We start from the raw sequence: 72,089 nt of genomic DNA, 5'->3' as shown, positions 1-72,089 counted from the left end.
TCCACCTGGGGCCTGGCCATGGATCTCTGCATCCGGTTCCTTCAGTCATTGGATGAGATTTCTAGCACGACAATGATGGTGTTTGGCCATCCTATCACCAGAGTAGGTCAGATCGGGATTTCTCTCACCCATTGCCAGTAGTCTATTGTGGAGGTATCTTTGTGGATTTCTGTGGACCTCTCTAGCACTTTGCTTCTTCCTATTCTCATGTGGTCTTCATTTATCATGGTCTGTTATTTCTTGTTCTCCCTCTCTGTTCTTGATCCAGCTGAGATCTCCGGCTCCCCAAAGTTCTCTTTCCTAGAACCTTGCCCTTCATTACCCCCACTCACGTCCAGGTTGTTCATGTAGATCTCATCCATTCCTCTGTCATTGGGCAATCCCTCTGTCTTTTTTGGGGTCCTGTTTTCTAGGTAGCCTCCCTGGAGTTGTGAGTAGCAGTCTAGTCATCTTTGTTTTACATCTAGTATCCTCCTAGGAGTGAGTACATACTATGTTTGTCTTTCTGTGTCTGGGTTGCCTCACTCAGGATGATTATTTCTAGATCCATCCATTTGCCTGCAAACCTCATGATGCCATTGTTTTTCTCTGCTGAGTAGTATTCCATTGTGTATATGTACCACATTTTATTTATGCATTCTTCAGTTGAAGGGCATCTAGGTTGTTTCCAGGTTCTGGCTATTACAAACAATGCTGATATGAACAAACTGAGCAAGTGCCCTTGTGGTATGATTTAGCATTCCTTGGGTATATGCCCAAGAGTGGTATAGCTGGGTCTTGGGGGAGATTGACTCCCAATTTTCTGAGAAATCGCCATATGGATTTCCAAAGAGGTTGTCCAAGCTTGCATTCCCACCAGCAGTGGAGGAGAGTTCCCCTAGCTCCACATCCTCTCCTGCGTAAGCTGTCTTCAGTGTTTTTGATCTTAGCCATTCTGACAGGTGTAAGGTGGTATCTCAGAGTTGTTTTGATTTGCATTTCCCTGATGATTAGGGATGTTGAGCAATTCCTTAAATGTCTTTCAGCCATTTGAGCTTCCTCTGTTGAGAATTCTCTGTTTAGTTCTATAGCCCACTTCTTAATTGGAATGTTGGGCATTTTGATGTCTAATTTCTTGAGTTCTTTATATATTCTGGATATCAGCCCTCTGTCAGATGTGGGGTTGGTGAAGACCTTTTCCCATTCTGTAGGCTGTCGCTTTGACTTGTTGACTGTATCCTTTGGTCTACAAAAGCTCCTCAGTTTCAAGAGGTCCCATTAATTGATTGTTTCTCTCAGTGTCTGAGCTACTGGTGTTATATTTAGGAAGTGAACTCCTATGCCAATGCGTTCAAGACTACTTCCTACTTTCTCTTCTATCAGGTTCAGAGTAGCTGGATTTATGTTGAGGTCTTTGATCCACTTGGACTTAAGTTTGTGCACTGTGACAGATATGGATCTATTTGCAGCCTCTACATGTTGATATCCAGTTATGCCAGCACCATTTGTTGAAGTTGCTTTATTTTTTCCATTGTGCACTTTTGGCTTCTTTGTCAAAAATTTTATGTTCATAGGTGCATGGATTAATGTCAGGGTCTTCAATTCGATTCCATTGGTCCACATGTCAGTTTTTATGCCAGTACCAAGCTGTTTTTATTACTGTAGCTCTATATTAGAACTTAAGGTCAAGGATTTTTGATGCCTCCAGAGGTTGTTTTATTGCACAGGATTCTTTTGGCTATCCTGAGTTTTTTTGTTTTTCCATATGAAGTTGAGTATTATTCTTTCCAGGTCTGTGAAGAATTGTGTTGGTATTTTGATGGGGATTGCATTGAATCTGTAGATTGCTTTAGGTAAGATTGCCATTTTTACTATGTTAATCCTGCCTATCCATGAGCATGGGAGATCTTTCCATTTTCTGACATCTTCTTCAATTTCTTTTTTCAGGGACTTAAAGTTCTTGTCATATATGTCCTTCACTTGCTTAGTTAGTGTTACCCCAAGGTATTTTATATCATTTGTGGCTATTGTAAAGGGTGATGTATCTCTGATTTCCTTCTCGGCCTGTTTGTCAATTGTATATTGGAGGGCTACTGATTTTTTTGAGTTGATCTTGTACCGTGCTATGTTGCTGAAGATGTTTATAAGCTGTTTCAGTTCCTTAGTTGAATCTTTGGGGTCACTCAAGTATACTATCATGTCATCTGCAAATAGGGTAAGCTTGACTTCTTCCTTTCCAATTTGTATCCCCTTAATCTCCTTATGTTGTCTTATTGCTCTGGCTAGAACTTCAAGTACTATATTGAATAAGTATGGGGAGAGTGGACAGCCTTGCCTCGTTCCTGATTTTTGTGGAATCGCTTTGAGTTTCTCTCCATTTACTTTGATGTTGGCTATTGGCTTGCTGGAAATTGCCTTTATTATGTTTAGGTATGTTCCCTGTATTCCTGATTGCTCCAAGACCTTTATCATGAAGGGATGTTGGATTTTGTCAAACACCTTTTCTGCATCTAGTGAGATGATTATGTGGTTTTTTTTTCCTTTGAGTTTGTTTATATGGTGTATTACATTGATGGACTTTTGTATGTTGAACCACCCTTGCATCCCTAGAATGAAGCCTACTTGATCATGGTGGATAATTGTTTTGATGTGTTCTTGGAGTCTGTTTGCCAGTATTTTATTGAGTATTTTTGCATCAATGTTCATGAGGAAGATTGGTCTGTAGTTCTCTTTCTTTGTTGCATCTTTGTTTGGTTTAGGAATCAGGGTAATTGTAGCCTCATAGAAGGTGCTTGATAATGTTCCTTCTGTTTCTCTTGTGTGGAACAACTTAAAGAGTATTGGCATTAACTCTTCTTTGAAGATCTGGTAGAATTCTTTGCTGAAACCATCTGGTCCTGTGCTTTTTTTTGATTGGGAGACTTTTAATGACTGATTCTATTTCCTTGGGGTTATTGGACTATTTAAATAGTTTACCTGGTCTTGATTTAACTTAGGTATGTGGTACCTATCCAGACAATTATCCATTTCTTTTAGATTTTTCCGGTTTTGTGGAGTAGAGGTTTTTGAAGTATGACCTGATGATTCACTGGATTTCCTCATTGTCTGTTTTTATGTCCCCCTTTTCATTTCTGATATTGTTAATTTGGATGCTCTCTCTCTGCCTTTGGTTAGTTTGGATAAGGGCTTGTCTATCTTGTTGATTTTCTCAAAGAACCAACTCTTTGTTTCATTAATTTTTTGTGTTGTTCTCTTTGTTTCGATTTTAGTGATTTCAGCTTTCTATTTGATAATTTCCTGTTGTCTATTCTTCCTGGGTGACTTTGCTTCTTCATGTTCTAGAGCTTTCAGGTGTGCTGTTAAGTTACTAGTGTAAGATTTCTCCAACTCTTCATGTGGTCATTTAGTGCTATGAATTTCACTCTTAGCACTGCTTTTATAGTGTCCCATAAGTTTGGGTATGTGGTGTCTTCATTTTCATTGATCTCTAGGAAGTCTTTAATTTCTTTCTTTATTTCTTCCTTAACCCATTGGTGATTTAGTTGAGCATTATTCAGTTTCCATGAGATCTGTAGTTTTTGTTGTTGTTGAAATCTACCTTTATACCATGGTGTTCTGATAGAATGCAGGAGGTTATTCCAATTGTGTTATATCTGTTGAGATTTGCTTTGTGGCCAAGCATGTAGTCGATTTTAGAGAAGGTTCCATGGGGTGCTGAGAAGAAGGTATATTATTTTTTGTTAGGATGGAATGTTCTGTAGATATCAATTAAGTCCATTTGAGTCATAACATCAGTTAAGTCCTTTATTTCTCCGTTCAGTTTCGATATGGCTGATCTGTCCAGTGGTGAAAGTGGGGTGTTGAAGTCTCCCACTATTAATGTGTGGGGTTTTATATGTTGTTTAAGCTTTAGTGATGTTTCTTTTACATATGTGCGTGCCCTTGTGTTTGGGGCATAAATGTTCAGAATTGAAACTTCATATTGGTGGGTCTTTCCTGTAACGAGTATGTAATGCCCTTCTTGATCTCTTTTGATTGATTTTAGTTTGAAGTCTATTTTGCTGGATATTAGGATGGCTACACCTGCTTGCTTCTTAAGACCATTTGATTGGAATGTCTTTTCCCAGCCTTTTACTCTGAGGTAGTGTCTATCTTTGAATATGAGGTGTGTTTCTTGTATGCAGCAGAAAGATGGGTCTTTAAAGCAAAATTAGTGTAACGCAAGTAGGTGGTTAGCTTCATTGACTGTCTCAATCCATTTTCAAGGGTCAACTTCAGAAGTAAATCATTTATTTAAATTTAAACAGCATTAAATTAAGGTTAATAATTAATATGAAGTTAATTGTAGTCCATCAAATTTGTCTTAGAATAACATGATATATGAAAATGAGCAAGGCAGAGGAAAGTTGTATACTTTCAAATGTTTGTTAACCTATCAATTCAGATAATTCATTACAATGATTGTTTGTTGTTATTGCATATCAAACAAGTTGGCTCTTTTGCTGTGGATAATGAGACTTCCTGACTAAGGGGAAAAGATAACAAATAAATTTATTTTTGTATTTTCAAAGGAAAAATATTGTCAATATAATGGTATATTATAGATTGTGACAATTGTACATGAATTATTTCCAATGGAATTCGAACAAATTATTGGCACAGGGTAGACTTTTTAACATTCCCGGTGGGAGAAACTTCTATGGATATCTCTTAAAACGCTGAGAATTATTATAAGTACATATCATGGAGGCAAACTTTTCCCTATCCTTTTCTTGTAAAGGTATAGTGAAGGAACAGTTTTTTAAGACAATAGTATAACAGGCCATTCTTTAGATAACATAGAAGGCAAAGGCATTCCAGGCTGTAGAGAGCCCATTGATTGAATTATTTTATTTATGGCTCTCAGATGTGTCAGCATTCTCCATTTTCAATAACAAATACAGGAGAATTACAAGGACTGAATTCCCACACCACCTCACAGGTTACAGTCCATCATCAAAGGAAGCCACGGCAAGATCACAAGGCAGGGGCTTGAAACCACAGAGGAACATTGCCCATTGCTCTGGTCAGCTACCTTTCCTCTATGGCCTAGGCTCTCTTGTCTAGGGATAGCCATACCCAAGGACTGAGCTGTAGCTAGAGTTTTCCTGCCTGGCCCACAGTCAGGACAAATCTCTTTCACCTGCCAGTCCCACAGCCGCTCAAACCTGACCAAGTAAACACAGAGACTTATATTGCTTACAAACTGTATGGCTGTGGCAGGCTTCTTGCTAACTGTTCTTACAGCTTAAATTAATACATTTCCATTAATCTATACCTTGCCACATAGCTCGTGGCTTACCGGCATCTTCATATGCTGTTTGTCATCATGGTGGCTGGCAGTGTCTCTCTGACTCAGCCTTCCACTTCCCAGCTTTATTCTCCTCCTTGCCCCGCCTATACTTCCTGCCTAGCCAACGGCCAATCAGTGTTTTATTGATTAATCAGCAACACATTTGCCATACATCCCACAGCACTGAGCCTTCCAAAATCAAATAGCAATCAAGAAAATGTCAAAAAGCATGCTACAAGCCATTCTGATGTTGTAAGTTCCTCAACTATGTGTCAAGTAGACTTCCAATAGTAGCCATCATAGCAAGCCATAAAGGAGAAAACATAAGCCTCAGTTTGCTGCAAAAAAAAAACCTTGATCATTGATAAATAAGATTCTCTGTCCAAATTTAAACTGCAATTGTAGAAAGAAAATTTAAAAGGATTTATGTCAGAAAAATGAAATATTTAAAATAATGAGTGACAATAAGCCTGAGCCACAAAGGAAAAGTTGATAAATTTGACTATTGAAATCCCTTCTGGAGGCTGCAGGATGAACATGGGGAGGGGATGTTGGCTGATGACACCTTTGACCATCCTCACAGTGTTTTGATGGAACATTGAGAAGTCCTTACCCTTACTGCAGAGACCAGGTCCCAAATACAAGCCTGAATCATCAACTGGATGCCAGAGCTTATGTTCTAGAGAAATGGAGGAGTCCATTCTGCTTGATGACATGGGGATGGCTGCATCTCATTTTCAGATCTGTAGATGTTGCAATCTTCTGAAGCAGCACAAGGAACATTGTCTAAAGCCAGTATTCTTGGGGACACACACTGCAGTGCCCTTGCTCACCATGGTAGTGTCAATGGGAGCTCTGCAATAAGATTTGGCTCTGGACTATTATGTGCTTCCTGGTGCTGCTGCTTCCAAATCCTGCCTCTTTGACCACCAGTAAACTTCAAATCCTAATAAACTGTTTTTTCTTTGAAAGCAATTGGAGTCTTCTAGCTGTTGTATAGAATGAAGACTCCACAGAAGTCTTTTCTGGCCCTCTTGTGTTAAGAGGGAATTTTGGCTTTTTGTGTTTTTTTTTTCATTTGTCTTTCCTTTTCAGGATGCATGGAGTGAGCAAGAAGGGGTCTGGAGGATTTAAAGGCCAAAACATGTGCCCTAGTAACCCCACTCTTTCTGACTGCTGCACTGTGTTTGCTGTGTTGGGCCTTTCTTCCTCTTTCTAAAGAACACACATTTCTTACTACTGGGCCCCTTTCCACCACAGTTACTAAAAGGGACATCATACTTATTTCAATGTGTAATCTCCTATTGTATAGGAAATTGGATTTCCAGCTGATCCCTTGTTCCCAAGTACTAGAGATGGGTGTTTAGTCCTATTTCAGCCATCCATGGCCATAAGGAGGCCAATAAAGTCATCATGACCATGGGATCTACAGCTGAACCAGATGTAACTTATGATTATTGTCACTCCTTCCTTTCACTCTCTAAGGGAGCCATTTGCTCAAGAATATTAGTGTAGAGGGAAATACAACCATGATGGCTATTCTTGGTTGTCCATGAGAGTACATATGATAATAACGAAAATCAAAATATATAGAGCACATCTATGGGAGATTTCATTTGAAGTAGGAGGATCTGCTTCTAGGCCTGCTCTTTGAGGTAGGAAGTCACACCTTTAATTCAGACTTTAGCCCAGATGTAATCTGGACCACTCCTTCTGCTGGAAGGTTGTATAATGAAATGGCAGAAGGAAGATTTACTCTTTCTCTGCTTGCTCTTGCCTTGTGAGCACATCCATTCCTTCACTGGAGTTAGAACCTACTTCTTTAAGATTACATCATAGAGTGCAGAAAATTAAGACTTCCTGTCTTGTGGACTGAGCAACTACTGGATTCTTGGTCTTTCCATCATAGCCATCCTTGTATAGTCTGGACCACAGCCTGGAAGTCATTCTAACATATTGCTTTTCTAGATATAGAGAGATTCAGGTTATAACTTCTGTTACTCTAGAGAGCCCTGACTAATACACCAGGCATGTAGAGAAGACATTCTAGAGCAGTTTGTGTCCCAGCGATGTCACAGATCCCCAGTGGCCACCTTCCCTTAACCATTCTTCTGGTGATGCTTTGGTGTTGGCGTTCTTGGCTCCTATAACATCTCAGTAATGAGAGTAAAATAGCGAAAATTCCACTTTTCTCAAGTGGAATGCAGAGTAATACAATTAAATGAGTGCCTCAGATGGAGAGATTCTAGGACAAGTGAGGAATGAACACAAATCCCCATGTCTTAGCTTTTGTGGGCCATGACCAGGCTGCCTACCCACATGAAGATCAGAGGACAATTTGTCAGAGGTTTATTGTCTCCTTCAATCATGTGGGTCTCAGGGAAGGAACTCAGGCCTATAGACCTGGCAGCAGGTACCTTTGCCCACTGAGCCAATTGTCCAGCTGAACACATCATCCATGGAATTGAATGAGCTTTATATATATTGATGTTCTGTGTGTATATATGTTCTTTATTCATGAAGAGTAGATTCTTTCTACCCTTGTTTGACAGCACCATTTTGGGACTCCACAGGATTATTTCCTCCACACATTAACTCTCCGATTCAGTCTCAAACGTCAGATCAGGTTCAGGGGAGCTTCAAAAGAATACAGCACACATCTGGAAAAAACTCTTCATCAGTATACAGTGGGATCGGTTGTGGGAAAAGAGCAGCATCAACCATCCCTCTCCCTTCCTAGCCTTGCACAGGCGTGCTCTCCATCAGAAGCACATGGCTTTTCTGCAGGCTTCATCCCCTCTGGTTCTTCTGAAGCTTCCTCCCAACACTTAGCTGGACTGTCAAGAGGGACTCCTAACCACACCTACACCACCAGGATGTTTTCTCATTTCTGCATTTCATCAGATGGCCCTAATGTTTATTGTCATCCAATGTGAGATGTGAGAGATCTGCTCCAACCCTGACAATAAGTGATGCTGGAGCAGGATCCTGAACCCGTGAACACCTTGCATGGATGCATGGCATCCTAAGACAATTACCACCATGCCTACATCATGTATTTGTCCCTACTGGACGACTGAAATTTCTCTTTTTGCTTAGGGCTGATTCATTCCAACTAATACAGCACACGTGGCTAGAAAGAAAAAAGCCAAGTGTAGGAGCTGAAGAGATGGCTCCTTTATTTTGAGTAATTGTTTCTCTCCCAAAGAAAAAACAGAGCAGCTAAAAAGCATCCTCCAGTTTCAAGTGGAATTTGATGCCCTCTTCTGGCCTCTGGTGGAATTGCATGCATGTAGTGTACAGCTCTTCAGCAGGCAAAATGCCAATACAGATAAATAAAACAAAGAAATCTTAAAAAAAAGGTTGCACTAATGCATCATTAAGGCCTACAGCAGCAAAAAATAATGTGACAACTTATCTTTGAATTCAATCTGTCTATTATTTGGTTATCACACAAGCTATATTTCAAGGAAATCAGAGGCAGATAGCTCTGTTTTTTTAATTTGTTTTTTTTAATGTTTTATTGATTCTCTCTTGGTTTCACATCATGCATCCCAATCCCACTCTTCCAACTACCTGTTCCCTTGCATCTGTGCTCTGCCCTTGATACCTCCAATCTAAAATAAAACAATATAAAGAAAAATGCAAAATCCAAAACCAAAAGAAAACAAACTACAATCTTGCTGAGGAATATGTAGTGTGGCCCAGTGAGTCACATAGTACATCTTTTAGCCTATACATCTTTTCTTGTAAGTGTTCTGGCCTCTGACTTCTCCTACACTGTTTATAATCCACCCTCACTGGGACTCCTCTTTTATAGAATTGATGTCTGTGTCATGGAGATCCTGCAGCTCTGATCTGCAGATCTGGGCCCTTCACAATCTCCTGCAGTTCGTAGATGAAGAGGGTGTTAGGGTGGGATGACTTGTAGCCCTTGTTCTGAACCTGGGTGGTAGCTGGGTTAGTGAGCCCACCGCTTTCCCTCATTTTCACCACCTGAGCAAGCTCTCCAACTCTGCCCCAGCTAGTTCACCAAATGTAGCAGGCAGAAGGAACAGAGCCCAATTCTCCTCCTTTTAAGCCCTCACATCTGGGTCACCCACACTCAGACCACAAGAACCAGCTCTGCTGTTTGGACTGGCAAGGTGCTGGGCCAATTTTCCCAGTTGTTGCAGATGGTCAGGGACAGACCCAGCTCTTCTGTTCTCATGGCCCAGAGGACAACTCTCCCACCAGCTTCAGATAGCATGTGCTCAGGTGGGGAAGGCATTTTCCCTCACCCTTGCCAACCGGTTAAAAGAAAGAGAGCAGAGTCAGCTCTTCTGCTCTCACACCCTCATGGCCAGCTCTCCTGCACCACCACTAACAAGGACAGCTCTACATGCTGCTCAGTCCAGGTGCAGGATCCACTCTCGAAGTGCTGTAGTTGGTAAGGGTCAGATCCAGTTCTCTCTAGTGCTGCAGCCTGTGAGGGGCAGGGTTAACTTTTTTAATCCCTATCCTGTCTTCAGTGGTAACAGGAGCCACTGACACCAACATAAACTGAAGCTGTGGCAGGGTACAGGTTCCAGACATGGCCCTTAGCAGCAGCCTAGGCCTGGAGGACACCATGGCCCCTGGTGGCAGCATAGGCCACTGAGAGCTGTATGGCCCTGGAAGAAGTACAGCCCTAGAACATTAACATGATCTTAAGTGGCTACCCACACACTAACTACTTCTGTGTATCTCTTGGTTGACAACACAGGCCATGGACATGAACATAGAACCAGGCTGCATTTGCAACGTGGACCTAGACATGATCCTAGGCTGCATCCTGGGTCTGGACGTCTCCATGGCCCTGTTTGGCAATGCAGGTCACTCAGAACAGCATGGACTGAGCAGCAGGCCCCAGATATGTCCATGTGGCAGCCCAGATTCCAGTCATCTGCACTGTCTTTGATGGCATTAGGAGCCTGGGACATCAATGCAGCCTGGTTTCAGCAGAGACAAGGACTCAGATGTGGCCCTTGGCAACCATCCTGGCACAGATGTGACTATGGTCCTGTGTGGCAGCACAGTCCTCTAAAACACACACTGCCACTGTGGATCATATTTTTTGACAGTACCATAGTCACAGGTGGTTCCCAGACTGAAGGTGGCTGCAAAGCCCTCATAGGTAACAGGAGTCACAGATATCAACACAGATGCCCACATCTGTGTCAGGGCCATGGACAAGATATGGTCCTTAGATGCCCAGACAGGGACATCACAAAGGCATGGATGGCAAGCAGGTCTAGGAGTTTTTGCATACTCCCTTAGTAAATGTTTGGATTTCCTGAGAGGCATTAGAGCAGTACTGTTGTGTTTCTCATTAATATGGTTCACATGATCACTTCATAAAATGTGTATATAGAATACTATAGTTTAAGGATAGCTAAAATTGTATCCAGAAAGAACAGTATGGATACTTTTTCTATGAGGAAATGGGTATACACAGAGTTGGAAACACCATCCACATCCAAAGCCCTGTGTGTCCCTGGCTTGGCCGCGAACTCACTATGTAACCCTAACTGGGCACACTAAAGATCTGGAGTTACAGATGGTTCTGGAGCTATAGGAGTGAAACATCACACATGACCTAGAAATTGATATTAAGAGGGAAGAGTTGGAAACAGTCTGTCTAGAACAACTTGACATCAAGATAGTCTTCCGTGATGGGTTTCCCACCAAATGGGGAGGGCCAAGGACTCAGTGAGCTTGCCAAAGTCATGGACATTAAATTGACAGAAAAAGTCTTGCTTATCAACATCTCTACCCTTCACATTGTTGTATCCTTCACAAGGAACACATTCTGTTGACTGTCAGGGTTCGCAGTAACTCTTCTCTTGGGTTTTCTGTGTCTCAAGCTCATTAATGATGCTTTCTTTTCTTCAGGAGTACTGAGTCAACAGACCAAGGATCTGATGGGGCTGGACCACCTGGAGGTCAGCTGGTGTCTGTCTCACTGGTGAGATCACAGCTGAAAGGGGTGTCTTCATCTGAGGGGGCCTTGACCCTAGGGTGGAGAATGTTGCATGATCAAGCTGACTGCGGCTTCTATGGCTTCCTCAGTTGTCCCTCAAGAGCTGCTGTCAGTGTAGGAAAGGCTATCATACCTAAAGCAGTTTGGCTGGGACACAGCTAGATAAACTTTGAGCCCAGAGCAATACTGACCAGAGAAATCAGCCTTAAGAGCTCCGAATGGGAAATCACATTTTTATTTACAAAAAAAAAATACAGTCATTTTACTCAATAGTGCCTTAAAAGGAGCACAATATAAACAGTAAACAGCCTTATCAAAATACCAAACAACAAGAACAAAAGAAAGAACAAATGAATTCAAAACCTCAAACCATAACAAAGAAAACCAAAAAACCCAAACCAAACAAAACCCAACAAAACAATCAAACAAAAAAAATTAAGCTAAGCAGCTTGCTTAATTAAAATAATAAGATTAGGTTAATCATGCAACAGACTTTGAAGCACAGACCAACAGCCTGTGGCTGGCCTTGGAAACATGGTAGGAAGGCAGTCGCAATTGTAAAAAGCATTTTCAAAGCAAGTATAGCCATGTATCCTTGGAATCTCATAGGATGTCTTCTTCTGAGGAGGCTTCGGTCCAAGGGTGGAGAACACCATGGGTTCATGTTGTCTGTGGCTTCTTTGGCCTCCTCAGTTCTCTCATAGCTGCTGTGAGAGAAGGAAAGGCAATCAGTCCCAGAAGCAGCCTGCCTGGGCCACAGGCTAGACAAAATTAGGTCTATTCCCATCGGAAGCCAATGTCAAGAGCCCCCAGTCCCCATGAATGCCATGGTTGCAGGGGTCGGAATGCAGTGGTGGCTCACTTGCCTGTGATACTTCCTGCTCCTGCTGCAGCAGCTCTGTCTGCAGGAGGCTCTCATCCTGGGCTGTGACATGTTCCAGCTTGTGGTGCAGATTTTCTGACCTAGAGGAGGAAGGCAGTTAGGGACAGGCCTGGTGGGGACCTGCTATCTCAGCACTTGAGCCTGAACCAGCTCTAGTCAGCTGGACAGTCCAGCATGATCTTTCAGCTGAAGTCATTCACTGCATTTCCTAGCAGAGAAATGTCAGCTTATACCTGGGTCTGGGTTTTATTTTCAGCTAAAATCTACTAGAAAATGAACTGAGAACTACACTGTGCTGGGCAAGAAATTCAGCATGTTTTTCCAGTTCTCTAGATACATTGTTGTGAGAAAAAATAACAGTGTCTGATAAACAGAACAGGGCAGATGTACATGGCCCTGATTAGATACCAGGTGAATGAGCAACCTGGGAAACTGAATGTAGACCCTCTAGAAGCCTACAAAATAAAAGCAGTGAAGGTTCTGATTATTCCTACAGCACAGAAACCTGCCTGAGTTCAACACCTCAACCCCTAAATAATCTTATGTCCAGTAAAATCTTTTCACAGGAGACAGATGCACAGTGCAGAGAGCCTGTAATCAGCAAGAGTGTGCTGCACGCAGATCTGTCCAAAATAGGAACTTTTCTGTAAAGGTGATGTTCTAAAAGGAAAATAAAGTGACAGGAACACACCCTGTCCTCCAGAAGTATCCCACCTCCGGCTAGACTGAGGACTACCATAGCGAGATTTATGTGGCGACACAGGGGACACTGAGAAGATACCAGAGAGCTCAGGAGGGAATAAGGGGTACACATTCCCCAGAAACATTAAAGATCAAACATAGTGTTTCCTGGAGAAGTTCTTGTGAACTGGGCTAGCACAATACCCTGAGGTGGACTTTCCGTGGCTGTGGCTGAGAGCCATCCATATGGGGAGAATCCCAAAAGGACAGAGATCCAGGGACAGGTGACCTACATCGTTCTAACCACTCCTCCCGGCCTGGGCTCCCACCTCATCTCAGAGACACTGAAGTGATGTTGCAGCTTCTCTGCCAAGTCCCTTTGCTGGGTGACCAGCTCCTTCTGCTTCAGCAGGTACTTCAGTTTTTCCTCCAGGTTTTTCTGCTCCTGTGCATTAGAAGATTGTGTTCTCAGTGGACTTTTGCTCACTCACATGGACACACATAAAGTCATGAAAGCACACAAGTACATGTATGCACACATACAAGCACACTGTAATGAACTAACATGTTCATTTTCCCAGCTAATGCTAATATAAAGAGCAATCACCAGAAATACTATTGAGAAGAGGATAAACTTTTGTTGGATGAGAAACAAACACAGTGAGTATGAGAGATAGGCAGTTCAGACACTGAATTGCCTGTCCTGTAACCTAATGCACAGGCAGGTAGACCCCCGGGGTCCTGGCCCATTAGCCAACCCTGCTTAGGAAGTTCCCCAAGCTGTACAGTATAGGAATTAACCCCAGCACAGGACCACTGCATGGTGGTGGATCAGACCACTGGTCTTGTTCAGTGCTTCCCAGTTGCCCTCAAGGTGAGCAAATTCCTCCAAGAGAAGCTCCCTTTACCACAGACTGCCTCACTTCAGACCCAAAGCAATGAGCTCAGGAAACTAGAAAATCTCCACAACCAGGATGCAAAAGGAACAGTTCCTCCCTGTAAGGTGATCATTTCAGAAGGTTTTTTTTTTTTTTTTTTTTTTTTTTTTTTTTTTTTTTTTTTTTTTTTTTTTTTTTTTTTTTGGTTTTTCGAGACAGGGTTTCTCTGTGTAGCTTTGCGCCTTTCCTGGAACTCACTTGGTAGCCCAGGCTGGCCTCGAACTCACAAAGATCCGCCTGGCTCTGCCTCCCGAGTGCTGGGATTAAAGGCGTGCGCCACCACCGCCCGGCCATTTCAGAAGTTTTTATGAGTAACAAAAGGCTGACTAAATCAGAGTCAAATGATATTCCATGGAAGCGCTCAACCACACTGTACTACACTCTTCCAATAATGGACATCTAGATAGTTTCTACTAGAGGCTACTCTGAGGAACACTGCTAAAACTCTGCTGCCCTCTAGCTTCTCTAGGGACATCTACTTCATGTTCTGGATCACTGTGTCACCTGGGGATTGCAGTTCAACCTTCTGAAGAATTGTTTGTGGCTTCTCACTGCGCTATATCATTTTATATGACAGGCAATGTCTGAGGGTTCTAATTTCTCCCAGCCCTCATGAGGCGGATTTTAACTCAGAATGAAGAACTCTGAAGAAAAGCAGTTACTGAGTGCTGCAGGCACAGCACATGGTGAGTGCTTCAGACCATCATGAGCCTAAGTTGGGTGTGCTGAGACAGCCCCCTTCTCACACCTCAGCATGGCTAGGGGACTTCTGCTAGACTTGGATGCAGAAAGATGCACACTGCAAGTCAGACTCTCTCAACCAATAACATCCAGTCCAAGCTCCACAGCCGAGGTAAACTGAGCCAAGGTTAGGCAAAAGTGGAAAGAAAGTGGTAGCAGGCAATGGGGATAAGGACAAGACAGGGCACAGAGAAGACAAAGTAAGCCACAGACCATTGAGTATGCAGTCACCATTCACCCCGGGCAGAGAAGGGACACAAACTCTCAGCCAGCCAATCCTGTCTGAAAGACACAATGGCCTCAATTTCCTGTACCAAGTTCCTTTGGTTTGCTCCAAGGATTTCCTTGCAGATAAAAGTTTTTGACTCTACATATACTGAAAACCACTGAATTACAGCAGTTTTTCTATCCTTTCATTCTAGAGAGCTAGGTGGACACGTAGAAAGATGGGCAAAAGAATACAGAATTTAATAGATGCCAAGTGTGTGGGCACAGTACATTCTCAATAATGTTGGGTCTCCATCATCATTAAAGATGTTTCATGAATAAGTTTGGAGAAATACACACACACACACACACACACACACACACACACAAGTTTACACATTCACACAGAGAAGCACATACTTGCACTCATAAGCACCCATACTCCCAACACACACAAGCACTTACCCCTACACATACAGGAAACATGGGCACAGAAACACCCATTAACCCACACAAGGTCATAAACACAAACATAAAGGAACACTACTGTAAAAAGAACAGCCAGAATTCACACACACACAGAGGTTCACCCTCACAGTTGGACAGAAATGCAAACACAGATACACACACACACACACACACACACACACACACACACACACACACACACATACACATTCCTGAACATATGGCCAAGAGAGGACTGCTACCTTGTGGCAGCTTTTCTGCTCTGGGGGAGGTCATGGGTCTTCCCTGCTGTGTACAAGGCTCTTAGATTCAGCCAGCCTCTGCTACCCTGCCCTGCACTCTTTTCCTTCCATGAACTTTATACATCCCAAGACTCATTGATCCCACAGGTTGCAAGTTAATCCATCATAATCTCTTCACTAAACTTACCCTAGCTCCTCCAAGAAGACCTGGATAGCTCAAGTGAAAGAGAGTGACCCATGGTCAACACCCAGGAAGTTGTCAACAGATTACAGTGCATATGATACAAATTCACCCCAATGTCAGTCAGAAGGAGGCCAGTGACATCACCTGCAGTGCTTTTCAGGAACACAGCACTCCACACAGCTATGAGAGGGAATCTGTTCTAAGACACAGCCATGCACATGATATAGTCAGCAACACAATGTCAGCAAAGAGATGCACTGTGGGATTCCGTGTTGTGAAGCCAATGAGACAAACCAGACACTTCCTGTTGTGTTAGCTTTGTATAGTGAAAAGGAAGAAGTCTAATTTTATGTTTAAAATAGCTGTATTGTTTGATTTTTGTTATTTATTAAAAAACACATGTATACCAAAGCAATAAATGTGTATAAACACAAGAAAAAGCAATTTAAACTTACTACAATTACATGAGACAAGACAAAAGGTCCCCCTGGGGAAGAGGGGAGCCAGAGTGCTGGCCAGCCAGAATGGCCCAAACAGAAATTTTTAGGTTCATTGAATGACCTGGGCTCAAGGGAACAAGGGAGTGAGCAACAGATGACAACATAGGATTTCATTATGTAGCCTCTGAACACACACATATGCACACATTTACACATGCCTGCATAGATCACACACCGGCCACAGAAATCAAAAGTGAGCAGAAAACAAGGAAGGGAACATTGCATTGAGTGAACAATTGAATTTAGACTATACACATCACATGTTTCAGCAGAGACTTACAACACAGCTATCCGTCACTTGGGAACTAAAAATTCCTAGAGGAGAGCACACAGCTTAGTCAAACTATGTTGAAGTGATTGGAGAAAATGTTCTCTTGAAGCCTCAAATCAGTCACTCCAACCCTCAGGCTGTCAAAGTCCTCCCACATCTATGGTCATCCAGTCAGCTCCAGACTGGAAACTCCAGGAGGGGAGAACTGTCCAGCACCACCCACAGAAAACAGGCTGACAAGCTGATACTCAGGCCTCTGACAGTATGAACCAAGAGTTAAGCTAAGGGAAGAGAGCACATTGGGATGTAGGAAGAAAGGAGAAGACCACATGCCACCCCAAAATTGACCCCAAAATGAGAACTACTCAATTTGCACTGGCCCTGGGCTCTAATTCTTACAAACTGTTTCCTACCTGTGATCTCATATGACATCTGCAAAGCAAATGAGCCACAGGCCACTGACCTAATCAATGAGAGCTCTGTGATATTCTCCAAGTAGCTCTCTGCATAACAGATTCTAATATAATATCATGTAGGTGTGTTATAGCTGACTGACCTATCTCTCTGAATGTACTGCAGCTTCTAGCAGAGCAGGAGGGTTTGTTTGCCAATCTTCCAGTATCTTGAAAGAGGCTAACTCTACAGAGAGACTTGTGAATGATCACAGAAATGAACAATTGGATGGTATGGAGTTGGGATTCTGGATGGATGGTGGATGGTTACATGGGAGTCTCTATGTTTATGGTTGGACAGTTGGGCAGCCTGCCCCTACTGCCTCAGCCTACCTGCTGCTGCTCAGCACAGGGGTCACAGATCTTCTCATGGGCCTCCTTCAAGAGCTTCTTCACCTCCTCACAAGTCTTTTGCAGTTCAATCTGCTCTTTCCACAGCTGTGTGTTCTGGATCCTCAAAACACGTACACTCTTCTTTAGGTGATTGCACTCTCGTAGGAACCGGCCATGGAGGTAACTGAACCACCAAAGAAAGAAATGCTGAGCCTCAGAGAGGCTGCATTTGCCATCTCTACTTCTAATGCCACTAACCCTGAAAAGTCGGAGGCCCCCAGACAGCACAAGAATGGAGCTCTCAGTAGCCAAGACAGCATCACACAAACGCAGGCCAAATCCAGAAAAAAACCAAATTCCCGAGAGATTCAAACTACTTCTGAAAACCCTGGTACCAAAAGGGATCCTGTGCCTCTGAGAACAGGGTGCAGCCCACACCTGTGCTTAACTGTTCATGGTCTTGGGAAAGCATCAGCAGGTAGAGGGCAAATACTCTCTGAAGGAGGGCAGAAGTCTTAACCAGAATAAATTCTCTCTACAGATCCCAGGCAAACCAGATCTGTGAAGCTCCAACCAGAGCCCTGGAGGCCCTGGGCTTCAGGACATCCCCTTCATGATGCAAAGGATATTCCTATCTAAGGGCTCCCATGGCTGGACAACGATGGGGGGGCCTCAGTGTTTTTCCACACTTAGCAAAACTGAGTCCAAGAGGCACAAACCCAAGGGTCACAAAGGAGGATGCTGGCTAAGAGGCACACAGGCTAGAACCAGAGCCTTCACTTTGAGTCAAGGACCAAGAAAGGCAGAAACAGTCCCTCCCAAGCTAGTAGGCACTTACCTAAAGTATTCAGTCTCCTCAATCAGCCCCTTGCACTTGTCCAAGGCATCACTAATCTCCATGGGCAATTTCTGGAGAGCTGACATCACCTGCTTGTGTTCCATTTCAAGCATCTCGAGTTCAAAATTTAGCCTGTGGTAGGGCATGGACCCAGGAGGGAAAAAACCCATGAACACAGGCCAAAAAGAACACATGAAAGAAGCTGTGCCATGAACTACCCCAGTCCAGTGGATGCCAAAGCTTGCCACTTAAACAGTGGGACCTCCTGGTGCTTATTAAACATCCTATCCTGTCCCCAGGACAGAACAGCCAAGAGGTCTAAGGGGAGGAATCCAATGATGCATGAGCACCAACAATGGGCTTGTAGCTATAGATAAGCGCTCTAAGAAGTTCCCAGGAGTCTGTGTCACATATGTGGAATCACCAGAAACCTATGGGGACATTCTCCTGTCTTCAGAACAGGGATTCTCATTCCTGGGTGTCTATTGCTACATAGAGGACCAGAGCACACAATCAGTATTTCCAGGAGGGAGCCCCAACTTCAGGATGGTTTTGTAAACTTCACATGTGATTCGAATGTTCTACCAAGGTGAGCATAGAGCTAAAAGTGGGGTTCCCTGGCCTCAGCAGTGCCATCATCTGGAAGCTATGTTAAATCCTCAGTCCATGCACTCAGACTCTCAGAAACACACACACACACACACACACACACACACACACACACACACCCCACATGAAATCAGGATGCCCAAGAAATATTGGCATGTGGCATTGTCACAGAGTATAAGAAGACCAGAGGGGAGCTGTGATGAGCTCCAGGCCTTCCAGCCACACCCTGAGATGGATGAGTGGACCAGGCCCCTCCAGCTGCTGCCAGGAGCTTTCAGCACACGGTCATCTGCTGGTCAAGCACAAAGACTCAACACAAACTCACCGCACCTAGCATCTCCCACAAGCCACACCTGTCAAGACTTCTTGAAATGCATGATGAGAGCTCACACACTACTGTCCGTATTCTTAGACTGTGATTCAAGCTATAGGCTCTGCTTTTCATTTGGAGGAAGCAGACAAGCCTGCGTCCACATCTCACTCCTACCCAGGCTCCAAGTTCTGCATTTCAAAAAAACTCATGAAATTTAGTTTAGGCAGCAGGATACCATGGTGTTTCACCCTCCGATTCCTCAGGAAACCTGGGCTTGATACTGTGGTGTCATGATGGCCAGCAGAGAACTGGGAATAAAACTACCTGTTGTTCAAATCCTTGTTTGTGTAATTGGCCAGGATTCCACGTAGCTCATTTCTCTCACATTCCATATCATGTAGACGAATGGTGAGTTTCTCTAGTTTTTTCATTTCTTGCACCTGCTCCTGCTCCTGCTCAGTGAAGGTGGAGAGTTGGGATGGTGCTTCCCGAGAAGTCCCTGCAGGTAGACAAAGACAAATAAACTTGTATTCTTGAATCGCATAGGACCAGGAGAGTCCATGCTGAGTCCCAAGATGGAGCCTAAGGAAGAGAAAATGCTAGGAACCCAGTGAAGCTTCCAAACAGCAGGGCAGCTATCCTCAAACTGGGGCCCCTGAGCTCTGTCTCTGTTCTCAAGCACTGTGGATAATCATGTGCCTCCCTCCTTATTGCAGCCCTCTGGTCCTGGAAGGCATAAGCAAGCCCAGCCAAGTAGAATTGGAGGACAGTGTCAGGTCATATCTGATGTGATGCAAGTAAGTCCTGTTGTCTCTAGAGCTTAGCAGCACCAAGTCCTGATCACATGTGTCCAGGACCAAAGCATCTGTATATCTGCTGTGTGTCCAGGGGAGTTTCTTCACTTCCTATTGGCATCAGATTCCCATGGAAACTGAAGAAATCCTCTGGGATGAAGTGCAGCCACACCCTACCCAGAGAGACATCTCAGCAGTCAGTCTGTTCCTCCTGCCCTTCTTTGCCTCTAAGAATGTAATGAAAGAATTCCCAGCTGCAGCCTGGACAGTTCATAGCTCTCCAGAAACTAACCATCAGAAACTCTTGACTCTGGGTCTGCTCTTTAGAAAGCCAGAGAAGCTGGATTGGCCCATTGTTACTCAGAAACCGCCTGCTGCTGAGCTCTACTACCAGAAATCTCAGTTCAAGTTCACTTCCTCCAGCACACTTCTCTAACTCTGCTCAGGAGTCACTGTGCCTTAGACAGAACCATCTATTTCTCCAGGTTTGACACTGAGGCCAGCTTCCTTCTTCCTCTCTTTGGTCTCTCCATGTTCTTCATTCTCTCTCCCAAGCAGCCTGCTCTGTCTTGCCAACATGTCTATGAGAACTGAATGAATAACCCACAGGCATTGGTGTTACCACAACACGAGTGACATCATAGAGATTACCAAGGACTCTCCAGGATAGAATAGAATCACCATAGAAGGGATGATTAGGGTCACCTCCAGCAGACCTCAATTATCCACTAACTAGCTCTTCTCCACTTCACCAGAACCATGTTGCCATTCCCAGGAGCCTTCCCAGAAACACAAGGGAAGACCTTCAACACCTCCTCCTTACAAAGCCAGAGATCTCTTTCTGTTTCATTAGAGTATAATCACTACTTCATGTATGGGAAGATGAAGACTCACTTCAAAACACATCCCAGGAAATGACTGGCCCCTTGTTGAGATCCCCAAACAATAACATGAGAAATAAAGTTTGCTAAATAACATGAGAAATAAAGGTCAGGATGGAGGAGAGGAAAGATCAGTCCCCTGATGTCAACAAGCACATTGTGGAGGATCCACAAGGCTGTTACTGTATGTAGGTGTGGTGGGAGCTTATGGGTGTCCTGTCAGAACAAAGAAATGTCCCTTAATTAGTGAGAAAAATTTCCCTGAATCATCGGTCCAATAAATTCCAGCCAACACAATATTAGCCAATGTGTGATCCACTAGTGACATGTCAGGCTGGAGATGCTAAGAACTCGGGTTCTCCAGGTGAGCCCTGAGACAAATAGAGCATATACTCCCATTAATCGTCCATTCCTGCACTCAAGTTTGAAGAAAGATGAATGGCTAGAGGCAGGCCAGACACAGATATGTAAGGGCAAATGTGTCACAGTCATGGGAGAGTATGTAGTATGTCACTGCTATGTTGCTTCACCTAGAGCTACACAAAGACTAATTCCTTGATCTGGAGCCACCTGTGACAATGCACATGCCCTTAGGAAAGGAAATGGGCACAGCCAGCTTAAAGAATACTCATTGGAGCATGTGAAGGGCAGGCAAAGGACACAGGAGACATATTATTAGGGTTCATTTGCCCTAGACCCTTCCCAGAGCCGCAGTTCACACTTGTGAATTTCCTGGCAGTCCTGAAATGAGGAGCTAGCACCATGTTTAGCCTGGATTGCAAATTCTTCAGAAGTCTGGACTGTGGATTCAGAAGTGTACTTGGTGGACCCCAGAACAAATGAACCATTTCCATTCAGATGTTATATCACACTGATAACCAATTTAGACAAAGTTAAGTATCTCAGTAATTCCCTATTCTAGAAGTCAAGGGACAGTGCCTCCTCTACACACTACCTCATCTCAGTCAAACCTGACCCACTCAAGCAGTCTCATGAAGTGACTGACAGATGAGACTTTGCTCTAGCAGCTTCTCAAAGACAAGACTTGAGTCTCCCTCTCTGTGGATGTCAGTTCTCCCATCTCTCTATAGCGAGGTGGATGTCTCAGAAGTCAGCAGGTTTCCTCTGTCTCCCTAGACAATGTGACCCAGCGGACATCCTCCTAAGGCTTATTCACGGCTACAGAGAATGCACTGTAGCTTCAGAGCCCTCAGCCAAGTGCTTTGAAAAACCAGGAGAAAATTGCTACTGTCACACTCAGGTAGTGTATGGATGCCTACCTCACTTTACTCTATGTTTCAGACTGTCATGATAATGGGGAAGCCATGAAGGGGCAGAACAAGGTCACCAGATTCACAAAGCAGTCCTTAATGATAGTCCAAGACACCCAGAGCTGGCAGGATGGAGACAGTATCCGTCCAGGTCCACTGAATCTAACAGCTCTCAGGCTGAACTGCAGACCTGTGTGCCATCAACAATTGGTAACTCAGAAACCTCAGGGGCCCTTGAAAGACAGCAGCACTTGGTGGATCCTGCCCTGCTAGTGGCTGTGATGTCAAGTATGAGAACCTCAGGCTTTGCCAGGGTACTCTCCTTTCCCTATTATTACTGGCACATAACTACAGGACTCCAGTATGTGTGTAGCAGGGGTTGGGGGAGACACAATTATGGTACAGAAATCTCATTAACTACTCTGTGCCCGCTTCCCCACTCAGAGTGAAAGCAGATAGTACCCAGCAAAGCAGCTAAAGCCTTGTCAATTCCTAAATCTGTCAAACTAACCATCATGGATCCTTGATCTGGGTCTGCTCTGTAAGAACCCAGAACAGGATAGGCCTTTTCCTTCCCACAAGTTCCCAGCTCTTGAGCCCTAGCTCTGGAAAGCTCAAGACCATCACATCCAGAAAGCTGCCCAGCCCTACTGGACTCACCGTGTCTTTCCCAGCACCAGAGATTTCTCCATGTTTTCCAGTGAGACCTAGGGCCTGCTTCCTTCTTCCTTGCTCTGGTCTCTCCATGCTGTGTATTGTCTCTCTCAACTAGACGCCTCAGTCTTGACCACATCTCTGTAGGTGAAACTTACAGCACTTAACTAATGTCCTAAGCTCACGTGGTGTTGCTACAACACTAGTGACATCACGGTATTCCAAGAGCTCTCCAGGATACAGTAGAATTCCAGAGAAGAGACTGCTGATGTCATGGGGCACAGCGTTTGCTTCCTTGCTGATTCTTCCTCAACTGACCAGAAGCTGAGGTTTCTTTCCAGGAGTTTCTGCTGTGACACAGGGAAGTGAAGGGAAGGGAAGGGAAGGGAAGGGAAGGGAAGGGAAGGGAAGGGAAGGGAAGGGAAGGGAAGGGAAGGGAAGCGAAGGGAAGGGAAGGGAAGGGAAGGGAAGGGAAGGGAAGGGAAGGGAAGGGAAGTTAGTGTTTTCAAAGAATCGACTCTTTGTTTCACTGTATCTTTATATTTTTGTGTTTATTTCACTGATTTCAGCCGTATTTAATGGGACATCTGTATCATACCGTTTCCACAAGGCTCAAAGACCATCATGAAAGATGACGCAGAAAGATTGTAGGAGCCAGAGGTCATGGAAGACTAGAGCAAACAGTGTCTTCTGGCCATGACAGGACCACTGCACTCATGACCCACAGCACCTGTGGTCACTTATACAACATCAAGCCAGTCAACTTTCCAGCATAGAGTGGGAAGGGTGCTTGAACCCCTACTCCTGACTGATGACCTACGGATGAACAATGGCTTCTGGGAGAAGGAGAGTCAGCTTTCTTCAAGAGTCTGCCACTGGAGTTATTAAAACATAATTTAATAATAAAGATACAAAGTTGGGCATCACAGATGTGGGGGCAGATTTGAGGTGAATTACTTGGAGTTGGGGGGTGAATATGATCAAAATGCAGTCTATGCAATTCTCAAAGAATAAGTAAAAATACATTGAAGTATACTCATTAAATTATTAATGTAAAGAATGTATTATTATATAGGGATCTTTTATTAAATAACTTTAATGAATTCTGTGAACTCCATTGTGTTTCTCCACTTGTGGGTTCACCCAGGGAGCATTATCTATTCTGCTACTAACAGTGTTTTATTCCAAATGGCAGCCTACAAAATTGATAAAGGATTTTTTGTTTTATTTTTTATTTTATTTTATTATTATTATTATTATTATTATTATTATTATTGGGTTTTCAAGACAGGGTTTCTCTGTGTAGCTTTGCGCCTTTCCTGGAACTCACTTGGTAGCCCAGGCTGGCCTCGAACTCACAGAGATGTTTTATTTTTTGAGACAGGGTTTCTCTGTGTAGTTTTGGTGCATGTCCTGGATCTTGCTCTGTCGACTAGGCTGGCCTCAAATTCACAGAGATCCGCCTAGCTCTGACTCACTAGTGCTGGGATTAAGGCATACACCACTATCACAAGGCTGGGAAAGTGATTTTTATCAACTACATATACAATAGAAGGCTAATATCTAAAATATGTAAGGAGCTAAAAAAAAACCCCTGGATATCAGGAAAATGAATGACACAATTAAACTTGATTTACAGAAAAAAACAGAGAATTTTCAGTAGAGGAAATTCTTGTGTCTTGGAAACAGTTTTAAAAAATGTTAAGTATCCTTAGTCATCAGGGCAATGCAAATCAAAACTATTGAGACTTCACATTTCATGAGGCAGAAGAGAGGAGATTAATAAAATAAACAACATCTAATGTTGGCCAGGATATGGAGTATGGAAAACCCTCATCCATTGCTGGTAGGAATGCACACTTGTACAGCCGCTATGGAAATAGGTGTAGCTGTTTCTTGGGAAGGTAAGAATCGATTAAGACCCAGCTCTGCCACTCTTGGTGTAAACCTAAAGGATGCTTCACCTACCACAGAGACACTTGCTCAACCATGTTCATTGCTGCTGTATTTATAATAGCCAGAAATTGGAGACATCCTAGGTGTCCCTCAACACATGAATGTCTAAAGAAAATGTGGTTCACTTACAGAGATGGGCTATTACTAAGCAGTTAAAAAGGAAAAAGAAAACCATGAAATTTGCAGGTAAACGGATGAAGCTAGAAAAAGTTATCCTGAGTGAGATAACCCAGACACAGAAAGACAAATAAGGTATGTTTTCACTTATATATGGATGTTAGCTGTTGAGTCAAAGATAAATAAGTTACAATCTGTATATGCCAGGTTAGGTATGTAATAAGGGACTTAGTGGGAGGGACAGATCTCCACCTAGGGGGAATAGAATAGATTGTTATAGATGGATGAAGGACAGAGTCTGGAACAGGATGGTCAAATGAGGGGGGAGAGGGAAGAGGGGGCTGTGAAGAAATATAAGGAGGGAGAGGTAAAATTAAGGGCCATGTGAGGGATCTTATGCAAGTCTAATACAGTAGAACCACTCTAATAAATATATATATATATGAGGGATGTAGATGGAACAGCCAAAAAGAAAAAAACAAAAAATCAGGAAGACAGAACCCCAAATGAATATCTCTTGTCACCAAATGAAGCTTCCAATATTGGCGCTGGGTTACATTTAGTCCATTTGTTGGCCTAATGAGACCAGTTGGACCCCATAAAACCCAAGGTATTGTAAGGCTATTGGTTGCTCTCCATAAAGTGACAGGAAGGTGCTATTCTTGAATATGACACCATCACAACTCATTGAACATAGATCAGTCAAGCTGATGCCTCCTTAAATCCCTCACCACATAAGGACTAGATTTCATGGCAGTGGAAGGGACTCTGCTCATGATCAAAGAGAAAAGTAACACCAACCCAGCTACAATGGTGACTGCATCCAAGATATGATGGTGCCATGGTAACAAACTAGTCTGAGAAACCAACCAGTATCTGTCTTGAATAAAGCCCACTCCATGTGAGATGGAAATCATACCAAGCACTGTGTGCATCAACAAGACCTGAGACTGGATAGGCCAGGGTCCACAGGGAAAATCAAATACTACTGTTCTGCTTAAGGAACATAGCAATAAAATGACTCCTAACAATATTCTGCTGTACTCATAGATAATGCATTTCTCAGCCCTCATCAGAGCAGCGCCCTCCTGTGGCAGATGGGAACAAATACAGAGACTCTCAGCTAGAGCATATGCAGAGAGGAAGAGATCCTGGAAACTCAACTCTAAACAGGACATCTCCACTCAAACTCCTTCCATCAGGACTTAGGGAACCCTGTGGAAGAGGAGGTGAAAAGAGTCCCACAGCATACTGCAGATGGTGAGACCGCGGTCCATCTACTGAGGGGAAGCACAGATGTGGAGTGGGGCCAGACTAACCCTGAGAAGAGCTGCACTGCATGTGTTTCACAGGGCAGAGCTGGAGAGGGAGGAATGCCCCATCCATCTGGATTCCAGAAGATCACATGAGTACCAGATGCTGGACATTGGGCTGTAGGATTTGGATTATTATAGCTGGATTTTGGTATTATTATCATCTTAAAATCTTTGTGCTCCAGCTCTTCTCTTGTGGAATAAGAAAATATCTAATTTTTTGTTTGTTTTACCAGACCCAATTAATAAACTTTTGTTTTATTTGTTTTCTAGAGACCTTGTACTTTTGAGTTGTTGTAATTTTTAAAGATTGTGGGATTTTTAAAACTTACACTGTGTTTTATATTATGATATTATCATAAGAATTTGGGGAACAAAAATAAATGGTTATGATGTTCAAGTGATGTGTGTGTGTGTGTGTGTGTGTGTGTGTGTGTGTGTGTTATGCTGACAAGGAATAGAAACTCCTAGCTAAGTTTATCTCTCAACTTGAAGCAGCATAGCAACAATGGAAATGAGAATTTCAGTATAGAACCTGAATGGATCAGAAGGCACATTAATCACAGAGAAATTTTCTTTCATAGTTTTACATTATTATACTGGATAAACATTTTCTGTATTACAATAAGTTTACATCATGTGTAATTTGTATTTGATAATAACTTTTATGGCCTGACCACTTAGGGTTGGATAACCTATGAAGGGATTTTTTCCTAGGAAAGGTTAATTTTCTCACCTATATTTTTGAAATATTATGGGCACCACTTCCCTGTCATATATAAAAGAAAGTACCTAGGAAATAAGATTAAGTTTAAAATTTTCATTGAAACATATTTCATGTTATTATGTAAAATAGTGGGGTTTTTTAATTTTATTGGATAATTTAATTTAATTTTACATATCAGCCCCGGATTACCCTGGCCCCCCTCCCATTCCAATCTCATCCAGGGCAAGTACTCCCCTGGGGATTGAGTTCAACCTGGTAGATTCAGTTCAGGCAGGTCCAGTCCCCTCCTTCCAGGCTGAGCTAAGTGCCTCTGTATAAGCGCCAGGTTCCAAACAGCCAACTCATGCACTGAGGACAGGTCCCAGTCCCAGTGCCTGGGTGTCCTCCCAAACAGTTCAAGTTAATCAACTGTCTCACTTATCCAGAGGGCTCCTCAGCTATTGGTTCATAGTTCATGTGTTTCCATTCGTTTGGCTATTTGTCCCTGTGCTTTTTCCAACCTTGGTCTCAGCAGTTCTCGCTAATACAAACCCTCCTCTTTCTTGCCAATTGGACTCCTGGAGCTCCACCTGGGGCCTGGCCATGGATCTCTGCAACTGGTTCCTTCAGTCATTGGATGAGATTTCTAACATGACAATTAGGGTGTTTGGCCATCCTATCACCAGAGTAGGTCAGTTCGGGCTTTCTCTCACCCATTGACAGTAGTCTATTGTGGAGGTATCTTTGTGGATTTCTGTAGACCTCTCTAGCACTTTGCTTCTTCATACTCTCATGTGGTCTTCATTCATCATGATCTCTTATTTCTTGTTCTCCCTCTCTGTTCTTGATCCAGCTGAGATCTCCCACTCCCCAAAGTTCTCTTTCCCTAGAACCTTGCCCTTCATTACCCCCAATCACGTCCAGGTTGTTCATGTAGATCTCATCCATTTCTCTGTCATTGGGCGATCCCTCTGTCTTTCTTAGAGTCCTGTTTTCTAGGTAACCTCCCTGGAGTTGTGAGTAGCAGTCTAGTCACCTTTGTTTTACATCTAGTATCCTGCTATGAGTGAGTACATATCATGTTTGTCTTTCTGTGTCTGGGTTACCTCACTCAGGATGATTTTTTTCTACATCCATCCATTTAGCTGCAAACCTCATGATGTCATTGTTTTTCTCTGCTGAGTAGTATTCCATTGTGTATGTGTACCACATTTTATTTATCCATTCTTCAGTTGAAGGGCATCTAGGTTGTCTCCAGGTTCTGGCTATTACAAACAAGGCTGATACGAACAAAGCTGGGCAAGTGCCCTTGTGGTATCATTGAGCATTCCTTGGGTATATGCCCAAGAGTGGTATTGCTGGGTCTTGGGGAAGACTGATTCTCAATTTTCTGAGAAAGCACCATATTGATTTCCAAAGTGGTTGTCCAAGCTTGCATTCCCACCAGCAGTGAAGGAGAGTTCCCCTAGCTCCACATCCTCTCCAGCATAAGCTGTCTTCAGTGTTTTTGATCTTAACCATTCTGACAGGTGCAAGATGGTATCTCAGAGTCGTTTTGATTTACATTTCCCTGATAATTAGGGATGTTGAGCAATTCCTTAAATGTCTTTCAGTCATTTGAGCTTCCTCTGTTGAGAATTCTCTGTTTAGTTCTATAGCCCATTTCTTAATTGGAATGTTGGGCATTTTGATGTCTAATTTCTTGAGTTCTTTATATATTCTGGATATCAGCCCTCTGTCAGATGTGGGGTTGGTGAAGACCTTTTCCCATTCTGTAGGCTGTCGCTTTGCCTTGTTGACTGTATCCTTTGCTCTACAAAAGCTTCTCAGTTTCAAGAGGTCCCATTGATTGATTGTTTCTCTCAGTGTCTGAGCTACTGGTGTTATATTTAGGAAGTGATCTCCTATGCCAATGCGTTCAAGACTACTTCCTACTTTCTCTTCTATCAGGTTCAGAGTAGCTGGATTTATGTTGAGGTCTTTGATCCACTTGACTTAAGTTTTGTGCACTGTGACAGATATGGATCTATTTGCAGCCTCTACATGTTGATATCCAGTTATGCCAGCACCATTTGTTGAAGATGCTTTATTTTTTCCATTGTTCATTTTTGGCTTCTTTGTCAAAAATGATATGTTCATAGGTGTGCGGATTAATGTCAGGGTCTTCAATTCGATTCCATTCATCCACATGTCAGTTTTTATGCCAGTACCAAGCTAGTTTTTATTACTGTAACTCTATAGTAGAGTTTGAGGTCAGGGGTTTTGATGCCTCCAGAGGTGGTTTTATTATACAGGATACTTTTGGCTATCCTGGGTTTTTTGTTTTTCCATATGAAGTTGAGTATTATTCTTTCCAGGTCTGTGAAGAATTGTGTTGGTATTTTGATGGGGATTGCATTGAATCTGTAGATTGCTTTTGGTAAGATTGCTATTTTTACTATGTTAATCCTGCCTATCCATGAGCATGGGAGATCTTTCCATTTTCTGACATCTTCTTCAATTTCTTTTTTCAGGGACTTAAAGTTCTTGTCATATAGGTCCTTCACTTGCTTAGTTATTGTTACCCCAAGGTATTTTGTATCATTTGTGGCTATTGTAAAGGGTGATGTATCTCTGATTTCCTTCTCAGCCTGTTTGTCAATTGTATATAGGAGGGCTACTGATTTTTTTGAGTTGATCTTGTACCCTGCTATGTTGCTGAAGATGTTTATAAGCTGTATCAGTTTCTTGTTGAATATTTGGGGCCACTCAAGTATACTATCATGTCATCTGCAAACAGGGAAAGCTTGACTTCTTCCTTTCCAATTTTTATCCCCTTAATCTCCTGATGTTGTCTTATTGCTCTAGCTATAACTTCAAGTACTATATTGAATAAGTATGGGGAGAGTGGACAGACTTGCCTTGTTCCTGATTTTAGTGGAATCAATTTGAGTTTCTCTCCTTTTAATTTGATGTTTGCTGTTGGCTTGCTGTAAATTGCCTTTATTATGTTTAGTTATGTTCCCTGTTTTCCTGATCACTCCAAGACCTTTATCATGAAGGGGTGTTGGATTTTGTCAAATGTCTTTTCTGCATGTAGTGAGATGATCATGTGGGGTTTTTTTCTTTGAGTTTGTTTATATGGTGTATTACATTGACAGACGTTCGTATGTTGAACCACACTTGCATCCCTGGAATGAAGCCTACTTGATCATGGTGGATAATTGTTTTGATGTGTTCTTGGAGTCTGTTTGCCAGTATTTTATTGAGTATTTTTGCATCAATGTTCATGAGGGAGATTGGTCTGTAGTTCTCTTTCTTTGTTGCATCTTTGTTTGGTTTAGGAATCAGGGTAATTGTAGCCTCATAGAAGGAGTTTAGTAAAGTTCCTTCTGTTTCTCTTGTGTGGAACAATTTAAAGAGTATTGGCATTAACTCTTCTTTGAAGATCTGGTAGAATTCTGCACTGAAACCATCTGGTCCTGTCCTTTTTTTGCTTGGGAGACTGTTAATAGAATCACTTATTCTGTTTCCTTAGGGGTTATTGGACTATTTAAATAGTTTACCTGGTCTTGATTTAACTTAGGTATGTGGTACCTATCCAGACAATTATCCATTTCTTTTAGATTTTCCAGTTTTGTGGAGTAGAGGTTTTTGAAGTATGACCTGATGATTCACTAGATTTCCTCATTGTCTCTTGTTATGTCCCCCTTTTCATTTCTGATTATGTTAATTTGGATGCTCTCTCTCTCTCTGCCTTTGGTTAGTTTCGATAAGGGCTTGTCTATCTTGTTGATTTTCTCAAAGAACCAGCTCTTTGTTTCATTAATTTTTTTGTGTTGTTCTCTTTGTTTCTATTTTATTGATTTCAGCTCTCAATTTGATAATTTCCTGGCATCTATTCTTCCTGGGTGACTTTGCTTCTTCTTGTTCTAGAGCTTTCAGGTGTGCTGTTAAGTTACTAGTGTGAGATTTCTCCAACTTCTTTATGTGGGCATTTAGTGCTATGAATCTCCCTCTTAGCAGTGCTTTTATAGTGTCCCGTAAGTTTGGGTATGTGGTATCTTCATTTTCATTGATCTCTAGGAAGTCTTTAATTTCTTTCTTAATTTCTTCCTTAACCCATTGGTGATTTAGTTGAGCATTATTCAGTTTCCATGGGTTTGTAGGTTTTCTGTAGTTTTTGTTGTTATTGAAATCTACCTTTACACCATGGTGTTCTGATAGAATGCAGGAGGTTATTCCAATTGTTTTGTATCTGTTGAGATTTGCTTTATGGCCAATTATGTGGTCGATTTTAGAGAAAGTTCCATGGGGTGCTGAGAAGAAGGTATATTCTTTTTTGTTAGAATGGAATGTTCTGTAGACATCGATTAAGTCCATTTGAGTCATAACATCAGTGAAGTCTTTTATTTCTCTGTTAAGTTTCAATTTGGCTGATCTGTCCAGTGGTGAAAGTGGGGTATTGATGTCTCCCACTATTAATGTGTGGGGTTTTATATGTGGTTTATGTGGTTTAAGCTTTAGTAATGTTTCTTGTACATATGTGGGTGCCCTTGTGTTTGGGGCATAAATGTTCAGAATTGAAACTTCATCTTGGTGGATCTTTCCTGTGATGAGTATGTAATGCCCTTCTTGATCTCTTTTGATTGATTTTAGTTTGAAGTCTATTTTGCTGCATATCAGGATGGCTACACCCGCTTGCTTCTTAAGATCATTTGATTGGAATGTCTTTTCCCAGCCTTTTATTCTGAGGCGGTGTCTGTCTTTGAATTTGAGGTGTGTTTCTTGCATGCAGCAGAAAGATGGGTCTTTCAAGCAAAATTAGTGTAACTCAAGGAGGTGGTCAGCTTCATTGACTGTCTCAATCCATTATCAAGGATCAACTTCAGAAGTAAATCATTTATTTAAATTTAAACAGCATTAAATTAAGATTAATAATTAATATGAAGTGAATTGTAGTCTATCAGAAGTTGTCTTAGAATAACATGATATATGAAAATGAGCAAGGCAGAGGAAAGTTGTATTCTTTCAAATGTTTGTTAATCTATCAATCCAGATAATTTATTACAATGATTGTTTGTTGTTATTGCATATCAAACAAGTTGGCTCTTTTGCTGTGGATGATGAGACTTATTAAGGGGAAAATATAACAAATAAATTTATTTTTGTATTTTCAAAGGAAAACATCTTGTCAATATAATGGTATATTATAGATTGTGGCAATTGTACATGAATTATTTCCAATGGTTTTAGAACAAATTATTGGCACAGGGTAGACCTTTTAACATTCCCGGTCGGAGATATCTTCTATTGATATCTCTTAAAAAGCTAAGAAGAATTATAAGTACATACCATGGAGGCAAACTTTTCCCTATCCTTTTCTTGTAGAGGTATAGTGAAGGAACAGTTTTTTAAGACAATAGTACAACAGGCCATTCTTTAGGTAACAGAGAAGGCAAAGGCATTCCAGGCTGTAGAGAGCCCATTGATTGAATTATTTTATTTATGGCTCTCAGATGTGTCAGCATTCTCCATTTTCAATAACAAATACAGGAGAATTACAAGGACTGAAGTCCCACACCACCTCACAGGTTACAGTCCATCCTCACAGGAAGCCACGGCAAGATCACAAGACACGGGCTTGAAACCACAGAGGAACATTGCCCATTGCTCTGGTCAGCTACCTTTCCTCTATGGCCTAGGCTCTCTTGTCTAGGGATAGACCTACCCAGAGGGCTGAGCCTTCCAAAATCAAATACCAATCAAGAAAATGTCAAAAAAGCATGCTGCAAGCCATTCTGATGGTGTAAGTTCCTCAACTACATGTCAAGTAGACTTCCAATAGTAGCCATCATAGCAAGCCATAAAGGAGAAAACATAAGCCTCAGTTTGCTGCAAAAAAACTTGATCATTGATGAATAAAATTTTATGTCCAAAGTTAAACTGCAATTGTAGAAAGAAAATTTAAAAGGATTTATGTCAGAAAATGAAATATTTAAAATATTGAGTGAACATAAGCCCGAGCCACAAAGGAAAAGTTGATAAATTTGACTATTGAAATCCCTTCTGGAGGCTGCAGGATGAACATGGGGAGGGGATGTTGGCTGACGACACCTTTGTCCATCCTCACAGTGTTTTGATGGAAGATTGAGAAGCCCTAACCCTTACTGCAGAGACCAGGTCCCAAATACAAGCCTGAATCATCAACTGGATGCCAGAGCTTATGTTCTAGAGAAATGGAGGAGTCCATTCTGCTTGATGACTTGGGGAAGGCTGCATCTCATTTTCAGATCTGTAGATGTTGCAATCTTCTGAAGCAGCACAAGGAACATTGTCTAAAGCCAGTATTCTTGGGGACACACACTGCAGTGCCCTTGCTCATCATGGTAGTGTCGTGGGAGCTCTGCAATAAGATTTAGCTCTGGACTATTATGTGGTTCCTGGTGCTGCTGCTTCCAGATCCTGCCTCTTTGACCACCAGTAAACTTCAAATCCTAATGAATCATTGTTTTCTTTGAAAGCAACTGGAGTCTTCTAGCTGTTGTATAGAATGAAGACTCCACAGAAGTCTTTTCTGGCCCTCTTGTGTTAAGAGGGAATTTTGGCTTTTTGTGTTTTTTTTTTCATTTGTCTTTCCTTTTCAGGATGAATGGAGTGAGCAAGAATGTGTCTGGAGGATTTAAAGTCAAAAACACGTGCCCTAGTAACCCCACTCTTTCTGAATGCTGCAGTGTGTTTGCTGTGTTGGGCCTTTCTTCCTCTTTCTAAAGAAGACACATTTCTCACTCCTGGGCCCCTTTCCACCACAGTTACTAAAAGGGACATCATACTTATTTCAATGTCTAATTTCCTATTGTATAGAAACTGGATTTCCAGCTGATCCCTTGTTCCCAAGTACCAGAGATGGGTGTATAGTCCTATTTCAGCCATGCATGGCCGTAAGGAGGCCAATAAAGTCATCATGACCATGGGATCTACAGCTGAACCAGATGTAACTTATGATTATTGTCACTCCTTCCTTTCACTCTCTAAGGGAGCCATTTGCTCAAGAATATTAGTGTAGAGGGAAATACAACCATGATGGCTATTCTTGGTTTCCATGAGAGTACATATGATAATAACCAAAATCAAAATATATAGAGCACATCTATGGGAGATTTCATTTGAAGTAGGAGGATCTACTTCTAATCCTGCTCTTTGAGGTAGGAAGTCACACCTTTAATTCAGACTTTAGCCCAGATGTAATCTGGACCACTCCTTCTGCTGGAAGGTTGTAGAATGAAATGGAAGAAGGAAGATTTACTCTTTCTCTGCTTGCTCTTGCCTTGTGAGCACATCCATTCCTTCACTGGAGTTAGAACCTACTTCTTTAAGATTACATCATAGACTGCAGAAAACTAAGACTTCTTGTCTTGTGGATTGAGCAGCTACTGGATTCCTAGACTTTCCATCATAGCCATCCTTGTATAGTCTGGACCACAGCCTAGAAGTCATTCTAACATATTGCTTTTCTAGATATAGAGAGATTCAGTTTATAACTTCTATTACTCGAGAGAGCCCTGACTAATACACCAGGCATATAGAGAAGACATCCTAGAGCAGTTTGTGTCTCAGCGATGTCACAGATTCCCAATGGCCACCTTCCCTTAGCCATTCTTCTGGTGATGCTTTGGTGTTGGCCTTCTTGGCTCTTATAACATCTCAGTAATGAGAGTAAAATAGCAAAAATTCCACTTCTCTCAAATGGAATGCAGAGTAATACAATTAAATGAGTGCCTCAGATGGAGAGATTCAAGGATAAGTGAGGAATGGACACAAATCCCCATGTCTTAGCTTTTGTGGGCCATGACCAGGCTCCCGACCCACATGAAGATCAGAGGACAATTTGTCAGAGGTTTGTTGTCTCCTTCAATCATGTGGGTCCCAGGGAAGGAACTAAGGCCCATAAGCCTGGCAGCAAGTGATTTTGCCCACTGAGCCAATTGTCCAGCTGAACACATCATCCATGGAATTGAATGAGCTTTATATATATATATATATATTGATGTTCTGCGTGTATATATGTTCTTTATTCATGAAGAGTAGATTATTTCTACCCTTGTTTGACAGCACCATTTTGGGACTCCACAGGATTATTTCCTCCACACATTAACTCTCTGATTCAGTCTCAGACGTCAGATCAGGTTCAGGGGAGCTTCACAAGAATACAGAACTCATCTGGAAAAACCCTCTTCATCAGTACACAGTGGGATCAGTTGTGGGAAAAGAGCAGCATCAACCATCCCTCTCCCTTCCTAGCCTTGCACAGGCGTGCTCTCCATCAGAGGCACATGGCTTTTCTGCAGGCTTCATCCCCTCTGGCTCTTCTGAAGCTTCCTCCCAACACTTAGCTGGAGTGTCAAGAGGGACTCCTAACCACACCTACACCACCAGGATGTCTTCTTATTTCTGCATTTCATCAGATGACCCTAATCTTTATTGTCATCCAATGTGAGATGTGAGAGATCTGCTCCAACGCTGACAATAAGTGATGCTGGAGCAGGATCCTGAACCCATGAACACCTTGCATGGATGCATGGCATCCTAAGACAATTACCACCATGCCTACATCATATATTTGTCCCTACAGAACTCCTGAACTTTCTCTTTGGTTTGTGCTGATTCATTCCAACTAATACAGCACATGTGGCTAGAAAGAAAAAAGCCAAGTGTAGGAGCTGAAGAGATGGCTCCTTTACTTTGAGTAATTGTTTCTTTCCCAAAGAAAAAACAGAGCAGCTAAAAAGCATCCTCCAGTTTCAAAAGGAATTTGGTGCCCTCTTCTGGTCTCTGGTGGAATTGCATGCATGTAGAGTACAGCGCTTCAGCAGGCATAAGGCCAATACATGTAAATAAAACAAAGAAATCTTAAAAAAAGATTGCAGTAATGCATCATTAAGGCCTACAGCAGCAAAAGAAAAAAGATCACTTATCTTTGTATTCAATATGTCTATTATTTGGTTATCACACAAGCTATATTTCAAGAAAATCAGAGGCAGATAGCTCTGGTTTTTTAATTTGTTATTTTTTAATATTTTATTGATTCTCTCTTGGTTTCACATCATGCATCTCAATCCCACTCTTCCAACTACCTGTTCCCTTGCATCTGTGCTGTGCCCTTGGTATCTTCAATCTAAAATAAAATAATATAAAGAAAAATGCAAAATCCAAAACCAAAAGAAAACAAACAACAATCTTGCTGAGGAATATGTAGTGTGATCCAGTGAGTCACACAGTACATCTTTTAGTCTATACATCTTTTCTTGTAAGTGTTCTGGCCTCTTACTTCTCCTGTAGTGTCATAATCCACCCTCACTGGGACTCCTCTTTTATAGAATTGATGTCTGTGTCATGGAGATCCTGCAGCTCTGATCTGCAGATCTGGGCCTTTCACATGCTCCTGCAGTTCATAGATGAAGAGGGTGTTAGGGTGGGATGACTTGTAGCCGTTGTTCTGAACCTGGGTGGTAGCTGGGTTAGTGAGCCCACCACTTTCCCTCATCTTCACCACCTGAGCAAGCTCTCCAACTCCGCCCCAGCTAATTCACCAAATGCAGCAGGCAGAAGGAACAGAGCCCAATTCTCCTCCTTTTATGCCCTCACATCTGGGTCATGCACACTCAGACCACAAGAACCAGCTCTGCTGTTTGAACTGGTAAGATGCTGGGCCAATTTTCCCAATTGTTGCAGATGGTCAGGGACAGACCCTGCTCTTCTGTTCTCAGGCCCCAGAGGCCAACTCTCCCACCAGCTTCAGATAGCATGTGCTCAGGTGGGGCAGGCATCTTTCCCTCACCCTTGACAACACAGGTCAGAAGAAGGGGAGCAGAGTCAGCTCTTCTGCTCTCACACCCTCAGGGCCAGCTCTCCTGCATCACCACTAACAAGGACAGCTCTACATGCTGCTCAGTCCAGGTGCAGGATCCACTCTCCAAATGCTGCAGTTGGTGAGGGGCAGATCCAGAACTCTCTAGTGCTGCAGCCTGTGAGGGTTAGGGTTAACATTTTGAACCTCTATCCTGTCTTCAATGGCAACAGGAGCCACTGACACCAACATAAACTGAAGCTGTGGCAGGGTACAGGTTCCAGACATGGCCCTTAGCAGCAGTCTAGGCCTAGAGGACACCATGGCCCCTGGTGGCAGCACAGGCCACTGAGAGCTGTATGGCCCTGGAAGAAGTACAGCCCTAGAACATTAACATGATCTTAAGTGGCTACTCACACACTAACTACTTCTGTGTATCTCTTGGTTGACAACACAGGCCATGGAAATGAACATAGAACCAGGTTGCATTTGCAACATGGACCTAGACATGATCCTAGGCTGCATCCTGAGTCTGCATGTCTCCATGGCCCTGTTTGGCAATGCAGGTCACTCAGAACAGCATGGACTGATCAGCAGGCCCCAGATATGACCATGTGGCTGCCAAGTTTCCAGGAATTTGCAATGTCTTTGATGGCATTAGGAGCCTGGGACATCAATGCAGACCTGGTTTCAGCAGAGACAAGGACTCAGATGTGGCCCTTGCAAGCTTCCTGGCACAGATGTCACTATGGTCCTCGGTGGCAGCACAGTCCTCTAAAACACGCACACTGCTCCTGTGGGATCATATCCTTTGACAGTACCATAGTCACAGGTGGTGCCCAGACTGAAGATGGCTGCAGAGCCCTCAGTGGTAACAGGAGTCACAGATATCAACACAGAGGCTCAGAGCTGTGTCAGGGCCATGGACAAAATATGGTCCTTGGATGCCCAGGCAGGCACATCACCATGGCCTGGATGGCAAGCAGGACTTGGAGTTTTTGCATACTCCCTTAGTAAATGTTTGGATTTCCTGAGAGGCATTAGAGCAGTATTGTTGTGTTTCTCATTAATATGGTTCACAGGATCATTTCATAAAATGTGTGTACAGAATACTATAGTTTAGGGATAGCTAAAGTTATGTCCAGAAAGAACAGTATGGATACTTTTTCTATCATGCAATGGGTATACAGAGTTGGAAACACCATCCACATCCAAAGCCCTGTGTATCGCTGGCTTGGCTGGGAACTCACTATGTAAGCCAAGCTGGGCACACTGAAGTTCTGAAGTTACACATGGTTCTGGAGCTATAAGAGTGAAACATCACACATGACCTAGAAGCTGATATTAAGAGGGAAGAGTTGGAAACTGTGTGTTTAGAACAACTTGACATCAAGATAGTCCTCCGTGATGGATTTCCCACCACATGAGGAGGGCTAAGGACTCAGTGAGCTTGCTAAATCATGGACATTAAACTGACAGAAAAAGTCTTGCTCACCAACATCTCTACCCTTCACATTATTGTATCCTTCACAAGGAACACATTCTGTTGATTGTCAGGGTTCGCAGTAACTCTTGTCTCAGGTTTTCTGTGTCTCAAGCTCATTCGTGATGCTTTCTTTTCTTCAGGAATACTGAGTCAACAGACCATGGATGTGATGGGGCTGGACCACCTGGAGGTCAGCTGGTGTCTGTCTCACTGGTGAGATCTCAGCTGAAAGGGGTGTCTTCCCCTGAGGGGGCCTTGACACTAGGGTGGAGAATGTTGCACGATCAAGCTGACTGCGGCTTCTATGGCTTCCTCAGTTGTCCCTCAAGAGCTGCTGTCAGTGTAGGAAAGGCCATCATACCTAAAGCAGTTTGGCTGGGACACAGCTAGATAAACTTTGAGCCCAGAGCAATACTGACCAGAGAAATCAGTCTTAAGAGTTCAGAATGGGAAATCACATTTTTATTTACAAAAAAAAAAAAATACAGTCATTTTATTCAATAGTGCCTTAAAAGGAGCACAATATAAACAGTAAACAGCCTTATCAAAATACCAAACAACAAGAACACAAGAAAGAACAAATGAATTCAAAACCTCAAACCATAACAAAGAAAACCAAAAAACCCAAACCAAACAAAACCCAACAAAACAATCAAACAAAAAAAGTTAAGCTAAGCAGCTTGCTTAATTAAAATAATAAGATTAGGTTAATCATGCAACAGACTTTGAAGCACAGACCAACAGCCTGTGGCTGGCCTTGGAAACATGGTAGGAAGGCAGTCGCAATTTTAAAAAGCATTTTCAAAGCAAGTATAGCCATGCTTCCTTGGAATCTCATAGGATGTCTTCTTCTGAGGAGGCTTCGGTCCAAGGGTGGAGAACACCATGGGTTCAAGTTGTCTGTGGCGCTTTGTCCTCTTCAGTCCTCTCATAGCTGCTGTGAGAGAAGGAAAGGCAATCAGTCCCAGAAGCAGCCTGCCTGGGCCACAGGCTAGACAAAATCAGGGCCTATTCACATCGGAAGCCAATGTCAAGAGCCCCCAGTTCCCATGAATGCCATGGTTGCAGGGGTTGGAATGCAGTGGTGGCTCACTTGCCTGTGATACTTCCTGCTCCTGCTGCAGCAGCTCTGTCTGCAGGAGGCTCTCATCCTGGGCTGTGACATGTTCCAGCTTGTGGTGCAGATTTTCTGACCTAGAGGAGGAAGGCAGTTAGGGAACAGGCCTGGTGGGGACCTGTTCTCTCAGCTGTTAAGCCTGAACCAGCTCTATTCAGCTGGACCGTCCAGAATGATCTTTCAGCTGAGGTCATTCCCTGCATTTCCTAGCAGAGAAATGTCAGCTTATACCTGGGTCTGGGTTTTATTCTCAGCTAAAATCTACTAGAAAATGAACTGAGAACTACACTGTGCTGGGCAAGAAATTCAGCATGTTTTTCCAGTTCTCTAGATACATTGTTGTGAGAAAAAATAACAGTGTCTGATAAACAGTTCAGGGAAGATATAGATGGCCCTGATTAGATATGGTGAATGAGCAACCTGGAAAACTGAATGTAGACCCTCTAGAGAGCCTACAAAATAAAAGCAGTGAAGGTTCTGATTATTCCTACAGCACAGAAACCTGCCTGAGTTCAATACCTCAACCCCTAAATAATCTTATGTTCAGTAAAATCTTTTCACATGACACAGATGCACACTACAGAGAGCCTATAATCAGCAAGAGTGTGTTGCATAGATCTGTCCAAAATAGGAACTTTTCTGTAAAGGTGATGTTCTAAAAGGAAAATAAAGTGACAGGAACACACCCTGTCCTCCAGAAGTATCCCGCCTCCTGCTAGACTGAGGACTACCATAGCAAGATTTATGTGGCGACACAGGGACACTGAGAAGATTCCAGAGAGCTCAGGAGGGAATAACTGGTACACATTCCCCAGAAACATTAAAGATCATACATAGTGTTTCCTGGAGAAGTTCTTGTTAACTGGGCTAGCACAAAACCCTGAGGTGGTCTTTCCGTGGCTGTGGCTGAGAGCCATCCAGATGGGGAGAATCCCAAAAGGACAGAGATCCAGGGACAGGTGACCTACATCGTTCTAACCACTCCTCCCAGCCTGGGCTCCCACCTCATCTCAGAGACACTGAAGTGATGTTGCAGCTTTTCTGCCAAGTCCCTTTGCTGGGTGACCAGCTCCTTCTGCTTCAGCAGGTCCTTCAGTCTTTCCTCCAGGTTTTCCTGCTCCTGTGCATTAGAAGATTGTGTTCTCAGTGGACTTTTGCTCACTCACATGGACACACATAAAGTCATGAAAGCACACAAGTACATGTATGCACACATACAAGCACACTGTAATGCACTAACATGTTCATTTTCCCAGCTAATGCTAATATAAAGAGCAATCACCAGAAATACTATTGAGAAGAAGATTTAATTTTGTTGGATGAGAAACAAACACAGTGAGTATGAGAGATCGGCAGTTCAGACACTGAATTGCCTGTCCTGTAACCTAATGCACAGGCAGGTAGACCTCCGGGGTCCTGGCCCATTAGCCAACCCTGCTTAGGAAGTTCCACAAGCTGTGTAGTTTAGGAATTAACCCCAGCACAGGACCACTGCATGGTGGTGGACCAGACCACTGGTCTTGTTCAGTGCTTCCCAGTTGCCCTAAGGTGAGCAAATTCCTCCAAGAGAAGCTCCCTTTACCACAGACTGCCTCACTTCAGACCCAAAGCAATGAGCTCAGGAAACTAGAAAATCTCCACAACCAGGATGCAAAAGGAACAGTTCCTCACTGTAAGGTGATCATTTCAGAAGTTTGTATGAGTAACAAAAGGCTGACTAAATCAGAGTCAAATGATATTCCATGGAAGGGCTCAACCACACTGTACTACACTCTTCCAATAATGGACATCTAGATAGTTTCTACTAGAGGCTACTCTGAGGAATACTGCTAAAACTCTGCTGCCCTCTAGCTTCTCTAGGGACATCTACTTCATGTTCTGGATCACTGTGTCACCTGGGGATTGCAGTTCAACCTTCTGAAGAATGGTTTGTGGCTTCTCACTGCGCTATATCATTTTATATGACCAGCAATGTCTGAGGGTTCTCATTTCTCCCAGCCCTCATGAGGCGGATTTTAACTCAGAATGAAGAACTCTGAAGAAAAGCAGTTACTGAGTGCTGCAGGCACTGTGCATGGTGAGTGCTTCAGACCATCATGACCCTTACTAAGTTGGGTGTGCTGAGACAGCCCCCTTCTCACACCTCAGCATGGCTAGGGGACTTCTGCTGGACTTGGATGCAGAAAGATGCACACTGCAAGTCAGACTCTCTCAACCAATAACATCCAGTCCAAGCTCCACAGCCAAGGTAAACTGAGCCAAGGTTAGGCAAAAGTGGAAAGAAAGTGGTAGCAGGCAATGGGGATGAGGACAAGACAGGGCACAGAGAAGACAAAGTAAGCCACAGACCATTGAGTATGCAGTCACCATTCACCCCGGGCAGAGAAGGGACACAAACTCTCAGCCAGCCAATCCTGCCTCAAAGACACAATGGCCTCAATTTCCTGTACCAAGTTCCTTTGGGTTGCTCCAAGGATTTCCTTGCAGATAAAAGTTTTTGACTCTTCATATACTGAAAACCACTGAATTACAGCAGTTTTTCTATCCTTTCATTTTAGAGAGCTAGGTGAACATGTAGAAAGATGAGCAAAAGAATACAGAATTTGATAGATGCCAAGTGTGTGGGCACAGTACATTCTCAATAATGTTGGGTCTCCATCATCATTAAAGATGCTTCATGAATAAGTTTGGAGAAATACACACACACACACACACACACACACACACACACACACACACACTTCCTGAACATATGGCCAAGAGAGGACTGCTGCCTTGTAGCAGCTTTTCTGCTCTGAGGGAGGTCATGGGTCTTCCCTGCTGTGTACAAGGCTCTTAGATTCAGCCAACCTCTGCTACCCTGGCCTGCACTCTTTTCCTTCCATGAACTTTGTACATCCCAAGACTCATTGATCCCACAGGTTGCAAGTTAATCCATCATAATCTCTTCACTAAACTTACCCTAGCTCCTCCAAGAAGACCTGGATAGTTCAAGTGAAAGAGAGTGACCCATGGTCAACACCCAGGAGGTTGTCAACAGATGACAGTGCATATGATATGAATTCAGCCCAATATCAGTCAGAAAGAGGCCAATGACATCACCTGCAGTGCTTTTCAGGAACACAGCACTTCACATAGGTATGAGAGGGAATCTGTTCTAAGACACAGCCTTGCACATGATATAGTCAGCAACACAATGTCAGCAAAGAGATGCACTGTGGGATTCCATGGTGTGAAGTCAATGAGAGAAACCAGACATTTCCTGTTGTGTTAGCTTTGTGTAGTGAAAAGGAAGAAGTCTAATTTTATGTTTAAAATAGCTGTATTGTTTGATTTTTTTTATTTATTATAAAACACATGTATACCAAAGCAATAAAAGTATATAAACACAACAGAAAGCAATTTAAACTTACTACAATTACATGAGACAAGACAAAAGGTCCCCCTGGGGAAGAGGGGAGACAGAGTGCTGGCCAGCCAGAATGGCCCAAACAGAAATTTTTAGGTTCATTGAATGACCTGGGCTCAAGGGAACAAGGGCGTGAGCAACAGATGACAACATAGGATTTCATTATGTAGCCTCTGAACACACACATATGCACACATTTACACATGCCTGCATAGATCACACACCGACCACAGAAATCAAAAGTGAGCAGAAAACAAGGAAGGGTACATCGTATTGAGTGAACAATTGAATTTAGACTACGCACATCACATGTTTCAGCAGAGACTTACAACACAGCTATCCGTCACTTGGGAACTAAAAATGCCTAGAGGAGAGCACACAGCTTAGTCAAACTATGTTGAAGTGATTGGAGAAAATGTTCTCTTGAAGCCTCAAATCAGTCACTCCAACCCTCAGGCTGTCAAAGTCCTCCCACATCTATGGTTATTCAGTCAGCTCCAGACTGGAAACTCCAGGAGGGGAGAACTGTTTAGCACCACCCACAGAAAACAGGCTGACAAGCTGATACTCAGGCCTCTGACAGTATGAACCAAGAGTTAAGCTAAGGGAAGAGAGCACATTGCGATGTAGGAAGAAAGGAGAAGACCACATGCCACCCCAAAATTGACCCCAAAATGAGAACTACTCACTTTGCACTGGTCCTGGGCTAATTCTTACAAGCTGTTCCTACGTGTGATCTCACATGACATCTGCAAAGCAAATGAGCTACAGGCCACTGACCTAATCAATGACAGCTCTGTGATATTCTCCAAGTAGCTCTCTGCATAGCAGACTGGTAACATAATAACATGTAGGTGTGTTGTAGCTGACTGACCCATCTCTCTGAATGTACTGCAGCTTCTAGCAGAGCAGGAGGGTTTGTTTGCCAATCTTCCAGTATCTTGAAAGAGGCTAACTCTACAGAGAGACTTGTGAATGATCACAGAAATGAACAATTGGATGGTATGGAGTTGGGATTCTGGATGGATGGTGGATGGTTACATGGGAGTCTCTATGTTTATGGTTGGACAGTTGGGCAGCCTGCCCCTACTGCCTCAGCCTACCTGCTGCTGCTCAGCACAGGGGTCACAGATCTTTTCATGGGCCTCCTTCAAGAGCTTCTTCACCTCCTCACAGGTCTTTTGCAGTTCAATCTGCTCTTTCCCCAGCTGTGTGTTCTGGATCCTCAACACACGTACACTCTTCTTTAGGGGATTGCACTCTCGTAGGAACCGGCCATGGAGGTAACTGAACCACCAAAGAAAGAAATGCTGAGCCTCAGAGAGGCTGCATTTGCCATCTCTACTTCTAATGCCACTAACCCTGAAAAGTCGGAGGCCCCCAGACAGCACAAGAATGGAGCTCTCAGTAGCCAAGCCAGCATCACTCAAATGCAGGCCAAATCCAGAGAAAAACCAAATTCCCGAGAGATTCAAACTACTTCTGAAAATCATGGTACCAAAAGGGATCCTGTGCCTCTGAGAACAGGGTGCAGCCCACACCTGTGCTTAACTGTTCATGGTCTTGGGAAAGCATCAGCAGGTAGAGGGCAAACACTCTCTGAAGGAGGGCAGAAGGCCTAACCAGAATAAATTCTCTCTACAGATCCCAGGCAAACCAGAACTGTGAAGCTCCAACCAGAGCCCTGGAGGCCCTGGGCTTCAGGACATCCCCTTCATGATGCAAAGGATATTCCTATCTAAGGGCTCCCACGGCTGGACAATGATGGGATGGCCTCAGTGTTTTTCCACACTTAGCAAAACTGAGTCCAAGAGGCAGAAATCCAAGGGTCACAAAGGAGGATGCTGGCTAAAAGGCACATAGGCTAGAACCAGAGCCTTCACTTTGAGTCAAGGACCAAGAAAGGCAGAAACAGTCCCTCCCAAGCTAGTAGGCACTTACCTAAAGTATTCAGTCTCCTCAATCAGCCCCTTGCACTTGTGCAAGGCATCACTAATCTCCATGGGCAATTTCTGGAGAGCTGACATCACCTGCTTGTGTTCCATTTCAAGCATCTCGAGTTCAAAATTTAGCCTGTGGTAGGGCATGGACCCAGGAGGGAAAAAACCCATGAACAAAGGCCAAAAAGAACACATGAAAGAAGCTGTGCCATGGACTACCCCAGTCCAGTGGATGCCAAAGCTTGGCACTTAAACAGTGGGACCTCCTGGTGCTTATTAAACATCCTATCCTGTCCCCAGGACAGAACAGCCAGGAGGTCTAAGGGGAGGAATCCAATGATGCATGAGCACCCACAGTGGGCTTGGAGCTATAGATAAGCGCTCTAAGAAGTTCCCAGGAGTCTGTGTCACATATGTGGACTCACCACAAACCTATGGGGACATTCTCCTGTCTTCAGAACAGGGATTCTCATTCCTGGGTGTCTATTGCTACATGGAGGACCAGAGCACACAATCAGTATTTCCAGGAGGGAGCTCCAACTTCAGGATGGTTTTGTAAACTTCACATGTGATTCGAATGTTCTACCAAGGTGAGCACAGAGCTCAAAGTGGGGTTCCCTGGCCTCAGCAGTGCCATCATCTGGAAGCTATGTTAAATCCTCAGATCATGCCCTCAGACTCTCAGGAACACACACACACACACACACACACACACACACACACACACACACACACACTCACACACACCCCACATGAAATCAGGATGCCCAAGAAATATTGGCATGTGGCATTGTCACAAAGTATAAGAAGACCAGAGGGGAGCTGTGATGAGCTCCAGGCCTTCCAGCCACACCCTGAGATGGATTAATGGACCAGGCCCCTCCAGCTGCTGCCAGGAGCTTTCAGCACACGGTCATCTGCTGGTCAAGTACAAAGACTCACCACAAACTCACTATACCTAGCATCACCCACAAGCCACACCTGTCAAGACCTCTTGAAATGCATGATGAGAGCTCACACACTACTGTCCGTATCCTTAGACTGTGATTCAAGCTATAGGCTCTGCTTTTCATTTGGAGGAAGCAGACAAGCCTGCGTCCACATCTCACTCCTACCCAGGCTCCAAGTTCTGCATTTCAAAAAAACTCATGAAATTTAGTTTAGGCAACAGGACTCCATGGTGTTTCACCCTCCGATTCCTCAGGAAACCTGGGCTTGATACTGTGGTGTCATGATGGCCAGCAGAGAACTGGGAATAAAACTACCTGTTGTTCAAATCCTTGTTTGTGTAATTGGCCAGGATTCCACGTAGCTCATTTCTCTCACATTCCATATCATGTAGACGAATGGTGAGTTTCTCTAGTTTTTTCATTTCCTGCATCTGCTCCTGCTCCTGCTCAGTGAAGGTGGAGAGTTCGATGGTGCTTCCCGAGTAGTCCCTGCAGGTAGACAAAGACAAATGAACTTGTATTCTTGAATCGCATAGGACCGGGAGAGTCCATGCTGAGTCCCAAGATGAAGCCTAAGGAAGAGAAAATGCAAGGAACCCAGGGAAGCTTCCAAACAGCAGGGCAGCTATCCTCAAACTGGAGCCCCTGAGCTCTGTCTCTGTCCTCAAGCACTGTGGATAATCATGTGCCTCCCTCCTTATTGCAGCCCTCTGGTCCTGGAAGGCCTAAGCAAGCCCAGCCAAGTAGAACTGGAGGATAGTGTCAGGTCATATCTGATGTGATGCAAGTTAAGTCCTGTTGTCTCTAGAGCTTAGCAGCACCAAGTCCTGATCACATGTGTCCAGGACCAAAGCATCTGTATATCTGCTGTGTGTCCAGGGGAGTTTCTTCACTTCCTATTGGAATCAGATTCCCATGGAAACTGAAGAAATCCACTGGGATGAAGTGCAGCCACACCCTACCCAGAGAGAGACATCTCAGCAGTCAATCTGTTCCTCCTGCCCTTCTTTGCCTCTAAGAATGTAATGAAAGAATTCCCAGCTGCAGCCTGGACAGTTCATAGCTCTCCAGAAACTAACCATCAGAAACTCTTGACTCTGGGTCTGCTCTTTAGAAAGCCAGAGAAGCTGGATTGGCCCATTGTTATTCAGAAAACCCCTGCTGCTGAGCTCTACTACCAGAAATCTCAGTTCAAGTTCACTTCCTCCAGCACACTTCTCTAACTCTGCTCAGGAGTCACTGTGCCTTAGACAGAACCATCTATTTCTCCAGGTTTGACACTGAGGCCAGCTTCCTTCTTCCTCTCTTTGGTCTCTCCATGTTCTCCATTCTCTCTCCCAAGCAGCCTGCTCAGTCTTGCCAACATGTCTATGAGAGCTGAATGAATAACCCACAGGCATTGGTGTTACCACAACACGAGTGACATCATAGAGATTACCAAGGACTCTCCAGGATAGAATAGAATCACCATAGAAGGGATGATTAGGGTCACTTCCAGCAGACCCCACCTATCAACTAACTATCTCTTCTCCACTTCACCAGAAGCATGTTGCCATTCCCAGGAGCCTTCCCAGAAACACAAGGGAAGACCTTCAACACCTCCTCCTTACAAAGCCAGAGATCTCTTTCTGTTTCATTAGAGTATAATCACTCCTTCATGTATGGGAAGATGAAGACTCACTTCAAAACACATCCCAGGAAATGACTGGCCCCTTGTTGAGATCCCCAAACAATAACATGAGAAATAATGTTTGCTAAATAACACGAGAAGTAAAGGTCAGGATGGAGGAGAGGAAAGATCAGTCCCCTGATGTCAACAAGCACATTGTGGAGGATCCACAAGGCTGTTACTGTATGTAGGTGTGGTGGGAGCTTATGGGTGTCCTGTCAGAACAGAGAAATGTCCCTTAGTTAGTGAGAAAAAATTCCCTGAATCATCAGTCCAATAAATTCCAGCCAACACAATATTAGCCAATGTGTGATCAACTAGTGACATGTCAGGCTGGAGATGCTAAGAACTGGGGTTCTCCAAGTGAGCCCTGAGACAAACAGAGCAAACACTCCCATTAATCGTCCATTCCTGCACTCAAGTTTGAGGAAAGATGAATGGCTAGAGGCAGGCCAGACACAGATATGTAAGGGCAAATGTGTCACAGTCATGGGAGAGTATGTAGTGTGTCACTGCTATGTTGCTTCACCTAGAGCTACACAAAGACTAATTTCTTGACCTGGAGCCACCTGTGACAATGCACATGCCCTTAGGAAGGTAATGGGCACAGCCAGCTTAAAGAATACTCATTGGAGCATGTGAAGGGCAGGCAAAGGACACAGGAGACATATTATTAGGGTTCATTTGCCCTAGACCCTTCCCAGAGCCTCAGTTCACACTTGTGAATTTCCTGGCAGTCCTGAAATGAGGAGCTAGCACCATGTTCAGCCTGGATTGCAAATTCTTCAGAAGTCTGGAGTGTGGATTCAGAAGTGTACTTGGTGGACCCCAGAACAAATGATTGATGTGGAGTAAACCATGTCCATTCAGATATTATATCACACTGACAACCAATTTAGACAAAGTTAAGTATCTCAGTAATTCCCTATTCTAGAAGTCAAAGCACAGTACCTGCCCTATGCACCACCTCATCTCAGTCAAACCTGACCCACTGAAGAATGCTCAGGAATTAACTGGAAGATGAGACTTTGCTCTAGCAGCTTCTCAAAGACAAGACTTGAGTCTCCCCCTCTGTGGATGTCAGTTCTCCCATCTCTCTATAGCGAGGTGGATGTCTCAGAAGTCAGCAGGTTTCCTCTCTCTCCCTAGACAATGTGACCCAGGGGACATCCTTCTAAGGCTTATTCACAGCTACAGAGAATGCACTGTAGCTTCAGAGCCCTCAGCCAAGTGCTTTGCAAAACCAGGAGAAAATTGCTACTGTCACACTCAGGTAGTGTATGGATGCCTACCTCACTTACTCTATGCTTCAGACTGTCATGATAATGGGGAAGCCATGAAGGGGCAGAACAAGGTCACCAGATTCACAAAGCAGTCCTTAATGATAGTCCAAGACACCCAGAGCTGGCAGGATGGAGACAGTATCCGTCCAGGTCCACTGAATCTAACAGCTCTCAGGCTGAACTGCAGACCTGTGTGCCATCAACAATTGGTAACTCAGAAACCTCAGGGGCCCTTGAAAGACAGCAGCACTTGGTGGCTCCTGCCCTGCTAGTGGCTGTGATGTCAAGTATGAGAACCTCAGGCTTTGCCAGGGTACTCTCCTTTCCCTATTATTACTGGCACATAACTACAGGACTCCAGTATGTGTGTAGCAGGAGTTGGGGGAGACAGTTATGGTACAGAAATCTCATTAACTACTCTGTGCCCGCTTCCCCACTCAGAGTGAAAGCAGATGGTACCCAGCAAAGCAGCTAAAGCCTTGTCAATTCCTAAATCTGTCAAACTAACCATCGTGGATCCTTGATCTGGGTCTGCTCTGTAGGAACCCAGAACAGGATAGGCCTTTTCCTTCCCACAAGTTCCCAGCTCTTGAGCCCTAGCTCTGGAAAGCTCAAGACCATCACATCCAGAAAGCTGCCCAGCCCTACTGGACTCACCGTGTCTTTCCCAGCACCAGAGATTTCTCCATGTTTTTGAGTGAGACCTAGGGCCTGCTTCCTTCTTCCTTGCTCTGGTCTCTCCATGCTGTGTATTGTCTCTCTCAACTAGACGCCTCAGGCTAGACCACATCTCTGTAGGTGAAACTTACAGCACGAACTAATGTCCTAAGCTCACGTGGTGTTGCTACAACACTAGTGACATCACGGTATTCCAAGAGCTCTCCAGGATACAGTAGAATTCCAGAGAAGAGACTGCTGATGTCATGGGGCACAGCGTTTGCTTCCTTGCTGATTCTTCCTCAACTGACCAGAAGCTGAGGTTTCTTTCCAGGAGTCTCTGCTGTGACACAGGGAAGGGAAGGGAAGTGAAGGGAAGGGAAGGGAAGGGAAGGGAAAAGGGAAGGGAAGGGAAAAAGGAAGGGAAGGGAAGGGAAGGGAAGAAGAGAAGGGAAGAAGGGGAGGGAAGAAGGGAAGGGAAGAAGGGAAGGGAAGAAGGGAAGGGAAGAAGGGAAGGGAAGGGGAAGGAAAGGGGAGGGGAGGGGAATGGGATGGGAAGGGGAAGGGATGGGGAGGGGAAGGGGAGGGGATGGGGAGGGGAATGGGAGGGGAAGGCAAAGGGAAGGGGAAGGGAAGGGGAAGGGAAGGGGAAGAAAAGGGGAAGGGAAGGGGAAGGGAAGGGGAAGGGAAGGAAAGGGAAAGGGAACGGAAGGGAAAGGGAAGGGAAGGGAAAGGGAAGGGAAGGGAAAGGGAAGGGAAAGAAAAGGGAAGGGAAGGGAAAGGGAAGACGGGGAAAAGGGGAAGAAGGGAAAGGGAAGAAGGGAAAGGGAAGAAGGGAAGAAGGGAAGAAGGGAAGAAGGGAAAAAGGGAAGAAGGGAAAAAGGGAAGAAGGGAAAAAGGGAAGAAGGGAAAAAAAGGGAAGAAGGGAAAAAAGGGAAGAAGGGAAAAAAAGGGAAGGGAAAAAAAGGGAAGGAAAAAAAGTGAAGGGAAAAAAGGGAAGGGGAAAAAAAGGGAAGGGCAAAAAAGGGAAGGGGAAAAAAGGGAAGGGGAAAAAAAGGGAAGGGAAAAGGGGAAGAGAAAAGGGGAAGGGAAAAGGGGAAAGGAAAAGGGGAAGGGAAAAAGGGAAGGGGAAAAGGGAAGGGAAAAAGGGAAGAGAAAAAGGGAAGGGAAAAAAGGGAAAGGAAGGGAAGAGAAGGGAAGGGGAAGAGGGGACAGGGAAGGGGGATGGGGGAGAAAGGGGAAGCGGTGAGGAAGGGGAAGGGGTGAGGAAGGGGAAGGGGAGAACGGGGAAGGGGGGAGGAAGGGGAAGGGGGAGAAAGAGGAAGGGGGGAGGAAGGAGAAGGGGGAAAAAGAGGAAGGGGGAGGAAGGGGAAGGGGGAGGAAGGGTGAAGGGGGAGGAAGGGAAAGGGGGAGGAAGGGAAAGGGGGAGGAAGGGGAAAAGGAAGGGAGAGAAGAGGAATGGGGGAGGAAGGGGAAGGGGGAGGAAGGGGAAGGGGAAGAGGGGAAGAAGGGGAAGGGGGAAGAAGGGGGAGGGGGGAGGAAGGGGGAGGGGGGAGGAAGGGGAGGGGGGAGGAAGGGGAAGGGGAGAGGAAGGGGGAGGGGGGAGGAAGAGGAAGGGGAGAGGAAGGGGAAGGGGGAGGAAGAGGAAGGGGGGAGAAGGGGAAGGGGGGAGGAAGGGGAAGGGGGCAAGAAGGGGAATGGGGGAAGAAGGGGAAGGGGGAGGAAGGGAGAGGGGGAATGAAGGGGGAGGGGAAAGGAACAGGAAGGGGGAAGAGGGAGAAAGGGGAAGGGGGGAGGAAGGGGAAGAAGGAGGGAGGAAGGGAAAGAAGGAGGGAGGAAGGGAAAAGAGGGAAGAAGGGAAAGGAGGGAAGTGAAAGAAGGGAAGGGAAGGGAAGAAGGCAGGGAAGCTCCTCCTCCTTCCAAAGCTAGATATTTCTCTCTGCTTCATTAGAATCTTTTCACTACTTCACCCAGGAGGAGTTGAAAGCTCATTTATAAATACTGACAATAGTTGGCCCTTCCCATCCTATGGGGAGGCTACTCATTACCCCCACATTTCCCCAGAATACTCTTGAGTAGGAGCAGTAGCAAATATTACTTAGAAGTATAGACATCGAAGAAACAGAAAGTAAATACAGAATAACCTCCAAGGGGCCTGGCTGTCTCTGCCCTAGGGTATTAAAGGAATGCCAAGGGGTGGAGCAAAAGACCTCCCTGCAGCACAGCCAAGTGCAGACCATCTCAGACACCTGCACTCAGGCCCGTGGTCCAATGATCCTCTCTATGCAGACCTGCTGGGTAAAGCCACTAGGCAACCTGTAAATGGACTCTAATACCATTCTAATATCCATACCCAATAATATGAGAAATAAAGCATGCCAAGAATTGGTCAGGATTATGTAGAGGAGGAGAGTTGAGTCTCCTGAAGTAAACAAGTGCTTAGAGAAGGGTAAGGTTAAGGGAAGGTGGCCATTGGGAATTTGTAAGTGAACTGAGACTGTTATGAGACACAAATTGTTCTAGAATGTCCTCTCTACATGGTGTGTTAGTCAGGGCTCTGTAGCACAACAGAAGTTATAAAATGAATCTCTATATATATTGAAAAGGGATTTGTTATAATGACTTACAGGCTGTACTCTGGCTAATCCAACAATGGCTGGCTATGAGTGGAAAGTCCAAGAATCCAGTAGTTGCTCAGTCTACAAGTCTGGATGTCTCAGCTGTCTACAGTCTATGCTGTAATCTCAAAATGTATGCTCTAATGCCAGTGAAGGAATGGATGTGCTAAGAAGGTGGAGGAAGCAGAGAAAGAGGAAAAGCTTCCTTCCTCCAGGTCCTTCTATATGCGTTCAGCAGAAAGCATGGTCCAGATTATATCGCAATTAAAGATCTGAATTAAAGGTGTGACTTCCTACCTCAAAGACCTAGACTAGAAATAGATATTCCTACTTCAAATGAAGCAGAAATGGCCCACAGCTGTGCCCTCTATTTTCTGGGTGTTAGTTGACCTTAGATGTAGTCACACTGACAACCAAGAACAGCCATCACAGTTGTATTCTCCTGTTCACTGATACTCATGAGCAAATGACTTAGAGAGTGAAAGGAAGGACTGATGATGATCAAACATCACATCTGCATCACTTGTAGATCTCATGTCATGATGATGTTCAGTGGCCTTTTTATGACCATGGATGGCTAAAATAGGATGAAATGCCAGTCTGTGGTTTCTTGGGTAGGAGGGATCAACTAGAAAACCAGTTACAAAAGAATCTGGTCTATCTCTACAATTGAAGATATGAAATCAAATAATTATGTTATGTCTGGTAGGAAGTGTGTTGGAAAAGGGTCCAAGAGGCAGAAAATGGGTACTCTTTAAAAAAATAGGAAGAAAGCAAACACACTGGACCTGTCAGAAAGAGTGGGCTGTCAGAAGGAGCCTGTGAATTTGGACTTGAACTCCTCCAGGCCACATCTTGCTTACTCCATGCATTCTGAGAAAGGAAAAAACTCCTACTGAAGAAAGGAGAACCCTGAGAAGACATTGTGGGGTCTTCATTATAAACAGCAGCTAGCAGCCTCCTACTGTTTTCTAAGCAAAAACGATTTATTAAGAATTGAAGTATCTCTGGTGGTCAAAGAGGCAGGATTTGGAGACAGCAGCAACAGGAAACAAATCATACCCCAGAGTTAAATCATGTTACAGAGCTCACCCCTGGCACTAGCATGATGAGCATGCAGTATGTGCCACCAAGAATATTGTCTTTGTGCCTGGTGCTGGTTTAGAAGTTTTCAAAATCTATGGCTCCGAAAATGGGATACAGCCTTCCAGAAATCATCAAGCAGAATGGGCTCATCCATTTCTTTGGAACATAAGCTTATAAGGGGCAGGAATTCTGATGGGAGCTCCTCCACCAAAACACTGCACGGATGGTCAAAATTGCTGTCAACCATCAGCTACTCCCTATGTCTACGCTGCAGCCTCCAGAAGGGACTTCAATAGCCAAATTTACCAACTTTTCCTTTGTGGCTTGTGTGATTGTCACTCATTTTAAATAGAGTTACATTTTCCAACATAAATTCTTTGTAATTATTCTTCACACATTAAAATTTCACTTTGGGCATAGAATTCTATTCATAGAGGATCAATTTTCTTTGCAGTAGGCTGAAGTTAATGTTTTCCCCTTTATGGCTTGCTGTGATGGCCAATCTTGGCTGTCTACTTGACACGTAGTTCAAGATATGACTTCTTCAGACTAGCTTGCAGGTATGCTTCTTGGGCATTTTCTTGATTGCTAATTGATGAAGCAGGGCTCAGTCCTATGTGGGTAGCGGCATCTCCGGTATGTGAACCTGGGCCATAGAGGAAAGGTAGCTGAGCAGAGCAGTGAGCCGCATTCTTCTGTGGTTTCAGGCCCCTGTTTTGGGATCATGCCTTGGCTTCCCTTGATGATGGACTGTAACCTGTGAGGTGAATAAACCCTTTACTTTCCCAGATTGGCTTCTGGATATTTATTAGAGCTTCAGAAAGCTAACTAGAACGTTTGACATATCCTCAGGGCATGCTCTGTTGGCCCATCCTTTTCATTGCGGCCTGTAGCCTCTTCTTTCACCAATTACAAAGTTTAGGGACACTGCATCTGTTGCCATATCCAGTCTACCAATCTCACCCACTGCTTACATAACTCTATAAAATATGTTTTTTGTCATCGTATGACGTATTTCTCGCTAATATGGCATGCTCCCATACTTTTCCCTATTAAAAAGTACCTCTGGATGTTCCTGCACTTTCTGCTCTATAAATTATCCTTTGCCCTTAATAGTGCAGTTATTGTTAGATTATGAAGTTCCAAAGAAAATAGTGATTTTTTGTACTCACATTTTCTAATTCAAGATTTATTGAATTAGTATTATCAATTTAGCAAAATTGACCTTTTCTATTACCTACTTATCCACCAAGTTTTAAAACACCCCATTCATTTCAGTCTTGAAGTTCTCTCAGAACATCAGCTCTAAGGGTCTTGAATATATTTAGATTTCTCTTGGGTACTCCATAGCTGTTTTATTAACAGTGTCTTTAAAAGTATGCTAATCCAAATGTCTAATATGTTTTAAGCCTATTGTGAGTGGAATTGTTTCCCTGATTTCTTTCTCAGTTTGTTTGTCATTGGTATACAGGAAGGCCACTGACTATTTTGCATTCTTCCACTTCTATGAATGTATTTATCAGCCTTAAGGGATTTCTAATAAATTATTAGTTTTATTTGTTTAGAATCATATCATCTGCAATAAGGACATTTTGAATTGCCTCTTTTCCATTGGTATCCTCTTTATCTACCTTAGTTGTCTTATTGCTCTAGCTAAGTGTTCAAGTACTGTATTGAATAGGGGTAGAAAGAGAGAATAACCATTTCTTGTTCCTGAATTTTTTGAAATGGTTTTGAGATTTTTTCTATTTACCATGATGCTGCCATAGGCTTGTTGTACAATGACTTTGTTATGTTGAAATGTATCCTCTATATTCCTAGATTCTCCAGGACTTTCATCATGAATGGAGGTTGGACTTCTACAAAGGCCCCTTTTTTTAATACTCTGATGGTCATGTAGTTTCTGTCTTTTATTCCTTTTATGTGGTGGAATAAATATGTTGATTTATGTATGTTGAATTATCCTTGCAGGTCTGGGGTGAAGATGATTTGATCATAGTGGGTGATTATTCTTTGATGTGATCCTGAACTTGATTTGCAAGTATTCTATTGAGAATTTGTGTGTATATGTTCATCATCATAATTGTCCTGTAATTCTATCTACCCATCCATCTATCTATCCATTATCTATCTATCTATCTATCTATCTATCTATCTATCTATCTATCTATCATTCTACCTATCTATTTATTTACATTTTTACCTATCTATGTTTCTATCTGTCTCCTTCCCTCAACATCAGTGTGTTCCTGGCACAAAGAAGAATTTGGACGAGATCCTTCATTTTTTATTTTATTGGATAATTTGAGGAGTTTAAGTTGTACTTTAAATGTCTGGTCAAATTCCACACTGATTTTGTTCTGCGATAGTCTTCTTTTAGTTAGGCAATTTTTAATTACTGTTTCTATGTCGTTAATTAGTAAGGGACTATTTAAATTATTCATGCTATCTTGATATAACTTTGGTAGATCACAGACATCTAGAAATTCATCAATATTTTAAAACGCTTTTTCCAATTTGGTAGAATGAATATTCTTAAGGATTGAATCCCCCTCCGTGTCTCCATTTTCCTCCTGTGTTTTATTATTTTCATCCTCCTCTTCCTATTGGTTAATTTGGCTAAAGTTGTGCCCATCTTGTTAGTGTTTTCAAAGAATCAACTCTTTGTTTCACTGTATCTTTATATTTTTCTGTTTATTTCACTGATTTCCGCCGTATTTAATGGGACATCTGTATCATACCCTTTCCACAAGGCTCAAAGACCATCATGAAAGATGAGGCAGAAAGATTGTAGGAGCCAGAGGTCATGGAAGACTAGAGCAAACAGTGTCTTCTGGCCATGACAGGACCACTGCACTCATGAGCCACAGCACCTGTGGTCACTTATACAACATCAAGCCAGTCAACTTTCCAGCATAGAGTGGGAAGGGTGCTTGAACCCCTACTTCTGACTGATGACCTACGGATGAACAATGGCTTCTGGGAGAAGGAGAGTCAGCTTTCTTCAAGAGTCTGCCAATGGAGTTATTAAAACATAATTTAATAATAAAGATACAAAGTTGGGCATCACAGATGTGGGGGCAGATTTGAGGTGAATTACTTGGAGTTGGGGGATGAATATGATCAAAATGCAGTCTATGCAATTTTCAAAGAATAAGTAAAAATACATTGAAGTATACTCATTAAATTATTAATGTAAAGAATGTATTATTATATAGGGATCTTTTATTAAATAACTTTAATGAATTCTGTGAACTCCATTGTGTTTCTCCACTTGTGGGTTCACCCAGGGAGCATTATCTATTCTGCTACTAACAGTGTTTTATTCCAAATGGCAGCCTACAAAATTGATAAAGGATTTTTTGTTTTATTTTTTATTTTATTTTATTATTATTATTATTATTATTATTATTATTATTATTATTGGTTTTTCAAGACAGGGTTTCTCTGTGTAGCTTTGCGCCTTTCCTGGAACTCACTTGGTAGCCCAGGCTGGCCTCGAACTCACAGAGATGTTTTATTTTTTGAGACAGGGTTTCTCTGTGTAGTTTTGGTGCATGTCCTGGATCTTGCTCTGTCGACCAGGCTGGCCTCAAATTCACAGAGATCCGCCTAGCTCTGACTCACTAGTGCTGGGATTAAGGCATACACCACTATCACAAGGCTGGGAAAGGCATTTTTATCAACTACATATACAATAGAAGGCTAATATCTAAAATATGTAAAGAGCTAAAAAAAAAACCCTGGATATCAGGAAAATGAATGACACAATTAAACTTGATTTACAGAAAAAACAGAGAATTTTCAGTAGAGGAAATTCTTGTGTCTTGGAAACAGTTTTAAAAAATGTTAAGTATCCTTAGTCATCAGGGCAATGCAAATCAAAACTATTGAGACTTCACATTTCATGAGGCAGAAGAGAGGAGATTAATAAAATAAACAACATCTAATGTTGGCCATGATATGGAGTATGGAAAACCCTCATCCATTGCTGGTAGGAATGCACACTTGAACAGCCGCTATGGAAATAGGTGTAGCTGTTTCTTGGGAAGGTAAGAATCAATTAAGACCCAGCTCTGCCACTCTTGGTATAAACCTAAAGGATGCTTCACCTACCACAGAGACACTTACTTGCTCAACCAAGTTCATTGCTGCTGTATTTATAATAGCCAGAAAGTGGAGACATCCTAGGTGTCCCTCAACACATGAATGTCTAAAGAAAATGTGGTTCACTTACAGAGATGGGCTATTACTAAGCAGTTAAAAAGGAAAAAGAAAACCATGAAATTTGCAGGTAAATGGATGTAGCTAGAAAAAGTTATCCTGAGTGAGATAACCCAGACACAGAAAGACAAATAAGGTATGTTTTCACTTATATATGGATGTTAGCTGTTGAGTCAAAGATAAATAAGTTACAATCTGTATATGCCAGGTTAGTTACGTAATAAGGGACTTAGTGGGAGGGACAGATCTCCACCTAGGGGGAATAGAATAGATTGTTATAGATGGATGAAGGACAGAGTCTGGAACAGGATGGTCAAATGAGGGGGGAGAGGGAAGAGGGGGCTGTGAAGAAATATAAGGAGGGAGAGGTAAAATTAAGGGCCATGTGAGGGATCTTATGCAAGTCTAATACAGTAGAACCACTCTAATAAATATATATATGAGGGATGTAGATGGAACAGCCAAAAAGAAAAAAAACAAAAAATCAGGAAGACAGAACCCCAAATGAATATCTCTTGTCACCAAATGAAGCTTCCAATATTGGCGCTGGGTTACATTTAGTCCATTTGTTGGCCTAATGAGACCAATTGGACCCCATAAAACCCAAGGTATTGTAAGGCTATTGGTTGCTCTCCGTAAACTGACAGGAAGGTGCTATTCTTGAAGATGACACCATCACAACTCATTGAACATAGATCAGTCAAGCTGATGCCTCCTTAAATCCCTCACCACATAAGGACTAGATTTCATGGCAGTGGAAGGGACTATGCCCATGATCAAAGAGAAAAGTAACACCAACCCAGCTACAATGGTGATTGCATCCAAGATATGATGGTGCCATGGTAACAAACTAGTCTGAGAAACCAACCAGTATCTGTCTTGAATAAAGCCCACTCCATGAGATGGAAATCATACCAAGCACTCTGCGTGTCAACAAGACCTGAGACTGGATAGGCCAGGATCCACAGGGAAAACCAAATACTACTGTTCTGCTTAAGGAACATAGCAATAAAATGACTCCTAACAATATTCTGCTGTACTCATAGATAATGCCTTTCTCAGCCCTCATCAGAGCAGCGCCCTCCTGCGGCAGATGGGAACAAATACAGAGACTCTCAGCTAGAGCATATGCAGAGAGGAAGAGATCCTGGAAACTCAACTCTAAACAGGACATCTCCACTCAAACTCCTCCCATCAGGACTTAGGGAACCCTGTGGAAGAGGAGGTGAAAAGAGTCCCACAGCATACTGCAGATGGAGAGACCACGGTCCATCTACTGAGGGGAAGCACAGATGTGGAGTGGGGCCAGACTAACCCTGAGAAGAGCTGCACTGCATGTGTTTCACAGGGCAGAGCTGGAGAGGGAGGAATGCCCCATCCATCTGGATTCCAGAAGATAACATGAGTACCAGATGCTGGACATTGGGCTGTAGGATTTGGATTATTATAGCTGGATTTTGGTATTGTTATCATCTTAAAATTTTTGTGCTCCAGCTCTTCTCTTGTGGAATAAGAAAATATCTAATTTTTTTTTGTTTTACCAGACCCAATTAATAAACTTTTGTTTTATTTGTTTTTTAGAGACCTTGTACTTTTGAGTTGTTGTAATTTTTAAAGATTGTGGGATTTTTAAAACTTATACTGTGTTTTATATTATGATATTATCATAAGAATTTGGGGAACAAAAATAAATAGTTATGATGTTCAAGTGATGTGTGTGTGTGTGTGTGTGTGTGTGTGTGTGTGTATGTGTGTTATGCTGACAAGGAATAGAAACTCCTAGCTAAGTTTATCTCTCAACTTGAAGCAGCATAGCAACAATGGAAATGAGAATTTCAGTATAGAACCTGCATGGATCAGAAGGCACATTAATCACAGAGAAATTTTCTTTCATAGTTTTACATTATTGTACTGGATAAACATTTTCTGTATTACAATAAGTTTACAGCATGTGTAATTTGTATATGATAATAACTTTTATGGCCTGACCACTTAGGGTTGGATAACCTATGAAGGGATTTTTTCCTAGGAAAGGTTAATTTTCTCACCTAGATTTTTTAAATATTGTGAGCACCACTTCCCTGTCATATATAAAAGAAAGTACCTAGGAAATAAGATTAAGTTTAAAATTTTCGTTGAAACATATTTCATGTTATTATGTAAAATAGTGGGTTTTTTAAAATTTATTGGATAATTTAATTTAATTTTACATATCAGCCCCGGATTACCCTGGCCCCCCTCCCATTCCAATCTCATCCAGGGCAAGTACTCCCCTGGGGATTGAGTTCAACCTGGTAGATTCAGTTCAGGCAGGTCCAGTCCCCTCCTTCCAGGCTGAGTTAAGTGCCTCTGTATAAGCGCCAGTTTCCAAACAGCCAACTCATGCACTGAGGACAGGTCCCAGTCCCAGTGCCTGGGTGTCCTCCCAAACAGTTCAAGTTAATCAACTGTCTCACTTATCCAGAGGGCTCCTCAGCTATTGGTTCATAGTTCATGTGTTTCCATTCGTTTGGCTATTTGTCCCTGTGCTTTTTCCAACCTTGGTCTCAGCAGTTCTCGCTAATACAAACCCTCCTCTTTCTGGCCAATTGGAATCCTGGAGCTCCACCTGGGGCCTGGCCATGGATCTCTGCATCCGGTTCCTTCAGTCATTGGATGAGATTTCTAACATGACAATTAGGGTGTTTGGCCATCCTATCACCAGAGTAGGTCAGTTCGGGCTTTCTCTCACCCATTGACTGTAGTCTATTGTGGAGGTATCTTTGTGGATTTCTGTAGACCTCTCTAGCACTTTGCTTCTTCCTACTCTCATGTGGTCTTCATTCATCATGATCTCTTATTTCTTGTTCTCCCTCTCTGTTCTTGATCCAGCTGAGATCTCCCACTCCCCAAAGTTCTCTTTCCCTAGAACCTTGCCCTTCATTACCCCCAATCACGTCCAGGTTGTTCATGTAGATCTCATCCATTTCTCTGTCATTGGGCGATCCCTCTGTCTTTCTTAGAGTCCTGTTTTCTAGGTAACCTCCCTGGAGTTGTGAGTAGCAGTCTAGTCTCCTTTGTTTTACATCTAGTATACTCCTAGGAGTGAGTACATATCATGTTTGTCTTTCTGTGTCTGGGTTACCTCACTCAGGATGATTTTTTTCTACATCCATCCATTTAGCTGCAAACCTCATGATGTCATTGTTTTTCTCTGCTGAGTAGTATTCCATTGTGTCTATGTACCACATTTTATTTATCCATTCTTCAGTTGAAGGGCATCCAGGTTGTTTCCAGGTTCTGGCTATTACAAACAAGGCTGATACGAACAAAGCTGAGCAAGTGCCCTTGTGGTATAATTGAGCATTCCTTGGGTATATGCCCAAGAGTGGTATTGCTGGGTCTTGGGGAAGACTGATTCTCAATTTTCTGAGAAAGCACCATATTGATTTCCAAAGTGGTTGTCCAAGCTTGCATTCCCACCAGCAGTGGAGGAGAGTTCCCCTAGCTCCACATCCTCTACCAGCATAAGCTGTCTTCAGTGTTTTTGATCTTAACCATTCTGACAGGTGCAAGATGGTATCTCAGAGTTGTTTTGATTTACATTTCCCTGATAATTAGGGATGTTGAGCAATTCCTTAAATGTCTTTCAGTCATTTGAGCTTCCTCTGTTGAGAATTCTCTGTTTAGTTCTATAGCCCATTTCTTAATTGGAATGTTGGGCATTTTGATGTCTAATTTCTTGAGTTCTTTATATATTCTGGATATCAGCCCTCTGTCAGATGTGGGGTTGGTGAAGACCTTTTCCCATTCTGTAGGCTGTCGCTTTGCCTTGTTGACTGTATCCTTTGCTCTACAAAAGCTTCTCAGTTTCAAGAGGTCCGTCCCACTGATTGATTGTTTCTCTCAGTGTCTGAGCTACTGGTGTTCTATTTAGGAAGTGATCTCCTATGCCAATGCGTTCAAGACTACTTCCTACTTTCTCTTCTATCAGGTTCAGAGAAGCTGGATTTATGTTGAGGTGTTTGATCCGCTTGACTTAAGTTTTGTGCACTGTGACAGATATGGATCTATTTGCAGCCTCTACAGGTTGATATCCAGTTATGCCAGCACCATTTGTTGAAGATGCTTTATTTTTTCCATTGTTCATTTTTGGCTTCTTTGTCAAAAATGATATGTTCATAGGTGTGCGGATTAATGTCAGGGTCTTCAATTCGATTCCATTGATCCACATGTCAGTTTTTATGCCAGTACCAAGCTGTTTTTATTACTGTAACTCCATAGTAGAGTTTGAGGTCAGGGATTTTGATGTCTCCAGAGGTTGTTTTATTGCACAGGATTCTTTTGGCTATCCTGGGTTTTTTGTTTTTCCATATGAAGTTGAGTATTATTCTTTCCAGGTCTGTGAAGAATTGTGTTGGTATTTTGATGGGGATTGCATTGAATCTGTAGATTGCTTTTGGTAAGATTGCCATTTTTACTATGTTAATCCTGAATATCCATGAGCATGGGAGATCTTTCCATTTTCTGACATCTTCTTCAATTTCTTTTTTCAGGGACTTAAAGTTCTTGTCATATATGTCCTTCACTTGCTTAGTTATTGTTACCCCAAGGTATTTTGTATCATTTGTGGCTATTGTAAAGGGTGATGTATCTCTGATTTCCTTCTCAGCCTGTTTGTCAATTGTATATAGGAGGGCTACTGATTTTTTTGAGTTGATCTTGTACCCTGCTATGTTGCTGAAGATGTTTATAAGCTGTATCAGTTCCTTGGTTGAATATTTGGGGCCACTCAAGTATACTATCATGTCATCTGCAAATAGGGAAAGCTTGACTTCTTCCTTTCCAAATCGTATCCCCTTAATCTACTGATGTTGTCTTATTGCTCTGGCTATAACTTCAAGTACTATATTGAATAAGTATGGGGAGAGTGAACAGACTTGCCTCGTTCCTGATTTTAGTGGAATCACTTTGTGTTTCTCTCCATTTAATTTGATGTTTGCTATGGGCTTGCTGTAAATTGCCTTTATTATGTTTAGTTATGTTCCCTGTATTCCTGATCACTCCAAGACCTTTATCATGAAGGGGTGTTGGATTTTGTCAAATGTCTTTTCTGCATGTAGTGAGATGATCATGTGGGTTTTTTTTCTTTGAGTTTGTTTATGTGGTGTATTACTTTGACGGACGTTCGTATGTTGAACCACACTTGCATCCCTGGAATGAAGCCTACTTGATCATGGTGGATAATTGTTTTGATGTGTTCTTGGAGTCTGTTTGCCAGTATTTTATTGAGTATTTTTGCATCAATGTTCATGAGGAAGATTGGTCTGTAGTTCTCTTTCTTTGTTGCATCTTTGTTTGGTTTAGGAATCAGGGTAATTGTAGCCTCATAGAAGGAGTTTAGCAATGTTCCTTCTGTTTCTCTTGTGTGGAACAATTTAAAGAGTATTGGCATTAACTCTTCTTTGAAGATCTGGTAGAATTCTGCACTGAAACCATCTGGTCCTGTCCTTCTTTTGCTTGGGAGACTTTTAATAGAATCACTTATTCTGTTTCCCTAGGGGTTATTGGACTATTTAAATAGTTTACCTGGTCTTGATTTAACTTAGGTATGTGGTACCTCTCCAGACAATTATCCATTTCTTTTAGATTTTCCAGTTTTGTGGAGTAGAGGTTTTTGAAGTATGACCTGATGATTCACTGGATTTCCTCATTGTCTCTTGTTATGTCCCCCTTTTCATTTCTGATTATGTTAATTTGTATGCTCTCTCTCTCTGCCTTTGGTTAGTTTCGATAAGGGCTTGTCTATCTTGTTGATTTTCTCAAAGAACCAGCTCTTTGTTTCATTAATTTTTTGTGTTGTTCTTTTTGTTTCTATTTTATTGATTTCAGCTCTCAATTTGATAATTTCCTGGCATCTATTCTTCCTGGGTGACTTTGCTTCTTCTTGTTCTAGAGTTTTCAGGTGTGCTGTTAAGTTACTAGTGTGAGATTTCTCCAACTTCTTTTTGTGGGCCTTTAGTGCTATGAATTTCCCTCTTAGCAGTGCTTTTATAGTGTCCCGTAAGTTTGGGTATGTGGTATCTTCATTTTCATTGATCTCTAGGAAGTCTTTAATTTCTTTCTTAATTTCTTCCTTAACCCATTGGTGATTTAGTTGAGCATTATTCAGTTTCCATGGGTTTGTAGGTTTTCTGTAGTTTTTGTTGTTATTGAAATCTACCTTTACACCATGGTGTTCTGATAGAATGCAGGAGGTTATTCCAATTGTGTTGTATCTGTTGAGATTTGCTTTATGGCCAATTATGTGGTCGATTTTAGAGAAAGTTCCATGGGGTGCTGAGAAGATGGTATATTCTTTTTTGTTAGAATGGAATGTTCTGTAGACATTGATTAAGTCCATTTGAGTCATAACATCAGTTAAGTCTTTTATTTCTCTGTTAAGTTTCAATTTGGCTGATCTGTCCAGTGGTGAAAGTGGGGTGTTGAAGTCTCCCACTATTAATGTGTGGGGTTTTAAATGTGGTTTAAGCTTTAGTAATGTTTCTTGTACATATGTGGGTGCCCTTGTGTTTGGGGCATAAATGTTCAGAATTGAAACTTCATCTTGGTGGATCTTTCCTGTGATGAGTATGTAATGCCCTTCTTGATCTCTTTAGATTGATTTTAGTTTGAAGTCTATTTTGCTGCATATCAGGATGGCTACACCCGCTTGCTTCTTAAGATCATTTGATTGGAATGTCTTTTCCCAGCCTTTTATTCTGAGGCGGTGTCTGTCTTTGAATTTGAGGTGTGTTTCTTGCATGCAGCAGAAAGATGGGTCTTTCAAGCAAAATTAGTGTAACTCAAGGAGGTGGTCAGCTTCATTGACTGTCTCAATCCATTATCAAGGATCAACTTCAGAAGTAAATAATTTATTTAAATTTAAACAGCATTAAATTAAGATTAATAATTAATATGAAGTGAATTGTAGTCTATCAGAAGTTGTCTTAGAATAACATGATATATGAAAATGAGCAAGGGAGAGGAAAGTTGTATACTTTCAAATGTTTGTTAATCTATCAATCCAGATAATTTATTACAATGATTGTTTGTTGTTATTGCATATCAAACAAGTTGGCTCTTTTGCTGTGGATGATGAGACTTCCTGACTAAGGGGAAAATATAACAAATAAATTTATTTTTGTATTTTCAAAGGAAAACATCTTGTCAATATAATGGTATATTATAGATTGTGGAAATTGTACATGAATTATTTCCAACGGTTTTAGAACAAATTATTGGCACAGGGTAGACCTTTTAACATTCCTGGTAGGAGATATCTTCTATTGATATCTTAAAAAGATAAGAAGAATTATAAGTACATACCATGGAGGCAAACTTTTCCCTATCCTTTTCTTGTAGAGGTATAATGAAGGAACAGTTTTTTTAAGACAATAGTATAACAGGCCATTCTTTAGATAACATAGAAGGCAAAGGCATTCAAGGCTGTAGAGAGCCCACTGATTGAATTATTTTATTTATGGCTCTCAGATGTGTCAGCATTCTCCATTTTCAACAACAAATACAGGAGAATTACAAGGACTGAATTCCCACACCACCTCACAGGTTACAGTCCATCATCAAAGGAAGCCAAGGCAAGATCACAAGGCATGGCCTTGAAACCACAGAGGAATGTTGCTCATTACTCTGCTCAGCTACCTTTCCTCTATGGCCTAGGCTCACTTGTCTAGAGATAGACCTACCCAGAGGACTGAGCCTTCCAAAATCAAATAGCAATCAAGAAAATGTCAAAAAAGCATGCTGCAAGCCATTCTGATGGTGTAAGTTCCTCAACTACATGTCAAGTAGACTTCCAATAGTAGCCATCATAGCAAGCCATAAAGGAGAAAACATAAGCCTCAGTTTGCTGCAAAAAAACTTGATCATTGATGAATAAAATTCTATGTCCAAAGTTAAACTGCAATTGTAGAAAGAAAATTTAAAAGGATTTATGTCAGAAAATGAAATATTTAAAATATTGAGTGAACATAAGCCCGAGCGAGCCACAAAGGAAAAGTTGATAAATTTGACTATTGAAATCCCTTCTGGAGGCTGCAGGATGAACATGGGGAGGGAATGTTGGCTGACGACACCTTTGTCCATCCTCACAGTGTTTTGATGGAAGATTGAGAAGCCCTAACCCTTACTGCAGAGACCAGGTCCCAAATACAAGCCTGAATCATCAACTGGATGCCAGAGCTTATGTTCTAGAGAAATGGAGGAGTCCATTCTGCTTGATGACTTGGGGAAGGCTGCATCTCATTTTCAGATCTGTAGATGTTGCAATCTTCTGAAGCAGCACAAGGAACATTGTCTAAAGCCAGTATTCTTGGGGACACACACTGCAGTGCCCTTGCTCATCATGGTAGTGTCAATGGGAGCTCTGCAATAAGATTTAGCTCTGGACTATTATGTGGTTCCTGGTGCTGCTGCTTCCAGATCCTGCCTCTTTGATCACCAGTAAACTTCAAATCCTAATAAATCATTGTTTTCTTTGAAAGCAACTGGAGTCTTCTAGCTGTTGTATAGAATGAAGACTCCACAGAAGTCTTTTCTGGCCCTCTTGTGTTAAGAGGGAATTTTGGCTCTTTGTGTTTTTTTTTTTTTTCATTTGTCTTTCCTTTTCAGGATGAATGGAGTGAGCAAGAATGTGTCTGGAGGATTTAAAGTCCGAAACATGTGCCCTAGTAACCCCACTCTTTCTGAATGCTGCAGTGTGTTTGCTGTGTTGGGCCTTTCTTCCTCTTTCTAAAGAAGACACATTTCTCACTCCTGGGCCCCTTTCCACCACAGTTACTAAAAGGGACATCATACTTATTTCAATGTCTAATCTCCTATTGTATAGAAACTGGATTTCCAGCTGATCCCTTGTTCCCAAGTACCAGAGATGGGTGTTTAGTCCTATTTCAGCCATGCATGGCCATAAGGAGGCCAATAAAGTCATCATGACCATGGGCTCTACAGCTGAACCAGATGTAACTTATGATTATTGTCAATCCTTCCTTTCACTCTCTAAGGGAGCCATTTGCTCAAGAATATTAGTGTAGAGGGAAATACAACCATGATGGCTATTCTTGGTTGTCCATGAGAGTACATATGATAATAACCAAAATCAAAACATATAGAGCACATCTATGGGAGATTTCATTTGAAGTAGGAGGATCTACTTCTAATCCTGCTCTTTGAGGTAGGAAGTCACACCTTTAATTCAGACTTTAGCCCAGATGTAATCTGGACCACTCCTTCTGCTGGAAGGTTGTATAATGAAATGGAAGAAGGAAGATTTACTCTTTCTCTGCTTGCTCTTGCCTTGTGAGCACATCCATTCCTTCACTGGAGTTAGAACCTACTTCTTTAAGATTACATCATAGACTGCAGAAAACTAAGACTTCTTGTCTTGTGGACTGAGCAGCTACTGGATTCCTAGACTTTCCATCATAGCCATCCTTGTATAGTCTGGACCAAGCCTGGAAGTCATTCTAACATATTGCTTTTCTAGATATAGAGAGATTAAGTTTATAACTTCTATTATTCGAGAGAGCCCTGACTAATACACCAGGCATATAGAGAAGACAACCTAGAGCAGTTTGTGTCTCAGCGATGTCACAGATTCCCAATGGCCACCTTCCCTTAACCATTCTTCTGGTGATGCTTTGGTGTTGGCCTTCTTGGCTCCTATAACATCTCAGTAATGAGAGTAAAATAGCAAAAATTCCACTTCTCTCAAATGGAATGCAGAATAATACAATTAAATGAGTGCCTCAGATGGAGAGATTCAATGATAAGTGAGGAATGGACACAAATCCCCATGTCTTAGCTTTTGTGGGCCATGACCAGGCTCCTGACCCACATGAAGATCAGAGGACAATTTGTCAGAGGTTTGTTGTCTCCTTCAATCATGTGGGTCCCAGGGAAGGAACTAAGGCCCATAAGCCTGGCAGCAAGTGATTTTGCCCACTGAGCCAATTGTCCAGCTGAACACATCATCCATGGAATTGAATGTTCTGTGTATATATATATGTTCTTTATTCATGAAGAGTAGATTATTTCTACCCTTGTTTGATAGCACCATTTTGGGACTCCACAGGATTATTTCCTCCACACTTTAACTCTCTGATTCAGTCTCAGATGTCAGATTAGGTTCAAGGGAGCTTCACAAGAATACAGAACTCATCTGGAAAAACCCTCTTCATCAGTACACAGTGGGATCAGTTGTGGGAAAAGAGCAGCATCAACCATCCCTCTCCCTTCCTAGCCTTGCACAGGCGTGCTCTCCATCAGAGGCACATGGCTTTTCTGCAGGCTTCATCCCCTCTGGCTCTTCTGAAGCTTCCTCCCAACACTTATCTGGAGTGTCAAGAGGGACTCCTAAACACACCTACACCACCAGGATGTCTTCTCATTTCTGCATTTCATCAGATGACCCTAATCTTTATTGTCATCCAATGTGAGATGTGAGAGATCTGCTCCAACGCTGACAATAAGTGATGCTGGAGCAGGATCCTGAACCCATGAACACCTTGCATGGATGCATGGCATCCTAAGACAATTACCACCATGCCTACATCATATATTTGTCCCTACAGAACTCCTGAACTTTCTCTTTGGTTTGTGCTGATTCATTCCAACTAATACAGCACATGTGGCTAGAAAGAAAAAAGCCAAGTGTAGGAGCTGAAGAGATGGCTCCTTTACTTTGAGTAATTGTTTCTTTCCCAAAGAAAAAACAGAGCAGCTAAAAAGCATCCTCCAGTTAGAAAAGGAATTTGATGCCCTCTTCTGGTCTCTGGTGGAATTGCATGCATGTAGAGTACAGCCCTTCAGCAGGCATAAGGCCAATACATGTAAATAAAACAAAGAAATCTTAAAAAAAGATTGCAGTAATGCATCATTAAGGCCTACAGCAGCAAAAAAAAAAAAGATCACTTATCTTTGTATTCAATATGTCTATTATTTGGTTATCACACAAGCTATATTTCAAGAAAATCAGAGGCAGATAGCTCTGGATTTTTAATTTGTTATTTTTTAATGTTTTATTGATTCTCTCTTGGTTTCACATCATGCATCTCAATCCCACTCTTCCAACTACCTGTTCCCTTGCATCTGTGCTGTGCCCTTGGTATCTCCAATCTAAAATAAAATAATATAAAGAAAAATGCAAAATCCAAAACCAAAAGAAAACAAACAACAATCTTGCTGAGGAATATGTAGTGTGATCCAGTGAGTCACACAGTACATCTTTTAGTCTATACATCTTTTCTTGTAAGTGTTCTGGCCTCTGACTTCTCCTATACTGTCAATAATCCACCCTCACTGGGACTCCTCTTTTATAGAATTGATGTCTGTGTCATGGAGATCCTGCAGCTCTGATCTGCAGATCTGGGCCTTTCACATGCTCCTGCAGTTCGTAGATGAAGAGGGTGTTAGGGTGGGATGACTTGTAGCCCTTGTTCTGAACCTGGGTGGTAGCTGGGTTAGTGAGCCCACCGCTTTCCCTCATCTTCACCACCTGAGCAAGCTCTCCAACTCTGCCCCAGCTAATTCACCAAATGCAGCAGGCAGAAGGAACAGAGCCCAATTCTCCTCCTTTTATGCCCTCACATCTGGGTCACGCACACTCAGACCACAAGAACCAGCTCTGCTGTTTGAACTGGTAAGATGCTGGGCCAATTTTTCCAATTGTTGCAGATGGTCAGGGACAGACCAAGCTCTTCTGTTCTCAGGCCCCAGAGGCCAACTCTCCCACCAGCTTCAGATAGCATATGCTCAGGTGGGGCAGACATCTTTCCCTCACCCTTGTCAACACAGGTCAGAAGAAGGCGAGCAGAGTCAGCTCTTCTGCTCTCACACCCTCAGGGCCAGCTCTCCTGCACCACCACTAACAAGGACAGCTCTACATGCTGCTCATTCCAGGTGCAGGACCCACTCTCCAAGTGCTGCCATTGATGAGGGGCAGATCCAGTTCTCTCTAGTGCTGCAGCCTATGAGGGGTAGGGTTAACTTTTTGAATCCCTATCCTGTCTTCAATGGCAACAGGAGCCACTGACACCAACATAAACTGAAGCTGTGGCAGGGTACAGGTTCCAGACATGGCCCTTAGCAGCAGTCTAGGCCTAGAGGACACCATGGCCCCTGGTGGCAGCACAGACCACTGAGAGCTGTATGGCCCTGGAAGATGTACAGCCCTAGAACATTAACATGATCTTAAGTGGGTACTCACACACTAACTACTTCTGTGTATCTCTTGGTTGACAACACAGGCCATGGAAATGAACATAGAACCAGGTTGCATTTGCAACATGGACCTAGACATGATCCTAGGCTGCATCCTGAGTCTGCATGTCTCCATGGCCCTGGTTGGCAATGCAGGTCACTCAGAACAGCATGGACTGATCAGCAGGCCCCAGATATGACCATGTGGCTGCCAAGATTCCAGGAATTTGCAATGTCTTTGATGGCATTAGGAGCCTGGGACATCAATGCAGACCTGGTTTCAGCAGAGACAAGGACTCAGATGTGGCCCTTGCAAGCTTCCTGGCACAGATGTCACTATGGTCCTGTGTGGCAGCACAGTCCTCTAAAACACGCACACTGCCCCTGTGGGATCATATCCTTTGACAGTACCATAGTCACAGGTGGTGCCCAGACTGAAGGTGGCTGCAGAGCCCTCAGTGGTAACAGGAGTCACAGATATCAACACAGAGGCTCACAGCTGTGTCAGGGCCATGGACAAGATATGGTCCTTGGATGCCCAGGCAGGGACATCACAAAGGCCCGGATGGCAAGCAGGTCTTGGAGTTTTTGTAGAATCCCTCAGTAAATGTTTGGATATCCTGAGAGGCATTAGAGCAGTACTGGTGTGTTTCTCATTAATAGGGTTCACAGGATCATTTCATAAAATGTGTATACAGAATACTATAGTTTAGGGATAGCTAAAGTTATGTCCAGAAAGAACAGTATGGATACTTTTTCTATCATGCAATGGGTATACACAGAGTTGGAAACACCATCCACATCCAAAGCCCTGTGTATCCCTGGCTTGGCTGGGAACTCACTATGTAAGCCAAGCTGGGCACACTGAAGTTCTGAAGTTACAGATGGTTCTGGAGCTATAAGAGTGAAACATCACACATGACCTAGAAATTGATATTAAGAGAGAAGAGTTGGAAACTGTGTGTTTAGAACAACTTGACATCAAGATAGTCTTCCGTGATGGATTTCCCACCACATGAGAAGGGCTAAGGACTCAGTGAGCTTGCCAAATCATGGACATTAAACTGACAGAAAAAGTCTTGCTCACCAACATCTATATCCTTCACATTATTGTATCCTTCACAAGGAACACATTCTGTTGAATGTCAGGGTTCTCAGTAACTCTTGTCTCAGGTTTTCTGTGTCTCAAGCTCATTCATGATGCTGTCTTTTCTTCAGGAGTACTGAGTCAATAGACCATGGATGTGATGGGGCTGGACCACCCGGAGGTCAGCTGGTGTTTGTCTCACTGGTGAGATCACAGCTGAAAGGGGTGTCTTCATCTGAGGGGGCCTTGACACTACGGTGGAGAATGTTGCACGATCAACCTGACTGTGGCTTCAATGGCTTCCTCAGTTGTCCCTCAAGAGCTGCTGTCAGTGTAGGAAAGGCCATCATACCTAAAGCAGTTTGGCTGGGACACAGCTAGATAAACTTTGAGCCCAGAGCAATACTGACCAGAGAAATCAGTCTTAAGAGTTCAGAATGGGAAATCACATTTTTATTTACAAAAAAAAATACAGTCATTTTACTCAATAGTGCCTTAAAAGGAGCACAATATAAACAGTAAACAGCCTTATCAAAATAACAAACAACAAGAACAAAAGAAAGAACAAATAAATTCAAAATCTCAAACCATAACAAAAAAAACCCAAAAAACCCAAACCAAACAAAACCCAACAAAACAATCAAACAAAAAAAATTAAGCTAAGCAGCTTGCTTAATTAAAATAATAAGATTAGGTTAATCATGCAACAGACTTTGAAGCACAGACCAACAGCCTGTGGCTGGCCTTGGAAACATGGTAGGAAGGCAGTCACAATTGTAAAAAGCATTTTCAAAGCAAGTATAGCCATGCTTCCTTGGAATCTCATAGGATGTCTTCTTCTGAGGAGGCTTCCGTCCAAGGGTGGAGAACACCATGGGTTCAAGTTGTCTGTGGCTTCTTTGGCCTCCTCAGTTCTCTCATAGCTGCTGTGAGAGAAGGAAAGGCAATCAGTCCCAGAAGCAGCCTGCCTGGGCCACAGGCTAGACAAAATCAGGGTCTATTCACACTGGAAGCCAATGTCAAGAGCCCCCAGTCCCCATGAATGCCATGGTTGCAGGGCTTGGAATGCAGTGGTGGCTCACTTGCCTGTGATACTTCCTGCTCCTGCTGCAGCAGCTCTGTCTGCAGGAGGCTCTCATCCTGGGCTGTGACATGTTCCAGCTGGTGGTGCAGATTTTCTGACCTAGAGGAGGAAGGCAGTTAGGGACAGGCCTGGTGGGGACCTGTTATCTCAGCTGTTGAGCCTGAACCAGCTCTAGTCAGCTGGACAGTCCAGTGTGACCTTTCAGCTGAGGTCATTCCCTGCATTTCCTAGCAGAGAAATGTCAGCTTATACCTGGGTCTGGGTTTTATTCTCAGCTAAAATCTACTAGAAAATGAACTGAGAACTACACTGTGCTGGGCAAGAAATTCAGCATGTTTTTCCAGTTCTCTAGATACATTGTTGTGAGAAAAAATAACAGTGTCTGATAAACAGTTCAGGGCAGATGTACATGGCCCTGATTAGATACCAGGTGAATGAGCAACCTGGGAAACGGAATGTAGACCCTCTAGAAGCCTACAAAATAAAAGCAGTGAAGGTTCTGATTATTCCTACAGCACAGAAACCTGCCTGAGTTCAACACTTCAACCCCTAAATAATCTTATGTCCAGTAAAATCTTTTCACAGGAGACAGATGCACACTGCACAGAGCCTGTCATCAGCAAGAGTGTGCTGCATGCAGATCTGTCCAAAATAGGAACTTTTCTGTAAAGGTGATGTTCTAAAAGGAAAATAAAGTGACAGGAACACACCCTGTCCTCCAGAAGTATCCCGCCTCCTGCTAGACTGAGGACTAC

General features: G+C 42.9%; 1 protein-coding gene across 1 annotated transcript; it reads right to left on the bottom strand.

Moving 5' to 3' along the window:
• Positions 1-16,450: 16,450 nt before the first annotated feature.
• LOC131919056 (disks large homolog 5-like) lies at positions 16,451-49,033 on the bottom strand. Its single transcript, XM_059273114.1, has 11 exons — positions 49,002-49,033; positions 45,708-45,881; positions 44,444-44,575; positions 43,606-43,789; positions 40,098-40,213; positions 38,985-39,170; positions 36,073-36,224; positions 19,297-19,471; positions 18,051-18,182; positions 17,213-17,396; positions 16,451-16,471 (listed from the first exon to the last, which is right to left on the bottom strand). Exons 1-11 carry the CDS (start codon positions 49,031-49,033, stop codon positions 16,451-16,453), a joined length of 1,488 nt encoding a protein of 495 aa, XP_059129097.1.
• Positions 49,034-72,089: the final 23,056 nt, after the last annotated feature.

The sequence above is a fragment of the Peromyscus eremicus genome, chromosome 9, assembly GCF_949786415.1.
Source record: "Peromyscus eremicus chromosome 9, PerEre_H2_v1, whole genome shotgun sequence".
In the NCBI taxonomy this organism is placed as follows: domain Eukaryota; kingdom Metazoa; phylum Chordata; class Mammalia; order Rodentia; family Cricetidae; genus Peromyscus; species Peromyscus eremicus.
Note: the sequence above shows the minus strand (reverse complement) of the source record. Positions and strands in the feature narration are given on the sequence as shown.

What these genes read in the sequence shown, in the direction of transcription:
- LOC131919056 (XM_059273114.1), bottom strand. Translation starts at nt 49,033, where the DNA reads ATGGAGAAATCTCTGGTGCTGGGAAAGACACG. An exon ending in AACAAGGATTTGAACAACAG is followed by an intron (nt 18,183 to 19,296) that starts GTAGTTTTATTC and finishes GCCCTACCACAG; the next exon opens with GCTAAATTTTGAACTCGAGA. An exon ending in GAGGAGACTGAATACTTTAG is followed by an intron (nt 17,397 to 18,050) that starts GTAAGTGCCTAC and finishes TTGGTGGTTCAG; the next exon opens with TTACCTCCATGGCCGGTTCC.